Genomic DNA, 72,089 nt, shown 5'->3' with positions numbered 1-72,089 from the left:
TGGAGAGGCTCTTGGAACTACGTCAAATGGCCAAGGAGAAATCTCTAATTGCCTAGCTTATTCAGAAAGCCCAGTAACTTCTTTCCCTACTTTATCTACAGCTCAATTATTTTCTGATAATCCTGTTAGCTGTATTGTAGGAGAGAAATTAAATGGCCATAATTATTTTTCGTGGTCCCAATCTGTGAGAATGACTCTCGAGGGTCGTCATAAGTTCGGGTATTTGACTGGCGAAATACCAAAACCTAGACAAGACGACCTTCAGAAACGCGTATGGAAATGAGAGGATTTTCTACTTCGATCTATGTTAATAGGGAGTATGGAACCCCAGATTGGAACGCCCCTACTATATGCTACTACTGCAAGGAATACTTGGGAGGCTGTGAAGAAGTTGTACTCCTCACGACAAAATGGAGCTCGTCTGTATGCGCTCCGTAAACAAGTCCATGAATGTAAACAAAGGACCATGGACATCACAACTTACTTCAATAAGTTGTATGTGATTTGGCAAGAGATGGATTTATGTCGAGAATTGAATTGGAGCTGTCCGTGTGGAGGAGTTTTGCACTATCAGTCCGAAGAGACAGATCGGGTCTATGATTTTTTGGTAGGACTTAATCCAAAATTTGATGTTGTGCAAAGTTGAATTCTGGGAACTCGTCCAGTACCCTCCTTGATGGAAGTGTGTTCTGAAGTCCGTCTTGAGGAAGATAGGTCTAAATGCCATGAATAATCCAGTAATTAAATCAATAGATTTTGCTGCATTTAAAGTGTCAGGAACTGACAAACAAAATGAAAAAGTACCTCCGGTCTGTAAACACTGTAAGAAGCCCTGGCACACTAAAGATCAATGTTGAAAGCTCCATGGTCGTCCTCCAAATGGTAAAAGATGACAATCAGGACCTGGACGTGCATTAGCAAGTGAATCGACAGCTGGTCATCAACCACAGAATCAGGAGACGAGTCAAAACGGCTCTAGTACAATGGGTGTCAGTGCAATCGCACAATCAAGTATGCATCACTCTTGTGGACTTGTTAGTATAAACGGTAGAAAACCATGGATTCTAGACTCAGGAGCTACGGATCATCTAACTGGCACGTCCGACCAGTTCTTGTCTTATTATCCGAGTGCTGGGAATGAGAGGATCAAGATCGCTGATGGATCCTTCGCCCCTGTGGCCGGAAAAGGGCGTTTGTCACCCTTTGAGGGCTTTGTTCTCCAAGACGTTTTACATGTGTCTAAAATTTCTTACAATTTGTTATCTGTCAGTAAGATTACTAAAGATTTGAAATGTCGTGTTATCTTCTCACCCGATGCTGCTATATTTCTTAAAGTTCCAAACTCCTTTTGACTATTTCAAAGAGTCATATCCTGATAACCGCCTTACCCCTGATGTTCCATTTCGTGTGTTCGGGTGTGTTGTGTTTGTCCATACCCATGGCCCTAATCGAACCAAATTTACCCCTCGGTCTCAGAAGTGTGTTTTTGTGGGATACCCCCTTCATCAATACGGGTACAAATGTTACCATCCTTTTTCTCGCAAGTATTTTGTCTCCATGGATGTCACCTTTTTCGAATACCGTCCTTTTTTTCTCCTTAGTCCTCTTCCGGGGGAGAGTATAAGTGAAGAGTCCAACTAGGGTCTAAGTCCTTGCCTGCCAGACTTACCTGAGTCCATTCCCGACACACGTATCAATGCTCCTATTCTTCCTAGCAAGTCCCATGGATCACGTACTATAGGAGGAATCTTAGAAAGGAAATAGTGCCACCGATCACTTCTCCAGCTCCAGTACATGAGTCAGAACGAGTGACAGTTCCAGGTACGAAGTCTTCTATTCCTAATAATGATAACATATGTGGTGATAATGCTTGTGTTGAAAGTAGTGTAAGCAAAGACAGTACCGAAAATGTGAATAATGTGGATACTGATCACCATGATAGTACTGACAGTACTGAGAATGTAGCTGGTACGGGTGAAGGCATTAATGAACTCCAGGTTCCAACTGAAAATGTTGAAGAAGGTACAAATGAGACAAAGCATAATGCTGAGCATGATGAGAAGTCAAAAGATCAAAAAGACGCAAATGAGACAAAGCAAGATACTAAGTGTGATGAGACGTCAGAAGAACAGGAAGATCGTGATGCCTCTCTTGACATTCCTATTGCTTTGAGGAAAGGAACGAGGTCTTGTACCAAGTATCCAATGCAGAGTTAGTTATGTCTTATAGTAACTTGTTTCCAGTGTTCAAAGCGTTAGCTACTAGCCTCAACATTGTTACAATACCAAGCAGCATATATGCTGCTATGGAAATTCCTGAGTGGAGAGCCGCTGTCATGAAAAAGCTCTTGAAAAGAACGACACATGGGAGCAGGTCACTCTTCCTGAGGGATACAAGACAGTTGATTGCAAATGGGTGTTTATTGTTAAGTATAGACCTGATGGTACGATCGACCGATACAAGGCACGGTTAGTGGCCAGAGGTTTCACTCAGACCTTTGGGATAGATTACTCAGAGACTTTCTCTCCAGTAGCAAAGTTAAATACAGTTCGTGTGCTCCTCTCGGTTGCAGTTAATAAGAATTGGCCTTTGCACCAGTTTGATGTGAAGAATGCATTCCTTAATGGAGAATTAGAAGAAGAAGTTTACATGAGTCCACCTCCAGGGTTTGAAAAACAGTTCAGACTCAAAGTTTGTAAATTGAAGAAGTCATTATATGGGTTAAAACAGTCTCCGAGGGTCTGGTTTAGCAGATTTACTACATTTGTAAAATCGCAAGGATACAGTCAGGGACATTCAGACCACACCTTGTTCACAAAGAAGTCTGTGTCTAGGAAAATGGCAATTCTGATTGTGTATGTTGATGACATTGTAATCTCGGGGGATGATGCTTCAGAGATAGACAGATTGAAAAAAATGATGGCTGAAGAATTCGAGATCAAGGACCTTGGAAGGTTAAGGTATTTTCTCGGAATGGAGGTGGCCCGGTCGAAGGAACGCATCTTTGTCTCACAACGAAATTATACGCTAGATTTGCTTAAAGAGACAGGTATGACAGGATGTAAACCAATTGACACTCCTATGGAAGCAAATACTAAGCTTAGTAATTTGAGTAGTAGTGCACCAGTTAACAAGGAGAGGTATCAACGTTTGGTCGGGAAGCTAATTTATCTTTCCCATATGAGACCAGATATTGCACATGCAGTAAGTGTGGTTAGCCAATTTATGTAGTCTCCTTATAAAGAACATATGAAGGTAGTAGAACGAATTTTGAGATATTTAAAAGCTTCTCCAGGCAGGGGATTAATGTTCAGAAAGTCAGACAAACGATGCATCGAGGCTTATACAGATGCTGATTGGGCAGGCTCAGTGGTCGATAGAAAGTCGACATCGGGTTACTATACGTTTGTTTGGGGTAACCTTGTTACGTGGAGGAGTAAAAAACAAGGGGTGGTTGCCAGAAGTAGTGCCGAAGCTGAATACAGGGCCATGAGCCTTGGGATATGCGAAGAAATATGGCTGGAAAAGGTCCTAATTGATCTTAACCAGAGTCATGATGGGCCAATGAAACTCTATTGTGATAACAAGACTGCTATAAGCATTGCAAACAACCCTGTCCAGCATGACAGAACGAAGCATGTAGAGATTGACAAACATTTTATCAAAGAAAGACTTAACAGTGGCAATATCTGTGTTCCCTATGTTCCTTCTAGTCAGTAGATTGCAGATGTACTCACAAAAGGTCTATCACGAAAACTCTTTGACTCATGTGTTAGCAAGTTAGGTCTCGTTGATATCTACGCTCCAACTTGAGGGGGAGTGTTAAAAATAGAATATTTGTCCTAGGGACATTTTTGTCTTTTCATGTGTACCCTACGGTTTCATCTTTTTCTATTTAAACTGTAGCCTCTGAGCATTAATCTATGTCACATTATTATAATAAAGTTCTCTGCACAGTGGTTTTTTCTCCCTGTACTAGGGTTTTTCACGTAAAAATTGTGTGCCATTTTCTCTTTTCTTTACTTTTCATCAGTCCTCAGCACATACAGGTGGCAATTAAGCTAAGTTCTTGTTAGCTAGTTGCTCGAGGTTAACATCATTGATATCATCTAAAGATCCTCTGCTATGGTCCTTTGGGGTGTTTTTTAAAGTTCAAGGTGCAATCAAGCGCAATAGTCTTCTGGGGCTTAAGCACAAGGTGCAAAAAAGTGTGAACATTTTTTGTTGTTGTCAAGCGCTCTACATATAAAAGTAATACATTAAGAAGAGAAAGCATAGTTGAAGTGGAAATATGGAGAGGGAAAAAACCCTAAATATGAGATTTTGCATTTAGACTTAGTAAATATGACTTTTTAGTTAATAAAGAAGGAAAAATGAAAGTCCTAATTATTACTATTTTTTAAAAATAATGAAAAAGCCCCCAGGCCCGGGGCTTTGAGCCTTGGGGATTCATAAAAGGCATACCTTATTTTGTGAGCCTCGCGTTGAAGACTTGTGCCTTGGCCTAGGCGCATGCCCAAAAGAGGTTTTTAAAACACTGGTACTTTGTCCCTATTGGTTTACCGTTTGCAAGCAGGATTCAATGAATGTGAATCAAATAGGAATTTTAATTCATGAAGAGTTCTTCCAAAAGAAGATATGAATGTGGGTGGTTCTTCAACTGATATTCGAAACTGCTTATTTCCCTCCTGTGTAGCCTTTATGCACTCCCCTTAGAGTAATTTACAATGGAGGTTACATTCCCAGAACGCGATCTAAACAGACATAGAATTGACAGAACTAACTTGTAGGAGTTGCATTCCCCTTTTAACACCCCACCCCCACATAGAACACATTTCGCAATCGGCAGTCTAATAGAGTCATCACTTTTTGCTTTTTCCTCTTGCTATAAACCACTAGTTAAGACTGAAGATTGGCAAACTTTTGTGCATTGTATTAGAGGAAGATTATTAGGCAAGCGGATTTCCTTCCTATGGTATGAGAAATCTAAATGGAAAAAAAAACAGGAGGGTTCTTTGGGTATTAGAAGGATCTTAGGAGGATATTTTGAATCCAGCTCTTCACACATCTACTTGTGTCCCTCTATCTAATTTTTTATGTACTCTTCCTATTTCCTTAATTCCTAACAAGTGGGCTCCTAGCAATTTTGATGTGACCTCTTGGTCGCCCCTTTGTTAGTAGGGCGTTGTTTTATTAGGTCGCTTCAATTGAATTCTTTCACTGTGTCTCTTCTTAATGGGTAAATTTCTTATTTACAAATATAATAAAATATGCATCCAAGGTCTCAAAATGAGCTCTACCTCCTCTAGGTACAAAAAAATAATAGAAAAGGAATGTATCAAAACTGAGAAACCAGGCCAAGCTAAACCACTTGAATAACTTACTAAACAATGATTTTTGGAACTTCCCAACTGTCCCTAAACTTAACTCTACATACTGAAACACAACACTCAAATAATTATTTACATTGAAGATTCAATGCCCCAAGATCTGTGTAACCCAAACACCCCAAATTCTATCAAAGCACAGTTCATTTACAATAAAAGTTTTCTAAACATTGATTGCGAAGGTTTTCTTTAACAAATTTTACTAGATGGGAAGCTTCCTCTTCTTCCATTTTGATCTAATTCAAATGTTTCTTTTGCAAAGAGAATAAAATACAACACCAACAACACCAACAAGAACAACAATGGATAAGGTTAGAACCATACCATCTGTGTGACTGAGTTAACCAGAGTTTTTGCGAGGGGCACTATGCAGAACCTAAAAAAGATAACATAAGATAAAGAGGTCAATCTAAAATTGCTATTATCTGCTTCATAAACAAGTAAACTAGACTATAGATGAAAACAAGAAGTAGCAAAAATAAGAGAAAGCACAAATGGGAACGAAAATTAGAAACTAACAAAAGAGAATCAACCCAGCAAATGGAAAAAAATAAGTCTCTCTCTCTCTCACTCTTTTAGAACCGAAAATAGAAACAACGGAAAGCACAATTGCGAAAGCTGGTGAAATATAGATGCAAAGAAACACACATACATTCCTCGGCCACCTGCCAAAGCTTCTTCCGAAGGGTCTTTCCATTCATCAATCCTGCAAACCAAAGGGAGGCATAATAATCAAAATCCAAATTACAAATTTACAGACAGGGAGCTGAAATCGAGAGAGAGACAGAGACTAACACCCAACCGTAGCGACGATCGAAGAGAAGGCGTTTGGAGTTTGTGCATCTTTTGGATTCCGTAAAAGATTTCTCCATTTTTGTCTCCTCACAATTGTTTGTGTTTGTTCTTTGTGTTCTACTCTCTTCTCAACACCGTGGCACTGCCCGGAAATGAGTCCGCCTAATGATCAGAAAAAACAAACCCAATCCAACCTGTCGGATTTATATTGGGTTATAACTCATTTAGGTTAGATTGGATTCAAATAAATGAAACTTTTATAAGTTGAGTTGATTTATTAGTTCAACTAATATAACTGAAAGCAATCTTAATTTATTATTAACTTTAAAATATATTTTTTTTTATTTATAATACATTTATTTATACATATATTATTTTTAATTTTATTTAATTCTGATTTTTTTTAATAATTTATTCTTTAACCATAGTTTTGTTTGCACTTCAGACAGAAAATTTTCATTATATAAATTGAAATTGAGTTGTTAATCTTAATTCAATATATGAAAATAATTAAATTAAATTTTTACATATTTACATTTTATTTCTTTTTAGAATAAAATTTTAAATAAATGATCTAATTAACCCGAACCAACCCAACCCAAATATTTCATGGTTATGTTGGATTGAGTTTATTTTTTAATAAGGGTTATTTAAGTTGAAAAAATCGCAATTGGGTTGGGTCTAAAAAGTCTTTTAACCCAGCCCAATTCAACCCATGAACATCCCTACTACTTAGGCTATTTCACCCTTACCACATGTTTGGTATAGAATTTGAAAACATAGATATAAAATAATAAATTCAATAAAATATAGTGTTATTTTTTTGTTTTCAAATATGTATTTAGTAGTAAATTCAAAAATTAAATTCTTATTTAAATAATTATTTAAAATGTGCTTGATACTATGTATTTATAAATCAGAAAATTAATTGTATAATTGACAATAAACTATTATTAGTTTGTACTTGAATAAGATATAGGTTATGAAAAATTTATAATATTATATAATTTATAATACATATATAGCCTTGCACTTTAGAAAAAAATATTTCATTATATAAATTGAAATTGAGTTGTTTATTTTAATTCAATATATGGAAATAATTAAATTATATTTTTATATATTTACGTTTTACTTCTCTTTATAACAAAATTTTAAATAAATGACTCGATTAACCCGAATAAGTCCAACCCAAATATTTCATTCATGGTTGGGTTCATTTTTTAATAAGGGTTATTTGGGTTGAAAAAATTTACAACCCAATGGGTTGGGTCTAAAGAGTCTTTCAACCCAACCCACGAACATCCCTAGCAATTAACTATACAACCACATATTATTTTTTACTTCACTCAAATATTTTTTTTATTAAACTTTTATATCATTTCACCTCAAAATTGAATTGACGTGAGTTTTGTTTCTTTCACCATTTAGAGCTTTCATTTTCAAGAAATTAAAATTGAAAAAAAATAATATATATTTATTTTTAACTTCGTTCAAAAATTTTCCATTGAATTGTCACATTATTTATTATTATTTTTTTTAGTACCACATTATTTAAATTTTATATCCTTATTATATTATATATAAGTTTAATGCTATGATTTTTCATTTCTGTATTCACCTCATTTTATAATAAACAATTTACAATTATTTTGTATGCAAATATTTTATGTCCTTTAATTTTGTAATAAATTAACTACCAATAGATTTTTTCATTGAATTTTTACATCATTTCACCTCAAGATTGAATTGATGTGAGTTTTGTTTCTTTCACTATCTAAAGCTTTCATTTCAAGAAATTAAAATTGAGAAAAATAATATATATTTATTTTTAACTTCATTTAAACATTTTTCATTGAATTGTCACATCATTTTTTTTAGTACCACATTATTTAATTTTTATATCCTTATTATGTTATATAAGTTTAATGCTATTGTTAGGTTTTCGGATAAACTTAATTCGTGAAGTTGAACTTGAGCTGAGTCTTTCTATCTTCAAAAGGGCTTGTGTCTTCAAGGAGTGTGCAACTTCAGGATTGTCTATGGGTTTGGCCCCTAGGCCTAATTAGTTGGATTTAGGCTTAGTTGGTTCATGGGCCAGATCTTTGGGCTCAATTAATTGGATTTAGATCTACTTTGTCATTTGGGAAAAATTAAGCTTTTTTTTGCGTAACTAGACTAAAGTCCAAATTATAATATCAAATTTGACAAAATTAATTTTACTCAATGTGACGTCATCGGAATTTGTCTTCAACACTAATTTGGGATACATGTCAAATCCTACTTGGTCCCAAATTCGATGATTTGGGGTTTCATTGTTAATTTAGACAATACGTGATAACTTATGATTGGCCGAAAAAATTACCCTTCAACAAATGCCCTCTTCAAGGTTTATGCACACTTACGGGTGGGCGAATCTAAAGAAAGATGACATTTGAATCGGAGTATAAGTCGCTTTATTCTTGATTTCGATACTCCCTATTAACCGAACCATTAATTTAGTGCATAAGTTTAACTAAAATAGTAAAAGCACAGTCAAACTTTTAATTTAAGAAAATTTCAAAATTTATCCAAAATTTAACTTGATTTGGAAATAGAACTTAAAAAATTGAATTTAAAAGAAAAATTCAAGTTTCATCCCCAATTTAATTTGATTTGAAGATAAAACTTTAAAAATTTAGTTTTAATATGAAATTTGGAATATAGCCAAAATTTTTTTAAAAAATTGAGTTTTATCCCCAATTTAATTTGATTTAGAGATAAAAACTTAGATATTCGTATTTTAAAAGGAAAACTCAAGTTTCATCCTAATTTAATTTGATTTGATTTGGAGATAGAACTTAAAAAATTGAATTTAAAAGGAAAATTCAAGTTTCATCTCAATTTAATTTCATAGATAAAACTTTAAAATTTTGGATTTAACATCAAATTTGGAATATGACCAAATTTATGAAAAATTTTGAGTTTTATCCTCAATTTAATTTGATTTGGAGATAGAAACATTAAAATTTTGGATTTAACATAAATTTGGAATATGGCCAAATTTACTAAAAATTTTGAATTTTATCCCAAATTTAATTTGATTTGAAGATAAAAACTTAAAATTTGAATTTAAAATGAAATTTGGGATGTGACCATTTTTTTTTAATTTAAGAAAAAGAAAAGAAAAAAATGAATTTAATTTGAAATTAGGAAATCCAACCATAAAATCAAATCAAATCTTTGAATTCCCTAATTCGACTGGAGAAAACCTCTATAAATAGGACCCTGAGCTCCTTGAAATCTCTTATCAATCAAACCTTTAAAAAGTAAAGAAAATTGCTATTTTTTAAGCTCACAAATCGTCAGAGCCGAGTCGAGCCGAGCTGCCAGAGCCACGAGCCGAATCGGAGCTGTCAGCCACTGAGTCTTGAGTTGTGGGTCACCTCTAGCCGTTCCACATTATCGTCTAGCCGAGCCTAGCCGCTGGAGCCACGAGTCGATCGACCCCATCTTCTCTGTGTGAAGCCGCGTACGATGTTGCCTACCGTTGGTCAATGTTTGCCGATTCCACCTGTGGCCGCTGCTCGTCGGGCTCATGGCCACTTGCCGTCGCCACCTTGACAACAGTATCAACCTTAGGGTTTCTATACCCGATTTTTGTTTGACTTTTTTTTTTTATTATTATTCTTTCTTTATTTTCTCTTTTTTTCTTTTCCTTTTTTTTTTTCCACATATCTTCTTTTCTTTTCTTTCCACATTTTTTTGTTTCTTTCTCTTCTTTTTTTTAGTTGTTTTATTTTATTTCTTTTTTAACATGTTTTTCTGTTTTTTCTTTATTTTTTAACAAGTTTTTTTTTAATTTTTTTTAACTTCTTTTTTTAAGATTCCTTATTGCTTGGAGCTTTAAATTAATTTTTTTTAAAAAAAAAATTAACTTATCCCCAACCCCATTTTTTTACAAGAATCAAAGCCACGTGTAACTTGCAACTCGAGAGAATAATCATTTTCTTTTCGCCAAACTCATAAGTATTTTTTTAATTTTTGCAACAGGTGATTTTTTTTTATCACTATTTATTGTTTTCCTTTTTTGTTTGCAGCAATGCTCGGCCACATGACTGATTCTTTGGCATACACAGGGATGATCTCGAAAAGGTCTACCTATTGTATCGCCGCTTGTCCTAATGCTTCCTGATCAACATGGGGGAAGGCCTGAAAAGGCTTATAACTCATCCATTTGATCAACTTAGGGATGATCTGAGAAAAGTCTATCCAAAGGCTTACAACCCCCCCATTCGATCAACCTAAGGATGACCTCGAAAAGGTCTACCCTAGTATATCTCGAACAACATGGGGGGGGGGGGGGGGCCTAGAAAGGCTTACAACTCCTTTATTCGATCAACCTAGGGATGACCCCGAAAAGGTCTACCCTAGTATATCTCGATCAACATGGGGGGTCCCGAAAAGGCTTACAACTCCCCCATTCGATCAACCTAGGGATGACCCCAGAAAGGTCTACCTTTGTATATCTCGATCAACATGGGGGGCCCGAAAAGGTTTACAACTCCCCCATTCGATCAACCTATAGATGATCCCGGAAAGGTTTACCCTACCATTGTTGGCCGGAAAATGAGAGGAAAATAAATATATATGCATCTTATGTATGCGTTGATCTCCATGCGTCGATGGGCATGCGTTGGACTAGAAAATGTACAATATGCGTTTAAGCATGTATGCGATGACCATACATTCCTGTCACAAGTTTTCTTGCTTTCTTGTCAAGTATAATGAGAATGCAAGTTTTTCGGGGTGATCCGAAGTCGAACACAGGGACTTGTAACTCAATGTGTTTATGAAGTGATGCATTTGAGGTGATAAATAAAAGTAAAAAGACATAAGTTAATGGATTATGCGCTACTCCTACTCCTAACTAAACAGATTGAGCAATGGAAGTTTAACTATGAAAATCGGTAGAGATGTGGCATCTATTAACGCGTAACAAGATGCATGAAGAAATAGAATTGTGGAGGGCATAAATTCACCACGGCATTAAGCTTGGTTGTAAGGGTAATCCCAACTCGCCACACTAATGCATCGCACACCTCTCGGTGGTCAGCCTCATGCTTATATCTCTATAACGCATGTTTGCGTTGAGCATAAGATTATTCCTATCTCTAGAAACACTGTTTACTTTGCTTAGTGAGTTCCACTACTTACCCTCTCAGGCAGTAGTTATAGCTACCAGCTCATAGACAAGTATTGGGATAGCCTCGCACTAAGCAAAGATGATTGACTCACTATACTCACACAATGTACACCTCTCGGTGGGTTGCTACATGCGTCATATCTCTATGCCACATGATTAAATATGTGATAACTCTTGCAATCTACACTTAACTTACTGCAATGAAAGTAAAAGATGATAAAGAAGAAGAATATGATGAAGATGGTATTGAAGGAACTAAAAAAATGCATTGATTATAAAATGTATTAATATCTTAAGCCAAAATGTAATACAATACAGAGATAGGAAGAAAGATGGAGGGGTAGATGTAGGCAATCTCTTGTTTCCATCAGATGTACGTCATGACTATCGGTGGTGCCATGGATGGGCATTGGAGTAGTCTCTCTCGAGCTCTATCTCCGACGAAACTCCGGTCGTTACTCGGAATGGGCTGTAGAGATGAAGAATCCTCAAAGAGTGTTTGCTCATGCTCTTATCTGTGATCACAAGGATTCACCTTAAAGCAGAAGCTAGGATGCCTTGAATTTGGGCTCTAAGGCTCTATTTATAGAGCTCAAACGCCGACAACTTTGGGGGTCCTGCTCTGAATCACTACCACTTCTGACGCGGTAGGTAAAATGTCAATATCATCTTATCTCTTTGATACTCCCAAGATATGCGTTCATGCTTGTTCCTCCTGAAGTATCAACACATCCACTCACTTTGCGATCGACCTTCTATCACGGTTATCACTCTGTAGCTACGTCATTCCATGTGACGAACTGGTATTCATGAAGATCAGCGCATGCGATCAACTTTGCGATGGTCTGGGATCAACGCATGCGATCGATTCCTGCAATAGCTATAACATTTTGACGCAGAATAACATACAATATAGGGTTAGTAGAGATTTTTAGTGCTGATCGACGCAAGCTCACTTTTCACGTGAATTCTCAGTATTATCAACGCATATTTTACTTGTTAGCCCTCAAATATCTAATTAAAAGGCTACATTAGGTTGTATTTCTACAAGCTATCTACCATTCTTACCAGACCCCTCATTTTTTTTTGTTGTTTTTTCCTTTTTTTTTTCTCTTAATCATCTTTGAACCATGTGGTCGAGACTCATTCCCTTATGACATTTTTTTTTCCAGAATGATGGTTCACTTTACCGAGCACATTTCATCTGAAGAGAGACACCTCATGATTCTTAAAGACGGAGGTCAGCTCATAATGGATGGACTTAGCCTTTTTGTGGCAAAGTCATTAGCTGGCTCTTTTGCCGATTGCTGGCCAAGTCTAAACAACAACGTGATCCTTCCAAAATTATCAATGGAAGTGTCTTTGACCCAGGGGGAACGCAAATGGATTTTATGATTCTTCTATTCACGAGGAGGCCCCTAATGACCGAGTGCTAACTCTCGGTCGTCGTATAATTGAGGGTCAAGTCCGTTGGAACACTATAATGAAAGTTCTTAGAGAATTCAATTTTGTTGACTGTTATTGGGAGTGGCTCGAATTTATAGTTGGCCGAAATGAGCGATTCCTTTGCGACATTAGTCTATTTGGCACAATGATGGCCTCCCTATATACATATGACCACAATAGTGACATAGTTCGAGCCTTTTGCGAAGCTTGGTGCCTTTTAACCAACATTCTTTATACCGCAGCGGGCAAAGTATCAATTTCTTTGTGGGGTCGTTCGAGGGCTTTCCAACCAGGGGAAGCTTTTACGAGGAGGTGGTTCTTTCAGTTACTTCTCCAGCATGCGATCAGGTTATTTATCCTCCCAGTGTGGGAATGTCTGGACTATAGAGTCATATAGTCCCTTTCGCTTCGGCCGACAGTTTGGCTTTTACCAGGACATTCTGAATGATATAGAAGGGATATCGCCTGCCCCTACATCGAAGGACTTTTTATATCACTGGAGAGTGTGCACGAGACACAAGACCTCATCTTAAGTATTCCTGCCGGCTCGTACATTGGATTTGCACACCCATATTATTCCACGGTTTAAGGATTGGTGGCTGACAAAGCATGGGAACTACTTTGAAGAGGATCGTCATCTTTTAGTGACCAGTGTCATTGATAATGGGTAGAAATGCACGTTATTACAACGCAAATAAGTAAAACAATGAGGGAATGTGACGGTAAAAATATACAAAATCATGTCCAAAAACGTTAAACTGAGAATATTGTGATCGCATGCGCCCATCGCATAAAAGTAGCTAATTTACTTATTTTGTGCAGGAAAAATACATTGGCGCAAGTTAAATTGCGATCCAAGGAATTAGGCATCCGCGCACATTGAAAGATTGCGATCGCAAAAGGCATGCGATCGTATGCGCTCGTGAGAAGTTGCTCAAGAAGATGGCAGCATAAAGACGACACATCAAGGTGAAAGCTTAATAAATCATGATGGGACGGAAAGCTGATGATGATCAAATCCAAATTTAGTTGACAAGCTGTTAACGACACGCTGTAGAAGTACACTCAACTTTTCAGTGACCATTAATCGGCGCATCAGAGTAGAAGATTTAATGACCACCCATCATTGTAATCATTAGAAAGAAAAGTTTCTTCATCTTGAGCTCTATAAATACCAGAGACCACCATCGTAAAAGGGTTAATAAGTTAGATCATATACACAATAGATAACCGTTAGTCTGTTCATAGTTATTCATATACTTAGAAGACAGAGACGAGCGAAGAGAAGAAGACGTCGAGAAATCATTCCTGGACAGCTCAAAAGACTGTCGGAAAGTGCTATAAAAGGAGAGACGGCAGATACTTGTGAAAGCAATGATATTCTTCTGGGCAAAGTTGGAGTGAAAAGATAGTGTAAAGAGCCACGGGACGCAAGATATTGCTACCGGGCTTTCTATCAATACATTTTTGTTTTGTATTCTACCGGGCCAACCACGGAGGTAAGCAGATCTGTCTGATTGACGAGACAATAGCGATCGCACAAAAAGATGTTTCAAACCCAATTGAAGAGGATAGTCATAGTAGCACCGAAGACTGTCATTGGAAAAGACCCTAACAAAACACAAGGTTTCGGATACCGATTTTTCTAAAAGGGATCAAGATGATTCAGTGGCCCCTAACGCTCTCAACCTGTTGGTATGTCGATTTTTTTATAAAGTCTTCTCATCTCATTTCTTTGACTATAAAGTTTATGCTAAGTCTTTCTTTCTTTTTTGTATTCACCCTTGAACCACTCTCTTTAAAGACTTGCGGCGTCATGAAGCGAAGAATCTTTAATGGGCCCTTTTGTCGTTGACTCAGCTATTGAAAGAATTGGCATCTCTGAAGTGTTGTCTGTGAATTCCATGTAACAATCCTATCAAGTGCATGCTATCTCTGGTGACATTCCTAAGGTGATTACAGTTGTTGGGAATGTCGAAGCTTTAGATCCCATAACCAAGGAAATCGGTTGCCCCATAGTGCCTTTAGTAAAGAAGATCTTTCAACCTGGAAAAGCGTCGAGGGTCTTAGCAAATCCAGGTGATCATGAGCACCCGAGATGAGTGAATAAAATGGCACCCGTGGCCGTTCCTAAGGTATCTGAGTTTTGTGCTGCCGACGTAGTTTTCGATGTTCAACATCATGCGATCTTAGCCATATGGGAGACCGTGCACAAGAAGATCATGCGTACCCCTTTCGAGAAGGTCCTTTGTTTAGAGAAAGAAACTCATGAGATATTCCAAGCTATTTACGACATCTAGGGTGCCAACCTCCCTCCTCTCAGAAAACTCGTAGATGAGTATTTTCAAAACGTAGAAAAGTATAATCAGTTTCAGCTATCCTTTTCCTCTCAGTTGACTCTGACAAGTAAGGAACAACTTCTGGAGGAGGCCAAATTTAATTTGGAGAAGATACTGTATGACGAGAGTAGTGCTTTTATTAAAAGAAAAGCGCTACTTGAACGCGACTCTCAAGCCTTACAAGAAGAGGAGGAATTGTTAGCAAAATTGAAAGCCATCAGGGTCGAATGAGCCGAAATATCCAAGCTGATATTATAGAGCGAAGACCTTTTGACTCGACATAAGTTTGACACCTCAGAAATGCGAGGGACAATAAACGAGATTGAGACCACCCCAGTCCTTTTTGATAAAGACGTTAAGGTTTTAGATGTGCTACGTCAAATGTTAGAAGCCATATAGCGGGAGCTGAGGAACTACAACTGGGTACCCTGACTTAACGTTTGTTTGTCTTACTTAGTTACGCATACACCATGATGGAAAAATAGGCATGCACGACGAAAATGAGGAACAATTTTACTCTAATTGTATAAATTAAATATACAACCCTAAATCAATTAATTAGAGTTTTTTTTTTTTTTTTGAAATCTTACCTTTGAAGCTCCTGAAACTCTTCTATCTCCGCTTGAGCTGGACAACCACTAGAGCTGACCTACTATCCTCTGGACTCAGAACCGGGTTGTGGGACCCGATGGATGAAGAACCCAAGAGAGAGAAAGAGATGAAAATAGAAGATGGAATTTTGGGTTGGGTTTGGGTTTTGATTTTTTTTCTAAAAAATAGTGATATTTCCCCCCCAAATTTAGAAAACAATTGTGAAAAAATGGCAAAAATATTTTATCCAAATTGAAAGCCCATATTTATAGAAAAAAGCCATGCAAAATTGTATGAAACAAATACATAAAAACTCAACACCTCAAAATCCACTATCTAAGTGGACTTGATGTCTCCACTATAAGCCAACACCTAGCCCACTATTTTGTTAGTGGAATTATCCAACAAAAGTTTGGATTTTCCCACTAACTTTAGTCAAAGAGCAAAATAGTCATTTTGTCAAAGTCAAACTTTGACCGAAAAGTCAACATTTTGACTTTTTATGATTTTTCCCGTGTTGACTAATTTTGACCTTTTGAGCATGAATCCGCATTCATTTTCTCAAAATTCAAATCACATTTGAATATAAGGTCGGTCAAAGTTTGACTTTTCAAAGTCAAAAGTCAACTATTTGACTTTTTACATCTTTGACCATTTCCATTATTTTCGAGCTTCCGAATATGAACGTATTCATATTCTTGATATTTAAATCACATTTAAATATTAAAGCTGTATCTCTAAACTAAAAAACTGTCCACTATATCACATATACTTATCGGTTTCTCTCTCTTCACCTAATTCGAACAATTCGAATTATTCTATCATACTGTTCTAAGTTTATTCCATATGAGCTAGTAGGAGAACCAATGGACCTATAGATCATGGGCTCCAACGATCCGAGATTAGCTGGCTAAACTCTTTAAATGGAGCTAATCAACATTCGTTAACTCACGGGTCATTCCACTATAGTCTCGTAGTTGCACTCCCCTCACTATAGATATATTTATGTCCATATGATATAACCATGATTAGTAAGCTAATCTTTCACAGGTTGTTCGTAATCTCGGCTGGGTCATAAAAACTGTTTTACCCCCGAGACTACATCTTATCTCTTAAATTCCACTGATACTCTAATGAACAATTGGTTTAAGGACCAACCTATAAACCGAACCCCTCTCGGGCCAAGGAGAGGGTGGCGCCCCTTGTTCAAGACCTGGATTTAGTACTAAAGGGAATTATCTACTATCCCTATAACAGGTAGGAGTGAATTCTGTCTTGCACCCTATGTTTCCAACTATCCACTTGATCTTACCCCTGAAATGGGAGGCTTATTGGGCCAACGATAATGAGTTGCCCTCACCTATGCAGATCTAAGGATAATTTCGAGTGTACAGGAGTTCATAGTTAGCTTAGGATTAAGATTAAGTCACCTAGGTCATCAATTAATGAAATAGTCAGTTTTATACATTAAACGACATTTAGAACGTAAAAAGTGACTATTTCATGGTTTAGTCTTATGTAAACTCTTCACATAGCATAAGATGCCCCTATTTTCATGTCTCCACATGAACAGTTTAGGAACACATCGTTTGTACTAACTACAAAATGGACCGCATCCATAGTGTCCCCAGAATAAGGCACCCAACCTTATTCATATACTATAGACCATTTTGGCTATATATTTGAACTTGATCCACATTTATGTCACAACATAAAGTTCAAACTTAAACTTAATAGCCTCGGAACCTTAGTTTATTAGATTCATGAATATAGAATTTAAATTTACTAAAGATTTTCAATAACAACTTTATTGAACAAGAATATGATATTACAAACTACGAGTTTTAGGACATAAAATCCAACAAACTCCTACTTGGACTAAAACTCCGAGTAGGATCAAACGATGCTGAATTTAACTGTGAGAAATTAATATTACATATGGGTACAATAAACATATGAATACAATAAACTAGGGCATTCACGCCCAACATAATCTCCCACTTGTCCTAGTTTAGAAACATCGTAGACCTAAACTCTGTAGATGACCCTAAAAAAATTAGCCATGAGGGTTTTTGTAAAAGGATAAAAAATGTTTTGCTCAAAAGGTATCTAGGTCACTACAACGTCACCACGGTGTACGATTTTTCGGATAAGGTGGTACTTGTGTTCGATGTACTTTCCCCGTTTATGGCTTCGAGGTTCTTTTGAATTTGCAACTGCACTACTGTTGTCACAAGACAAGGTGATGGGTAGATGAATATTTGGAACAACTGCCAAATTTGTCAAGAATTTCCTCAACCATACTGCTTCTTTTGCTACTTCGCAAGCAGTTACGTATTCGGCTTCCATTGTGGAGTCAGCTATACAGGTCTATTTTACGCTTCTCCACACTACTGCTCCTCCATTAAGAGTGAACACTTATCCAGATGTAGACTTTCTAGCATCTTTATCAGTTTGGAAATCAGAGTCAGTGTATCCAGTAAGGATCAGATCTTTAGCATTATACACGAGCATGTAGTCCCTAGTTCTCTTGAGATACTTTAAGATGTTCTTAACGGCAGTCCAATGATCACGTCCAGGATTAGATTGGTACCTACTGACGATCCCTACTGAGTAGCATATGTCAGGTCTAGTACATAACATTGCATACATCAGGCTTCCAACAACGGAAGCATAGGGAATATTTCTCATGTCCTTAACTTCTTGAGGTGTCTTAGGACATTGTTCATTTGACAGATGAATTCCTTGTCTGAAAGGCAATAGACCATTTTTGGAATTCTGCATTTTATATCTAGACAACATTTTGTCTATACAAGATGCTTGAGACATGGCTAATGTCCTGTTCTTGCGATTCCAAACAATTTGGATCCCAAGAATATACTGCGCATTTCCTAAATCTTTCATTTGGAATTGTATATCTAGCCATTGCTTGACATCAGCAAGATATCCTACATCATTCCCAATGAGTAGAATATCATCGACACATAAAACTAAGAACGCTATAGTAGAATTAACAATATTCTTGTAAACACAAGTCTCGTCAACATTCTGTTCAAAGTCATAAGATTTGATCGCAGTATGAAATCTTATATTCCAAGATCTAGAAGCTTTTTCATCCCATAAATGGATTTTTGAAGCTTACAACCCTTTTGTTCTTGACCCTGTGCAATAAACCCTTCTGGTATCTTCAAGATCCCCGTTTAGAAAAAGGCTGTCTTGACATCCATCAGCCAAATTTCATAGTCATAAAAGATGGCAATGGATAAGAGTATTCTGATCGAATTAAGCATGGCAATGGGAGAGAAAGTTTCTTCATAGTCCACTCCCTCTCTCTAGGTATAACCCTTTGCCACAAGTCGAACCTTAAAAGTCTGTACTTTACCGACTTGGTCTCGTTTTCTCTTGTAGATCCACTTACAACCAATTGGTTTTACATCATTTGGTTGATCTACAAGTTTTTAGACAGAATTGAAGTACATAGACTCCATTTCGAGGTCCATGACTTTGACCCACTGATCACAGTCCACATCTTTTATCGGCTGTTTATAGGTCGACGGATCCTCTATGCCATCATCAGGTATGGCAATTTGTGTTTCTGTTAAACCCAAGTAATGGTCAGGCTGATGAACAACCCTCCCACTACGTCGAGGCATTCTCAACTCTTGAGAAGAATGTGACTGACCAAATGTACTAGTTTTATCTACTACTTTAGTAGTTGAACTAGCTCTATCTGTAGCGTCTTTTGAAATTTCTTTCAACACTATTTTACTGCGTGGTTGATGATTTCTAATGTGGTCTTCCTCTAAGAATGTAGCATTTGTTGATACAAATACCTTGTTTTCTTGAGGATGATAAAACAGACTACCCCTTGTTTCCTTTGGATAACCTACAAATAGGCATAACTTTGAACGATGTTCCAGTTTCTTAGGATTTTGTACCAACACATGTGCTGGGCAACCCCAAATTCTAAAGTGACGTAAACTACTTTTACGCCCTTTCCATAACTCATGAGGTGTTTTTGAAACACTTTTAGAGGGAACGTTGTTCAAAATTGGACAATAGATTCAAGTGCATATCCCCAAAAGGAATCAGGCAATTGAGCATAGCTCATCATAGAGCAAACCATATCTAATAAGGTTTGGTTTCTTCTTTCTGATACACCATACTACTGAGGTGTACTTAGGTGCAGAGAGTTGTGATTGGATCCCATTTTCTATCCAGTAGTCTTGGAATCGTATGTCCATATACTCTCCACCTCGATCTGATCAAAATGTCTTTATCGTTTTACCTAATTCATTCTCAACTTCAGCCTTATATTCTTTGAACTTTTCAAGAGAATCAGACTTGTGATGAAGCAGGTAGATATGACCATACCTTGAATAATCATCAATAAAACTGATAAAATATTCATACCCACCTCAAGCCTTCACATTCATTGGTCCACAAAGGTCTGAATGTACGAGCTCTAAGGGTACTTTGGCTCTGAGACCTTTTCTTGAAAAAGATTTCTTGGTCATCTTTCCTTCAAGACAAGATTCACATGGAGGTAAAGAGTTATCTTCTAACTGACTTAAAAGTCCACTCTTGACCAATCTCCCATTCTTATTAAGATTTATGTGACCAAGTCTTAGGTGCCATAGATAGGCGTTGAAACAAACCTTTTTTTTTTTTTTTTTTTTTTTTTTTTTTTATTCTGAGTTTCTAATGTTCTAAACATTTCAGTATTTAAAACAAAATTTGCTCTAGTTGGTCTTAACTTATATAAGTTGTCTTCAAGTATAGCAAAACAAATTTGAATACCTTTACAAAAAATGAACGCTTCATTTATATTAAAAGATATTGTATATATTTGTTCTATAATACAAGCGATAAATATCAAATTCCTCTTCATAAGAGGTGCATACAAAACATTTTTAAGTACTAGATATCTATCTTCAAAAAACAACTTTAGATCTCCCACTGTTTCAGCTGAGACAACCTCTCCTGTTCCAACTTTGAGGGTTATCTCACCTTCTTCAAGCTTTTTCCAAGAACAGTTTCCTGAAACGAGAAACAAATATGATTAGTGGCTCCTGAATCTAGTATCCAGGTTGAAGTATCATATTCCACTAACATGTTTCAACGACCAGTAAATCATATTTATCTTGTGTCGTTTTCTCAGCTTTCTTCTCTGCAAAGTACTTCAGGCAATTTCTCTTCCAATGCCCGTTTTGGTTAAGTGGAAACATTTTCCTTTATCTATATCCTTCTTTCTTTTTCTTATCTTGAGAGCCTACCCTTTTCCCTTTTTTTTCATTTGAGCTTTAGAGGGTTCAGCTTTATTTTTAGAGGACGATCCTCTTGTAAATTTTTTCTTAGTGGTAGCAACATTTGCTTCCACTTCCTTCCCCTTACTTAAAGTAAGGTTTTGGAATCCTTGGAGCTCGTTAATAAGGGTAGTGAGGTTAAATTCTATCTTATTTAAAGACACATTTGTCTCAAAAGGTATACAACTCTTCGGAAGAGATTGTAAGATAAAGCTAACCTGATTAGCCTCATCAATGGGTCTGCCATTTACTTCAGCGATATCGAAGTACATCATCATGTCCGGGACATGTTCTCTAATAGAAGTCCCCTCCTTCATCCGCTTCGTGTAAATGTGCTTAATTAAATACCAATATTTTTTTTCATTGAATTTTTACATCATTTCACCTCAAAATTGAATTGATGTGAGTTTTGTTTCTTTCACCATCTAAACCTTTCATTTTCAAGAAATTAAAATTAAGAAAAATAATATATATTTATTTTTACTTCATTCAAACATTTTTCATTGAATTGTCACATCATTATTTTTAGTACTACATTATTTAATTTTTATATTCTTATTGTGTTATATATATAAGTTTAATGCTATGATTTTTCATTTATGTATCCACTTCATTTTATAATAAACAATTTACAATTATTTTGTATGCAAATATTTTATGTCCTTCAATTTTGTAATTAGTTAATTACCAATATTTGATATTATTTTTCCATTTTCTTTTTAAACTTTTGTTCTCGCATCGACATTTACACATATTTAAATATACATCATGCTATCTTACTTTATTGAAATGATAATTAAAAATGGTCAATTATAGTCTAATTCAACCATAATCAAAGTTTCATTAACATAACAATTTCCATCAAGTTTCTGATGCTTGGTTTTATGAAGTTGAAATGTGGATGATATGCGTTGATGGAATTACGTTGTGCACTCAAGTTTCCCCAGCGGAATCCAAGTGTAAATTCCTCTAAGTTTCCTAGTAAGTCCAGGGTCGAACATAGGGACTTGTGAAAACAAATTACGTTGATAATTTTTATGAAGACTTTGCAGTAACCGGTTAAACAAATAAAGTGTTGGGTTGTTGTTTGCATTGATGAAAAATAAATAAATGCGGCGGAGTTTGAAAAGAGTTGGTAAATAGGAGATGCGATGAATATACGGTGAACGGGTTGAGAAGGGTTTCGACTAACACTCCCTAGAATGCGTTCATGCTTTGCGATGGAGTGTTCCTCCACATGCGGTCATCTATGCAGTGGTCTGGTTTTTGCATTTGTGTCCATTTCCTATTTTAGCTACAAAAATAGAACATTGAATGCATAATAACGCAAAATAACGGGTTAGCTGGGATTCAACATGCTGATCGACACAAGCTCATTTTCTCGTGAACTCCTATCATGATTGCCACATATTCTGCCTACAAACCTTCATAATTCTAAGTAAAAGACCTAAGATGACATACATTTCTGCATGTCATCAGTTTCCTAAAATTTCTACCCATATTTCCATAAAATTGAGACCTATATATTTCCATCGACATCGATATTTTGAACCTTGGTCGCATATCATCTGAACCATCATGTGTTAGCCTAATAGTAAATAAGAGAATATCCCCTTAATAAAGGACTAAGAGGACATGGTTTCAATTCATGGTAGCCACTTACCAAGAATTTAATATTTTACGAGTTTTCTTGACATCTAAATATTGTAAGGTTAGGCAAATGGATTGTCATGTGAGATTAGTTAAGGTGCGAGCTAGAACGACCATCGCGAATATTAAAAAATATATATATATCATCGGAATGCACATACAACCAGGATGGAAACAAGCTTATTTTTATTAAAAATTCCATAACAGAGATGGAACTTATATTGAAAACAAAAAGGACGCAAGGCATAAGAGACAGTCCCAACAAGCAAAAAAGAAAACAAAGATTAAGAAAGCTAATGAGGATGAAAGAAGAGTTGAAACCAAACATGGGTTTATGATGGAGCACCAAGGTAAGATGCAAGCCGCAAGATGTCACTGAAGATTCCACCTGCTGTCACTTGAGCCCCGGCACCCGGTCCCCGTACGATCAAAGGTTGTTTTCGGTACCTCGTCGTTGTGAAAGCGATGATGTTGTCGGATCCTGAAAGTTGTGCAAATGGATGATCATCCTTGTACCTTTGCATCTCGACGAATCCTCTTTGATTTTCGACATCCACCACCCCGACATATCTCAACACCTTCAGAAAATAATAAAGGTTAATCAAGTACATAAACACAAGAGGGGGGAAAAAGATTCAGGTAGTGAAATATACAGACACAGAGCAAGAGAAAAGGATTGCACCGCACAGTCAACTCTCAATTTTATAGGACTACATTTTTATCCTCACAGCAAATGTAATGGCTGTATGCTTTTCTATACCACAGACAACATAAAGGGTCTTTGTGAATTTTGGTAAAAAAACATACAATATGAAAAATAATCCTCGAGAAATGGCAAATACAAAATATATTTTTGGTTAAATTACAAATTTAGTCCCTAACTTTCATATCACTTAAAATTTACAGATCTACTAGACTCAAACTTAAAAGTTTAGTGTTTAATTAGACATAAATGTTAACTAGTAACTAATAGATCAATTCATTTTTAAAAAAATTGAATTTTTAAAGGTCATATTAGTTACAGAATTGAAAGTCTAGAGACCAAATGGGCACAAAATTGAAAAGTCAGGAATAAGAATTTATTAGACACTTTTGATACAAGCCCTCAAAGTTCAAGTAGTAAACTTATAATTTAACCTGTTTTAGGCTAAATAAAAGAATTTTGTTCAGTGACCAAAACAAAATAACCATGGAAGTTGAAGTACGAGTAGGATTTAAACCAAAATTATTGCACTAATCATTTTGATAGCTAAGATACTGATAATGCGTATGCTCAAGAAAACCATGGATATGCATGCACATTTTAGGTTCATCAAAGACTAATTCACAATAGCTTAAAATACACAGTGAACCCATCTTATCGCTAAAAGCACTGGCAGATTACGTAAAAAATTTCTTCAAAGTAAACTTGCAGAAATAATTTGTAGATACTCACTTCCCCAGCATTCTCAGCCTCCTGCCGTTTCCTCGTCAGATCAGCATCATATTGTGGCAATTGTTGCATAAATTCCTCAGGGGACGCACTGGCCTATAGTACATTGGAGGTCCGAGTCAACTATGGAGTACAAAATTTAAACATTAAATGTGACATGCATAAGGTTAAACATTATTAAGTCATACTCTTAATGGCTCCGGCACAAGGTTTTCCACTGGGATATCAGCTAGTTCTAGCTTCAAACCAGATTCTCTGGCAAGAATGATCACCTGAAACACGAAAGCAATTTCTTTTAAAGCATGCATTATTTCTTTAGTCAAGTTATACTCTATGCTGCATGCACAGACTTAACCAGTAGATGAAATGAAGAAATGAATAATTACTTTTTGAAAAGTTTTAGCAGAATAGATTCTTTGGGGTACTCGATATCTAGCCTAGTTTTAGAAAGCTTTAAAAAGTAAAATAAAATAACTACAAACCAAATTGGACTCTAATGGCTCATGTTCCTATCTTGAAGGAATTTACATTGAGTACTTCTGAGAGTAATGGGTTAAAACAACAGCAAACAAGGACATGAATTTACATTCCCTAAAGTTTTCATGGTTTTGAATTTTGCACAAGCTATTCCCAACACATATTTACCTTTCTGGCAACATCTGTTCCAGATAAATCATCTCTTGGATCTGGCTCAGTATAACCTGCCTGTTTTGCCTCGGACACTATGTCACTAAAAGACTTACTACCTGTAAAGTTGTTGAAGATGTAACTCAACGTCCCACTGCAGCAGAAAGTAGCATAAAAGCAAAGACTGTCAAATTCGTGGGGGATACAACATCAATTGTTTGAAAGGTTTTAAAGAGTGTTTTACTTTTTCACATGCATATTTCAGCGACAAGCGAGAAATAAATTTTCAATCTACTATTGCTACACCTCCCACTCTAAAAACTCTTGAAATCCATAGGAAGATTGGAGTGGAAGGTTTGCTGATTGGATACTCAAGAAAATTGACAAGAATGGACGGGATGTTTTTAACCCACATCAAGTATAACTGTGTATGCATGGTTGTATATTAACATTTTTTTTTTCTTTAATGCAAAATCAAACTTTTGTCTAGAAAAAATGAACGAATACACGAGAAAAAAAAAAAAAAAAAAAAAAAAAGGGAGCAGCCACAAAAGGGATCATCCTACACAAAAGAGCCCCAATCAAGTAAAATAAGACTAAGAGTAATTACAAAGAGATTGTCATTGAAACCCAAAAAGAAACGTAGAATCCAACGAGGAACAAAGCATCGCTCGAAGACCTCTCTCAATCTCTAAAGATTATATCATTCCCTCTCGCACCCCGCCTACCAAAAAAGAAAGAAGAAGAAGAATGGGAAGGAACAATAATAAATAAAAATAAATAGATCCCTTTGACAGAACAATCCTATGGGATTCAGGTCGAGATAAAATAGTCTTTCTCTCTAGCATGATGGGGACAATTATTTTAGGTGAAGAAAATATAAAGTAAAACTTTATTCAAAGAGAAAAGACAAGTAATGAATATATCAAAACCTGAAGATGCCTTCAATACGCAATATTTTGTCTCCAGTTTCAAGCAAAACACGTAGGGTGCTAATAATTGGAAGACCGGCACCAACTGTAGCTTCATAAAAGTAATGAGTATAGGACTGTCGTTGAAGTGCTCTCAATTTCAAATACTGGATTGGACAGCAAATATGCAGCCAAAGAATTAGGACGGTGCATTCTAAATAATAATTTGCAATGTAACATAAAAGACATAGGTTTAATCATTCATGATTCCATCAAATTCTCTTTTTCTGAAATTTTTGGTTAAACAAAGCCGTACTGAACTAATTTCTCTAAGTAAAAGTTCACCATTTCTTTTTCAAATCCCACAAACGATTAACAGAAATTTTATTATTCATCCGGAAACCTCTCTCAATTCCCTGATTGTCAATGAAATGAAGTTTTTTTTTTTTTTTTTTTTTTTTTTTTTTTGGAAACAAGGGTATTCATTTCATTGATATATGAAACTAAACAAAAAAAAGGAGGCCCTATGTATTATAGAAAACAATCCCAATGCATAATGAGGGATGTAAGACAAGTCCTCCACATTCTTCAAATAGGAAAGACCCTTCCCATGCATAAAACTTGAAAGCTTCCACATTCTACAGCCATCAATACATTTTCTTTTCTTTTCTTTTTTCTTTTTTTCATTTTTTATTTTTTGGAAATAAGAACCTTCATTTCATTAATGTAATTTCCAAATAGGAGCAAAGTAATTTCCAAATAGGAGGTACCTGATCCAGTGGTCCAGAGTTAGCCCTTTTATTTGGAGTAATGACATGAATTCCTCTTCGAAGCCAGTTGTAGTAGTAGCTAGCAATATCTGGATTGGCCGTGCAATCCACCAAAACAGTATTTGGAATAAAATGATTTTGATGCACATGCTGCACAAACTTTTCCATATCTGCCACTTCACCTCTCTCACTTTGAAGTTCTCTCCAATTAGATAAGTCAAGTCCCCTACAATCATATATTGCAAATAATTGCATTGAGTATAGGCAGGACTGTAAATTGAACAGTGCCAAACTGTTTTTCCGCTTCATTTGGGGGATAAGATACAAACTTTCCATTTATTATTATTATTATTATTGTTTTTGGGATAAGAAACATAACTTTCATTATCACAAAGCGTTATACAAAGGAGGGGGAGATGAGGTATCCCTACTCAACAAATTACAAAAAAGAAGCCCAACTAGTATAAATTTGGGTTAGGCTATAATTACAACAGAATTTAGAAGTGGAGAGCCAAGTAGAGGCAGAGAGAGTAACCAAACTCCAGATAAAGTCACTTAATTTCTTGATCACGAACGATTCTAGATTTTCTTTCAAACTTTCCATTTATATATATTAAGAACAAGAGAAGTGAAATTCTCATCCAACCATAAAGGAGACTACAATAAACTTATCCACTGGGCATGTATCAACAAGTTTCAATTCAAGGATTTCCAGAGAGCATCAAGCATGGGAATGCCAGGGACCAATGATAAAGTTGATGAATATAAAATGTAGAGAAGAGAGCATAAAAATAAAGAGGACAAGGAACAAGTCTACTCTATATCAGAACTTTAGAACATCAGAAGATAACTCCTTTAAAAGAATGACCTTTCTCGAGTACATCTTTGTAACGCACATACATCATAATCGCACACAGTGGAGGAGCGAACTTATAAACAAGCAATTAGGAAAATACTTAACCAAACCAACACAAAATATTTTAACACATGATGAAAATCCTCATAAACAAGCAAAGGATAGCTTTTTTAGCTTTCCAAATTGCAGGCATTAAGTGTGGTTGATGTAGGATAGAAACCATGTATAAAACTATCAGCTTGCACACACATCAACTAATCTCATGAAAAGAAACAATTGTCTGTCTTACACCATTTGGTTACCATGGAAATTCCTACAATTTTAATATCCAAGATATGTGACTTGAATTACCACTTTGGACAACTCTGGGTGGAAATAGCTATAAATTAACATAATAATTTGATACTGAAGAACAGGGTGGTTTATGTATTATTGAAAATGTAGTATTAGGCATGATTCTTAGGATGCACTAAAATTTCATTTATTCAAGGATAGGATGTCACCTGCATAAAAAGTGTCTAGGAACTAATCGCAGTTATTTGGACCAGGGTTTCCATGTATTATTCCCAATCAACTAAGGAAATGAAAACCGATGCTTATCTAAATAAGCTTTGATCGTTAAAAAACTTTGTAAACTGAAGCACATCTATATCAATGAAAGGAATTTAAAGTGAGTTTTTGAAACTTACTCATCGCACAAAAGCATGCTTCTGGAGCTAATAATTCCCATGACACGCAAGTCAATGTTAAAATCTTCTTTGAGAACTGATGCCTAGCAAAGAACAATTCAAAACCAGAACAATGAGATTTTTAGATAAACTTCTTCCAAATTATTAGCGTTTTTTCCTTCTTTTTTTGGTGGATAGGAAACCGAGAATGATGTATAGTGGCATAAACTTCTTCCATACTGTTAGTTTAGAAAGTGGCATTTTGACCAACTGAAAATATAGGGTATGTGGCAATTTATGAGAAACAATACTTCCCAATTCTCAAACTAAGTATAGCTTAATTGGTTAAGGCATATATCCTCAGCCAAGAGGTCCAGGGTTCAAATCTCCCACCCATATTTTGAATTGTTGCAAAAGAAGGTGGTGGTATTTAATTGATAAATAAAAACCATAAACACTCAACTTTGACTTTGAGCAAACTTAGATATGGTTTGAGTAATCAATTTTTAATAATATTTTAAGTTTCAGATACATTAAAGGCACAGAGAGACACGTGGGAGACATATTAAGAAATTCTCAAGATAGGGAGTACAAGCTCGTGATAGTCCTCATCGAATTATTAAGAAGTATCAAGGAGTGGATAGAAAAATGGAAAAGTAATATCTCTTACTCAGTCCCACCCTTATTTCCATCCCCATCCCCAATCCAGACGACCCTCCCATTAGCTATTGAAGAAAGTCCTAGTTCGTGGTTTCTTTTTTTCCAGTTTTTTTTTTATCCCAACCTCCACAAAAAAGAAGGAAAAGAAAGGCAGGCATGATCGTTGAGAGATAAGCAATATCATCAAAACTAAATTACCCACATGGATTTTATAATCCTTGGATAGCACAAACCACAAAAGTAAAATAAATTTGAAATAATCAATAGAAAATTCCATTAGTCACTATTACCTGATCCTTTAGCTGCTCAAGTAACGTGGCACCAATAAGTCCAGGTCCAATGATTCCCATTGCTATTGTTGTTCGCGACAGATAAAATCTTGAGTGCACGGCTCTCAAGGCTTTTATACAATCTTCTCGCCTAACAACTACAGTAATGTTGTATTCAGTGCAGCCTTGGGCGATAGCTCGGATATTTATGTTAGCCTGCATTGTAACTTACCATCATTATTCTCTGAGATCAAAAGAATAATCATAACATCATGGATTAAAGATAGAAGCAAGCAAGAAAATTAATTTTTCGGAAATGAATTTTAGCAAACCAAGTAGAGAAAAAAATAAATTACACAACATAATAAAGAAAATTAAGTGCTAACTCAGTTAAAACCATAAAATTCTTATATAATTGGTCTTTTTTTTTTTTTAATGAGAGACAACCAAACTGAATTTCATTGATGGTATGAAACTACAAAAGGCCTAAGATAGCCATGAAGATAACAAAAAGCAATTCCACTATACAATAAGAGAAGTAAGACAACAATCAGAAAAGAATGCAGTGAATTTAAATCATGACAGAAAAGTATATATAAGATCTTCAAAAGAGATAGAGAACTATGTGGGTTTGTCCTTGAAAATGCAGTGGTTGCACTCAAGGCATATGAGTCATAGGTAGGCTTTGATAATGAAGGACAATATAGAACTTCCTTTTCTTTCCTGAAGGCATGGCTAATGAGAAGCAAACTGGAGAAGTGTGAGAGGATTCGTTCGGGAAAACCAAGTAGTAGTTGAAAGCTGCCAATATTAGTCCAGAAGGCTGGTGCATATTCACAAGTGACCAAAAGGTACACATAAGGCCATGAGGGTCTCGCTATTATTATGGCAATTAGCACAGCAACTGGGAGCCAAAACAATTCATGGGGCTTTCTTAATCAATATATTCGGTGGTGTTGATGCATCTGTGGCTGACTTCCCAAAGATAGAATTTAACCTTTTTGGGGATGTAGCCTCTCCATAATATTTAGATAAAGATCCTTTTGGGGAAGATTTCCACTCGATAATAGATTGTGAGATAGAGATTTAGCTGTGTAAATTTCTGATATCTCAAGGTTCCATTTCCATTGGTCCTCCACCAAATTTCAAGATGGGGGTTATATAAGAGTAGATAGAATGGACCACTCCATGATTTTGGCGTCCTCGGTGAGGTGTCTTCTCAAGGCAAGATTTCAAGAAGTGTTATCACTATTCCAACAATCAGTAATGGTTGAATTCTTACTATTTGTGAGAGCATAAAGTGATGTAGCAGGATTAACGTAAATTAGGTATCATGGTCAAATTCTTAATTGATTAGGATTGAGATTAATTTCTATGATTAATTAGAGTTAGGATTAGTTTCCTTGGTTTATCAGGATTAGGATTAGTTTCTTCAATTAATTTAGATTAGGATTAGGTTGCTTTCCAATTCTCTATATTTTTTTAAAAAAAGGAAACGAGTTGCTTTATTCATTAAGAAAATGAAATGAGACTAATCCTTAGAATACAAGGATACGATATGGATCAGCAGGAGCACCAGGACATCTCAACTAGGTTGACACCCCCTAGCACCCTCATCATTTCCGAGAACAAAATATAAGATTAAATAAAAGATTTTATAACAGTACAAAGAGAAACTTTCAGTACTTAGGGAACAAATTAAAAGCAAGACAGCCTAAGAACAATAATAAAACACGGCTAGCCTTTGGGAAGATAGCTTCAAAGTTCCGGAGAAATGAAGGCATGCCAATTCAAACTGATTTCTTGGCATGAGTAAGCTGCAAAGGTGCTAGTGAGAGAGCTCCACAAAGAGGCATTAAACTTGGCTGCTTCAAATCTTGTGAACCAAGGAATTTCCTTATCTTGGAAGACTCTTTAGCTCCTTTCAAACCATAAATCTGCCAGCACTCCCTTAACAGCATTGACCCACAAAATTTGTTGTTTTTTCTTAAGGTTTGGACCTACTAGCAACTGTGGGATGTTATCTCTGAATGCTTCTCCAAAAGCCCAGCTTAAGTTGAAAGTCTTGAATAGTGAGAACCAGCAATTTTGAGCATAAACACAATAAAAAAGGTGTTGAAGGTCTTCCCAATTCCTTTTACACAAAGCGCATCTATTAGGAGAAAGGTAATGGGAGGACAGCTTCTTTTGCAACACATTTGAACAGTTTAGAGTTCCAAATATCAATATCCATAAGACTATATTTACTCGCCTCAGGCTTTTGGAGTTCCAAAGTGCTTGTCTTAAAGATTTATCGATTGGAGGGGCTTTGCGAAGATGAATGACTAGTGATTTAACCGTGAAAAAGCCATTGGACTGCAATGACCATGAGTGTTTGTCGAAGCAATCTTTCACTTCTACTATTGCAACTAAGCTTAACAAAACTTGAAAATCTGAAATTTCTTCCTCTTATAGTAGTCTTCTAAATGAGATGCACCAAGAGGAAGTGCTTTTATCCTAATGATCCAACATTGAGCCATTTGGTTAAAGAGCTATTCGGAACAAACTAGACTAGGGAATCTGAGATTGAATGGAGTATTTTTTATCCAAGCATCCAACCAGAAAGTTATTCTGCAGTCGTTACCTATTTTGAAGACTGCCAATTTTTCCACTTTCAGCCACAACTTTGAGATATTGATGTGTTATAATTCTATAATTAGGGTTTTCCACTCTTGTAAATATTTGTGATATTTTCCTTTTCTATGCTTTGTACTCTTGTATATATTCATATCTTTGGTGAATGAATAAAGCATTTTGATTCTTTCTCAAACCTAAGAGTTTTACATGGTATCAGAACTCTCTAAATAAACTTAGGGTTTTTGTGAACCTTAGGGTTTGAGAATTTAGAACCCATTTGTGATACGTTTAGGGTTTTGTGGAGAGATGAGTTTACTCACAGTCGCCGTCTTCGGTTCGTTCACCGTCGTTAGTCGCCGCCGCCGCCGGGAAAAAAAAAGGCTGTTTTTTCGACACCGCTCATTCCAACGAGAAGTCCAGCCGCCGATTTACAAAACCCCAAAGTCCAGTTGCCATCTGACCAGCGCATGAGGCTCATGCGCCGATTGTTCCAATTCACTGTCCGTCCACACTCCGGCACGTGTAGACACGTGCGCCGCCGTTTTTCGTCCATCTTCAGTGGGTTTCCTCAGTGTTGTTGGCTCTTCTTGGTGGTGTGTTTGTTTGGGATATATAGATATACTCATTGCTTGTGTAGACATATCTTCGGTAAATTAGGGTTTGATTCTTAGCTGTCCGGTGTCTACTTTTTGAGGTAATGGCTGATAAGAAACCAGTAATGTCTGAGATTGTTCCTATGGTGTCAAAAGTAACTGAACATAAGTTGAATGGATCCAACTACAATTCATGGAGATCAAATCCAGGAGGTGTTGTTTGCTATTATTGTCATAAACCTGGCCATACGAAACGTGAATGCAGAAGATTGTTGAATAAGGGTCAGAGGATGCCATCACCCTTTGCACATGTCGCCTCTACTCCTGATAATCTTGACAAGTCAATTACGATTTCTGCAGGGGAGTTTGCTAAATTTCAGCAGTATCAAGAGTCATTGAGGGCATCATCTTCTACTCCCATTACGACCATCGCAGAGACAAGTAACATTTCTAAATGCCTTCTTTCCTCCACGTCAAAATGGGTCATTGACTCTGGCGCTACAGACCATATGTCAGGTAACCCCAGTTTATTCTCTACCCTTTGTACATCTACCTCTTCACCTAATGTCACTATAGCTGATGGAACCTCCACTCCTGTTTTAGGTTCAGGAACCGTCCATCTCACTGAATCAATTTCTTTGTCATCATTTACCAAATTTCTCATTTAATTTGATTTCGGTCAGTAAACTCACTCGTGATCTTCATTGTTGTTGTTGAAATACGTTGAATTAGCCCTAAGGACATTTTTGTAATTTATACTATATTTGCTAAATTAGGGTTTCACCTCATTCTATTTATATCTGAGGTTGGGTCTATTGTATGTATGACATTAAAATAATAAGTCCTTTTCTATCGTGGTTTTTCTTCCCTGAATTAGGGTTTTCCATGTAAACTCCTTGTGTCGTCTTCTTTCTCTTCTATTTCAATATGGTATCAGAGTCAGGTGATGAAACCCTAGCCCCAATAGAAGAAACTCAGTCATCAAACTTGATAGGTGAAGGTACACTGACTAATGAGGTTGTGATTCAAGCAGTAGTTGACCGCTATCTCCGAACCATCATCCTAAGTGGCGCAGCCGAACAGATCCAGCCAGCGAGCTGAACAGCAGGTGGTGGGCTTGCTCCAGCCGGCGCGCCGATTAGCTTCCAGACTCGGCCATTCCAGCCGAACACCATCGATGAAGGTCCCTCAGCTTCACACGTTCTCTAGTCGGCGCACGCGAGTGATTTGTAGCCGATCGGTCCCTCGACTTCGCACGGGACCGAATTTGCTCCAGATGGTCTTGGGTTTGCTCCAGCTGTCAGGTCGGGTCAGATCGGCGCGATTTCTTCAACCCCGCAGCCGATCGCCAAGTCTTCTGTCTGTTACCCACCATCGCATCCGTCTGGGAGCAGCACCGATCACGGGTTGCCGCACTTTGCTGCCGGTAGACTTCCGACAGTAGCTTCTTCACAGTACCAGGGTGGACAGCTTATTCCTCATGTGTATCCAATTCAACCTCAGTTTCGAATGGGTGATTCTGTTGAAGAAAATCCCATGATTTTTGGACAGAAAAATTCCAGATCTGAATCTCATGGGAAACTCCAACAACAATTGGTTAGTCTCCAGCAACAGATGGCCACCCTGGGAGCCAGATTGAATGGCCGTGATTCTTCCCCGATGTATTCAGAAAATCCGGTATCAATGTTTCCTACTCTTCCTACTACTAATTTTTTATCTGGAACTATAGGAAATTTTGCAGGAATGATCATGGGAGAGAAACTGAATGGGCAAAATTACTTCTCTTGGTCCCAAACAATTAAAATGGTTCTTGAGGGACGCCCTGAGTTTGGATATTTGACTGGAGAGATACCACGATCGAATCCTGGGGATCTTCAAGAGTGTGTCTGGAAGGCAGAGGATTCTTTGCTCCGCTCAATGTTAATCAGTAGCATGGAACCACAAATCGGGAAACCTTTACTCCATTCAGCCACTGCCCGAGATATTTGGGATGCAGTCCGACGGTTATATTCGAGACGTCAGAACGCATCCCGCCTGTATACTCTACGTAAACAGGTTCACGAATGCAAACAAGGGAGCATGGATGTAACGTCATACTTCAGCAAGATGTCATTGTTATGGCAAGAAATAGATCTATGTCGGGAGATCATCTGGAACTGCCCGCAAGATGGAATTCAATACTCCAAGATAGAAGAGGTTGAGCGTGTTTCTCGCAAGGTTGCACCCCAAATTTGATACAGTTCGGAGTCGAATACTAGGGCAGAAGCCAATACCATCTCTCATGGAGGTTTGTTCAGAGGTTAGATTGGAAGAAGATAGATCGAGTGCAATGAATGGGTCGGGTGTTACCACTGTAGAGTCAGCTGCCTTCGGGGTGAAGTCCGCTGGAGCTGATGGTGACAAGCAGAATAGTAAAACACCCCCAGTATGTGAGCATTGCAAAAAACAGTGACACACGAAGGATCAGTGCTAGAAATTGTATGGTCGCCCTCCGAATGACAAGTCGAAATCTGGGCGTGCTCTAGTGGGTGAATCAGTTGAAAGGGCCACACAACCTCAGACACAGCCTCCAGTGACCAACCCTGGTGATTCAGGTACCATAGGGATCGGAACAGTTGCTCAATCAGGTAACCCTCAATCTTTTAGTTCCTTGTTGAAGGGAATGAATTATGGATTCTAGATTCAGGAGCGACCGATCACTTGACTGGCTCATTCGACCAGTTTCTCTCATACTATCCAAGCGCTGGAAATGAGAGGATTCGAATTGCGGATGGGTCCTTCGCTCCTGTTGCTGGAAAAGGCAGACTGTCACCATTTCAGGGATTAACTCTGCAAAATGTCTTACATGTGCCCAAAATTTCTTACAACTTACTATCAATAAGCAAAATAACAAAAGATTTGAACTGTAGAGTTGTCTTCTCACCAGATACTGCTTTGTTTCAGGACTTGAGCTCGGGGAAGACGATTGGCACTGCCCGATATGACAGAGGCCTATATTTCCTTTCTGAAGATACTTCCTCCAGAAGCTTGTTTAGGACTAGTCTTTTATCTTCGTTTACTATGTCTGAAACAAATTATTTATTGTGGCATTTTCGTCTTGGACATCCTAGTTTTCAATATATGCGATATTTATTTCCTCATTTATTCCATAATGTGAATGTTTCTTCATTATCTTGTGATGTCTGTATATGTGCTAAACAACCTCGCGTATCGTTTGTTTCTCAACCCTATAAACCTACCCAGCCTTTTCACTTGGTCCACAGTGATGTTTGGGGTCCCTCAAGTATCTCTACCCTGTCTAGTAAACGGTGGCTCGTAACTTTCATCGATGACCATACTCGACTTACATGGGTATATCTCCTTGCTAATAAGTCCGAGGTTTTATCTACCTTCAAATAGTTCTATACCACTATATTAACACAGTTCAACACAAAGATTGTCATTCTTCGGAGTGACAATGGTCGTAAGTTTGTCAATCACACCTTCCAAAAATTCCTAGTGTCAAAGGGGATTATCCATCAAAACTCGTGTGCATATACTCCACAACAAAATGAGGTGGCTAAATGAAAAAATCGCCATCTCATTGAAGTTGCTCGTTCCTTGATGATTCCAGCGTCTCTCCCTTCGTACCTGTGGGGAGATGCGGTTCTTACCACAGCTCATCTAATTAATAGAATGCCTTCACGAGTTCTAAAGTTTCAAACTCCTCTTGAGTGCTTCAAAGAGTCCTATCAGTCTACTCGTCTTATTCCTGAGGTTCCTCTTCGCGTGTTTGGGTGTACAGCCTTTGTTCATACTCATGGTCCACACCGAACTAAGTTTGCTCCACGAGCTCAAAAATGTGTGTTTGTCGAGTATCCCCTTCATCAGCGAGGCTATATGCTTTCATCCATCTTCTAGAAAATATTTTGTCACTATGTATGTCACGTTCCTTGAAGATAAACCGTTCTTTCCCATTAGTCATCTTTAGGGGGAGACCACGAATGAAGAGACTAACAGTTCCACGTACTCCATACCTATTAGCTTCAATCTTGAGCCTAGTCCCAATATACCTGAACTTGAGCCTAGCCCTAATATTCCTGGACCTAGTCTACCTAGTCTTGAACCTAACTCTACTCCTGTTGTTCCCGTGTCGGTTCTTCCTACTAGACAAGTGCCCTTGATAACATACTATAGGAAGAATCTCAGAAAGGAAATTCAGGAAACCCCTGGTGTTCTATCGGAAAGTGTCCAAGCGTCGGAACCAGCTCAGGTTTAAGATCCCGTTGTTTCATAGGAGAGTCTTGAAGAGAAGTCTGGGAACATAGAAAATGATGAGACGAGCTCAAAGAAGGTTGAAACTTCATGAGGTAATGAGGTGCTGAAAGATCCTTAAGAAGATGCAGAATTGTCTCAAAAGTCTGATACTGAAGAAGGACAGACGAAAACTGACAACTATGATACCACTCTGAATATGCCAATTGCCCTGAGAAAAGGAACCATGTCATGTACAAAGTACCCTTTGCATAGTTTTCTAACCTATAGTAACTTATCTCCTGGTTTTAAGGCTTTCACTACTCAGCTGGATGCTCTAGCAATACCTACCAGTATACATGCGGTCATGGAAGTTCCCGAGTGGAAAGCAGCAGTAATGGAGGAAATGAGAGCTTCGAGGCATATAAGACTTGGGAGTTAGTAGCTCTCCCTAAAGGTCACAAAACAGTTGGTTGCAAATGGGTGTTCACAGTGAAGTATAAGTCTGACGAAACACTCGAGAGATATAAGGCAGGTTAGTTGCTAAAGGGTTCACTCAGACGTATGGGATTGATTATTCAGAAACTTTTTCCTCAGTGGCTAAGTTAAACACGATTCGTGTTCTTCTGTCTGTCGCCGTAAATAAAGATTGGCCCCTACATCAACTAGATGTAAAGAATGCCTTCCTAAATGATGAGTTAGAAGAGGAAGTTTACAAGAGTCCACCTCCAGGTTCCAAAGCTAAGTTTGGGAATCATGTCTGCAAACTCAAGAAGTCTTTATATGAGTTGAAGCAGTCCCCTAGGGCATGGTTTGACAGGTTCACCGTGTTTGTTAAGTCCCAAGGGTTTGTTCAAGGGCATTCTGATCATACCTTGTTTACCAAAAAATCACCCTTAGGAAAGATTGCTGTGTTGGTAGTGTATGTTGATGACATCATCCTATCAGTAGATGGCACGACAGAAATTGCTTAGCTAAAACAAAGGATGGCAGGTGAATTTGAAATCAAGGATCTTGGTAGTTTGAGGTATTTTGGGATGGAAGTGGCAAGATCAAGAGCAGGAATATCTGTATCTCAGCGGAAGTACACTCTAAACTTGTTGAAGGAAACAGGAATGACTGGATGCAAACCTATTGACACTCCTATTGAGGTCAATAGCAAACTGAAAAGCATTTCGAAAGGAGTTCCTGTGAATAAGGAGGGGTATCAACGCTTGGTAGAAAAACTGATTTACTTATCTCATACTTGGCCCGACATCTCCTATGCTGTGAGTGTGATAAGTCAGTTCATACAGAGTCCACATGAGGAGCACATGGAAGCTGTGACTCGAATTTTGAGATACCCGAAGTCCACCCCTGGGAAGGGCTTGGTGTTCAGAAAACATGACACACGGAGCATTGAGGCATATACTGACTCAGATTGGGCCAGATCTGTGACTGATAGAAGGTCAACCTCAGGGTACTGTACCTTTGTATGGGGAAATTTGGTAACTTGGCGGAGTAAAAAAAGGGTGTAGTGGCTAGGATAGTGTTGAGGCAGAGTATAGAGCTATGAATCTGGGAGTGTGAAGAAATCTGGTTGCAGAAAGTTTTATCTTATCTTCACGAGAGTAGTCCGGGGCCCATGAAGCTGTATTGTGAAAATAAGGCTGCCATTAGTATTACGAATAACCACAAACACCTACGGCCATCACATGCTCTAGCGTGTCGTCTCCTTTTGAAGAGCATTGTCGCTTGAGTCATCCGTCTATCTCTGTGTTGAAGAGTCTTCGTCCACAACTTTAACATTTATCTTCTTTCAATTGTGAGTCATGTCAGTTTGCTAAATTTCATTGTTTGAGTTCGTATCCTCGAGTCAATAAACGAGCTAGTACTCCTTTTGAATTAGTCCATTCTGATGTTTGGGGTCCCTATCCTGTTGAGTCCAAAGGAGGGTTTAGGTATTTTGTTACATTTTTCGATGACTATTCTCGTGTTACGTGGTTATATTTAATGAAAAGTCGTTCTGAGTTACTTTCTCATTTTTATAACTTCCATGCCGAAATTCAAATTTAGTTTAGTGGTATTCTTAAAATCTTACGGAGTGATAATGCTAAGGAATATTTCTCTCATACACTCAAATCTTATTTAGATGCCCATGACATTCTTCATCAATCTTCTTGTGTTGATACTCCATCTCAAAATGGGGTTGCAGAACAAAAGAATCGTCATCTCCTTGAGACAGCCAGAGCTTTGATGTTTCAGATGCATGTTCCAAAATTCTTTTGGGCTGATGTTGTTTCCACAGCTTGTTTCTTAATAAATCGCATGCCCTCTTCCATTCTTAAGGGTGAGATACCTTTTTGTACTTTATGTCCCAAGCAACATTTGTTTCCCATTCAACTCAGAATATTTGGTTGTACCTGCTTTGTTCAGGATGTTCGACCTCAGCATACCAAGCTGGATCCAAAGTCCTTAAAATGTATTTTCCTTGGTTATTCCCGTGTCCAAAAGGGGTATCGGTGTTATTGTCCTAGTCTAAATAAATATTTAGTCTCTCCTGATATCACGTTTTTTGAACATACCCCATTTTTTTCATCACCGTCTTTCTCTTCGAATAAGAGTCAGGGGGAGCATAAGGAATTAGAGGATGATTTCCTTGTCTACACAGTTATTTCTCCTTCCGATCCTCTTCTTGATTCATCTCTACCTGTGGCTACCTCTACTCTTCCTCCCATCGTTAAGGTCTATACTCGACGACAACCTCCTCCAGTTCCATGCTCTGTACCAGAGTCTTCTTCGTCATTGGATCCAGAAACGGGTGATGATCTTCCTATTGCTCTTCGTAAAGATAAACATACTTGTGTTCATCCTATTTCCTCTTTTGTTTCATATAACCATTTGTCACCTTCCACATGTTCATTCATTGCATCCTTAGAGTCTGTATCCATCCAGAAAATTGTTCATGAGGCTTTGTCTCATCTTGGTTGGTGCGCCGCAATGGTGGAGGAGATGACTGCCTTAGATGATAATTGTACTTGGGATTTAGTTTCTCTCCCTGCAGAAAAGAAGGCTATCGGTTGCAAATAGATGTTTGCAGTTAAAGTCGATCCTGATAGTTCTGTTGCTCGGTTAAAAGCACACCTCGTAGCGAAAGGCTATGCACAAACTTATGGCGTTGACTATGCTGATACTTTTTCTCCTGTAGCCAAAATGGCATCTGTGAGGTTGTTTATTTCATTAGCTTCAATCAATCATTGGCTTTTACATCAGCTTGATATTAAAAATGCATTTCTTCATGGTGATCTTCAAGAAGAGGTGTATATGGAGCAACCACCAGGGTTTGTTGCTCAGAGGGAGAATGGAACGATGTGTCGCCTTCTTAAATCCTTATATGGATTAAAGCAGAGCCCACGAGCTTGGTTTGGTAAATTTAGTCAGGTGATTGAAAGCTTTGGAATGCGAAAGAGCAGGTCAGATCATTCAGTCTTTTTTAAGAGATCTGAGGGTGGTGTCATCTTGTTAGTCGTATATGTGGATGATATTGTGATTACTGGTGATGATGCTTTAGGTATCCAGTCTCTAAAGACCTTTCTTCATAGTCAATTCCATACAAAAGATTTGAGCATGTTGAAATACTTCTTAGGAATTGAGATAATAAGAAGCAAGAAAGGAATTCTATTATCACAGAGAAAATATGTACTTGACTTGTTGACTGAAACAGGAAAGCTAGGGGCTAAGCCATGTAGTACCCCAATGATGCCCAACCTAAAGCTCACAAAAGATGGAGAATTGCCAAAAGATCCTGAAAGATATAGGAGGTTAGTGGGAAAATTTAATTACCTTATAGTGACTCAACCCGACATAGCCTATTCAGTAAGTATTGTGAGTTAGTACATGTCATGTCCTACAGTTGATCATTGGGGCTGCATTGGAACAGATTCTTTATTATTTGAAGGCTGCTCCCAGGCGTGGTTTATTATATAAGGATTATGGTCATATTAATATTGAATGTTTCTCAAACGCCGATTGGGCAGGATCTAAAGAAGACAGAAGATCAACCTCAGGGTATTGTGTTTTTGTTGGTGGTAATTTGATTTCTTGGAAGAGTAAGAAGCAAAATGTGGTGTCACGTTCAAGTGCAGAATCAGAATATAGAGCAATGGCACAATCTGTGTGTGAATTGATTTGGATATATGATCTTCTCGTTGAGTTAGGATTTGAAATCACCACACCGACAAAGTTGTGGTGTGATAATCAAGCAACACTTCATATTGCTTCTAATCTAGTTTTTCATGAAAGGACTAAACATATTGAAGTTGATTGCCATTTTGTACGTGAGAAAATTCATCAAGGGTTGGTATCTACAGGATATGTGAAGACTGGAGAACAATTAGAAGATATCTTCACGAAAGCATTGGATGGAAGACGTATAGATTATCTATGTAACAAGTTGGGCATGATTAACATATATGCTCCAACTTGAGGGGGAGTGTTATAATTCTATAATTAGGGTTTTCCATTCTTGTAAATATTTTGTGATATTTTTCTTTTCTATGCTTTGTACTCTTGTATATATTCATATCTTTGATGAATGAATAAAGCATTCTGATTCTTTCTCAAACCTAAGAGTTTTACATGATGCAAGGACTTCTAAGATTACAGCCTACTCTACTTGAAGTGTGCCAACCAAACAAGCTGCTGCCATGTATACTTGTGACAACTTTACACCATAGGGAGGAGTTCTCATTCATAAATCTCCATCCCCATTTTGCTAAGAGAGCCAATTTTTTTTCTTTTAAACCACCCAGCCCTAAACCTCCTTCCTCTTGGGCTTTAGACACCTACTCCCACTTGGTTAAGTGGTTTATTTTCCCCCCTTTATGTCCTTCCCAAAAGAAGTTTCTCAAAAAAATTTCTAATCTGGATAACATCTTTCCTGGCACAAAGAAGGAAGACATATAGTAAGTAGGAAGATTTGAGAGTACTGACTTACAAACGGTCGCCCTTCCTCCTCGAGATAGGTTGTATCTTCTCCATTTGTCTAGTTTGCCTTGAAATTTGTCAACAACTGCCTGCCAGAACTCCACCTTTTTTGGGTATCCACCCAAAGGAAGACCGAGGTAAATGAAAAGGAGTTGCTCAATTTTACAATTGAATCTAGCAACCACTGGAACTAGCTTGTCTGAATCTACATTTATGCCACAAAGTGCTGATTTTTCCCAATTAATTTTTTGGCCTGAACATCACTCAAAAAGATCAAGGGTAGCTCGAAGAGTATCTAGCATGGCATCTTCATACTTGCAAAAAATTTTAGTGTCATCCGCAAATTGGAGAATAGAGACATGGATTTTATCTTTACCAACCGTGAAGCCTTCATATCTTCCTTTTCATGCAAACGAGTGATCAGGGCATTTAGCACTTCACTAGGAGAAAGGGGTCTCCTAGCCTAATTCTTCTTGTTGCATTGATTCTTCCTCGTGGCCTGCCATTAATGGAGATGGAGAACTTTGGGTTGGCGATGCAGCCCATTACCCATGAGATCCAATTTGGATCAAAATCTTTTCCATAAAGCACCTTTTCTAGGAAGGTCCAATCCACTCTATCAAAAGCTTTTTCTAAGTCCAACTTAAGGATCCAACCTTTTTTCTTTTTTGATCTATAATCTTCTACGGCTTCATTGGCTATGAGAATGGGTCATTGGCTATGAGAATGGGTCAAGGATCTATCTCCTCTCAATGAAAGCACTTTGAGTAGGAGCTATTATACTTAGCATGATCCCTTTGAGTCTTTCAGCTAATACTTTTACAATTATTTTATACGTAAAGGTTGTGGACTGATCGGCCTGAAATATTTTACTTTCACCGCATCTACCTTTTTTTAATTAAGCAAATGAAGTTCTCTTTAACACAAGAGTTGAGCTTTCCATTGCTATAAAATTCATCAAACAATTTTGTGAAGTTATCCTTTAGTTGATTTCAAAATTTGAGGATGAACTCTGGTGTAAAACCATCTGGGCCTGGTGCCTTGTTTTTTCCCAACCCCTTCACTGCCTTTCTGATTTCTAGGGTAGTGAATCTTGCCACAAGCTGCTCATTTTGGTTTCTTGATACTCTAGACCAGTCAAGATTAAGTGGTACGGGTCGAGATCCTTCACATTTTGAGTAAAGAGAGGAGTAGAACCCCAAAATGAGATCTTCAATGTCACAGTAGGATCTGGTTGGTAAACCTTGGTCATTAATCAGTTCTGCTATTAGATAGAGAGAGATTGTCTACTTGTTTTGATAACTTTCCCATTCTCTATAAACAAAAAGATTGTCTTCTTGTTTTGATAACTTTTGATTCATAATAAAAACTTTGATTTGATTATAGGAGAAAGTTTTCCTTTTATCTTTCTAGGCTACATTAATTTGGTATCAGATCAGCCGTCTGGGCCAACATTGACTGTCACGGTGGAAGACCAGGAAACTCTTAGTGACGTCGATTGCAAGAGGGAGCTTCATGAGTTGCGCTCGTTGTTTAATAGTCCACATCTAAGGGGAAACTCTTTAAATTCTAGAAAAAAATGTCTATAAACGATGAAGAAGAAAAGGTGTTGGGTGGCAGGTACTCATGATGAAGAAGAAATGAAGTTATAGAGACAAGGGCAATTTTGGTATTTTCTTCCAAAATAACCCTAATGGAAATTTTTACCGCATTGGACCTAGTGGGCCACATCAAGCAAAATTTCAAGTTTTATTTTAAAGAAGATGGCTCAAGAATTAAATTTCATTTCAAGTTGAAGAAATGTTCATGGAGTATCAATTTAATTCCAACTTGGATTTGGGAGATTTTACACCAAGAATTTTCAGTTGGAGTCTATCAATTATCACACTCAACAAGCCAAGAGAAGACAGCTTCACTTAATCACCTCGAACTCCAAGACGAGAACTTTCACTTTGCCATTTGGATTATTTGTTTATTTCGTTCATGTTCATTTTAAAACTCGAGGACAAGGTTTTTTTTTTTTTTTTTTTTTTGAGGGATAGAATGAAGTAATAGGATTAGAGTAAATTAGGGTATTATAGTCAAATTCTTAATTGATTAGGATTGGGATTAATTATCATGATTGATTAGAGTTAGGATTAGTTTCCTTGGTTTATTAGGATTAGGATTAGTTTCTTTGATTAATTAGGATTATGATTAGGTTGCTTTTCAATTCTCTAAAAATAGAGAGATTGTCTTTCTTGTTTTGATAACTTTCGATTCATTTGAATAAAATTCTCTCTTGATATTCCATAAAGTCTAGGGAAGGCTTCTTTGAGGGGAGATGAACCAAGCCAACTATCATTCCAAAAGGAAGTGGAATCTCCATCGCCTATAATGCTCACAACATTGTCAAGAATCAAGGTTTTTTTGTTGTACATTATATTTCCAGGGACCTTTCGATAAATTAAGCTTGGAGTTCATGAAGAGAGGGGATGGTCCATATTTAGTAACGAGGCACCTCCATGGAGCAATTTTCTCCCTTTGGAACCTCCAAATCTACTTGGCCAAAAGGCTACGATTCTTTAATTTGAGGTTAATTCATCCAAGGCCCCCTATACTTGCCAAGGCAGCTTGATTATCTACCATTTCAAAGAGTGAAAGCCTTTTTTATCCTTGTTACCATTCCACAAGAAGTTCATCCTGAGTTTTTCGAAGTGAGCTGTTGCCTTAGATGTTAGCTTAAAAAGAGAAAGGTAGTATGTGGGGAGGTTAAGGAGAGTTGCTTTTATCAACATTAACCTTCCTCCTTTCGAAATACGAGTGCCACTCCGACCCTTTAATCTTCTCACCACCTTTTCAGTGATGGATTCCCATAAGGAGATAGTAAAAGGTTTACCATTGAAAGGTAAGCCAAAGTAAGCAGAGGCTAGTTTCCAATAGCCAAGGTCGTGACCATGCTCATTATCCATGTTTATGCCCATGAATTTAGATTTCAAATAGTTAACACCAAGACCCAATTTGGATTCAAAGAGACGAATAGTATAAAAAGGGAAGAAAGCTTTTCCTTTTCAAAAAAGGAGAAAAGGATTGTGTCGACTAGGTCCTCATTTCCAACACCAAATTCCTCACTAGTACCATTTTTGACTTCTTGAGAAAGCATCCTACTGAGACAATCCACCACAATGATGAAAAGAAAAAAGGAAAGTGCATCCCCCTATCGAAAATATCTAGAATCCATGACTTTTCCCCTTGGTCTACCATGAATTATGATTATTACAAAAAAGAAGGTTGTTAATGATACACAACCCTAATATCCATCTTCTCCACTTGCTACCGAAGCCTTTAGCAACCAATAAGTTATCCAGGAAATCAAAGTCTATCGTATCAAAAGCTTTCTCGGTATCAAGTTTAATGACCACTCCATCTTTTTTAAATCTCAAGTATTGATCAATCAGTTCATTAGCAATCAAGGATGCATTAATAATTTGTCAATCAGCCATAAATGTCATTTGGTTTTCTTTAATAGGGAGGGAGCACTTTCTTAGGTCTTTCTAATATGACTCTGGCAATGACTTTATAGAGGCAAGTGGTGATGTTGATAGGTCTATAGTCACTCATAGGCCATAACTTTAGCATTAATTTTCATGGGGATGAGGAAGATATAAGTCTCGTTAAGATTTGCATTGATAGCATTCTCAAAAAAGTCATGAGTCATGGAACACCCTCTTAATATCAAACTTAAGGACGCTCCAAAGCTTTTTGAGGAATTCTGTGGTGTATCTGTCGGGTCCAGGGAAATTTTTGTTCCTCAAATCATATATGGCTTTCCATATTTCTCTTCCAGTAAACGGGACTTTAAGCGCCATGGCTTAAACGAGAGGAATGGGCCCAATTTTTATAGGTGGAAGGCTCCTATTGTTTGGTCTTTTGGTGTACAGGTTTTCCAAGAAATCAATAAATTTCGGCCTCAATTTCATGATATGTAACAAGACGCTTACCATCCCCTGTTAGATTTCAACCACTATGGTCTTCCTTTTGCACGAGGACATCCACAGAAGCAGATGTTTTTGTCACATTTAATGACTCATTTTAGTTTGCATTTTTGCCACCACATGATTTCTTCTTTGTAAGTAAGAGTTGATTACCTCTTTGATATACTTTTTTCTTTGATTTCCATACACGTCAAATTCCAGTTTTTCCTCCAAGTCGTCAATGCGATCAAGCTCATTCGAAAGATCTGTTTTTTTAACCTTGGTGCAGCCAAAAGTATCTTAGTACTAATCTTTAAGAGCTATCTTGAGATCTTTTGGTTTCTGAATAAAGTCGTGCCCTGCCAAACCACTCCGTTGATTGTTATTCCCCAATTACCAAGATGCTACTTAAAGGTATGATGTTCCATCCACATATTCACATGTTCTCAAATTTGAAGTATCCAAGGCCCCAATGTTAAGATTCAAGAGTAAGAAGGATCAAGTAATGGTTAGAGGTAGATCAAGGCAGTCTCTTGACAATGGCAATGTTGTATTTGTCTATGCACGATCCATAAATAAGGAAACGGTCTATTAGTTTCACAACAATCTTTTGCGAAAGTTGGATAGAGTATATTTATAGGATAGTAGAAGCCTAATGAAAGCATTATCCTCGATGAACTTGTTAAAAAGATGCATATTTTTTGTTCTCAACTCGCCACTCGTCTTCTCAAAAGGCCATCTAGGCTCATTGAAATCACCCCTACTATCCAAGTGGTCATTGCAAAGGTGTAATAGATCATATAATTCTACCTAGAAAGATCTATCTTCTAATTTCGTCTCCTATCAACCAAAAGAAATAGTCATCAATGAAAGCAATTTGAAGAGAGAGTTATTACGTTCAATGAACTCCAATTACTTGTGTTGTTGGATCATTCCATAAGATGAGAGTACCACCGGCTTTATTACAGGCATCCAGGGAGGCCCAAGCTATGTGTCCCGAGCTCCAAATGGTTTCAGTGAGAAGACAGTCGTAGTCTCTATTTTAATTCAACATGGATAATTTGAATTTTTTTCATATGATTAATTCAATGTGGACAATTTGAATTTAAAGAAAAATTACTCAATTTACCTAGTAAAGGAAAATAATTACTAATCAAATTATGCACATATATAATTTAAACATATTTATTATCTTGCCCATTAAACAATAAATTTTGAAATTTAAATATATAAAAATAATTGATAGATTAAAAAAAGAGGCAAACGAGGTGGGGTTAGGGATAGCTTACGAAGAACTTTTTTCTCCACTCTCTTCCCCATCCCCCGCCTAAACGGGGATTTCCTATGGGGCTTTGTCTCCACGGGAAAATGAACTCCTCTAGTTAACAGTGGTGGTATAGTATGGTGTAATGGGGCCAATAGAAGGGCCCAAATGAGTGAGAGGAGGCAAGTTGGGTATTCGAAGAAAGGGCAGGCAATGGGCAGGGAGAGTCAGGTGAGATAAATGACTTCTTTGTACAATGGGGGCAATGAAGGGTTGGGGGGATCTGATTGCCTATCAACATAAAGCGATGGCATTAGAAAGCATAGTCTGGTTAGACTACTCGTTGGCCCGTGTTTTTATTTCTCAAAGGTTTGGCTTTGAACCCACGGATTCCAATGATGTATCCGATGAAGTTTTTCCGCTTGTAAAATGGATCAACAATAACAACCAGCTCCATTGAGGAGAAGGATGGCAGGTGTAGTCGCCAGCAAGAATCCTGTGTGGTTCTCAGTCACCCTTATACAAACTTCCATCACATCCAAGCAAGACAAAGTCTTCTTCACAACTTTATAAAACCCCCGCAAGCATTGCCAATATATTTTCAAAGGTATCAAATGCTCCATATATCCAATGGCAAGTTTCTGATCTTTATCCAACCTCCATAAGAAAGGGTCTTTTTGGTCTCTGGAATAAGCTTTGTGCCCCCATTCTTCAAACCTCACCTAGAATTCTCCAAATGCATGCCAACCACTAATAGTTGATAGGCTTGCTACTTGCACAGGATTTACGCAAACAAGGATGGCTTTATTGGCTTGTACAGGCTAATAGAGCAATGGTCATTGATATTATGTTTGAGGGCATACAAAAGTAGATACCAGTCATTGTCAAAGTGATTACGGATGATGATGGTAAATCCAGTGTGGCAAGGTCAAATGGACAGGTTTATGGGAGGTTTGGTGGTAGCTGGAAGGGACTCATTTATGCAGTTTTGGTGGATGGTTTTGTAAGGAGCATAAACGAAATGTGGGATGGCTAAGGAGGGTGGGTGGGAATTTATGGAGGTAGATGGGGAGAGGAGTTAGAAGGTACTGACAGTACAATCTATAAAAAAGGTGCCACCCTCTTTTGTTATCCCCTGCAAGAACGATGAGCTTGGAGCAACCTCCGTGACTTTTAAGCTTTGCAATCACAGTGCATGGCCCCGATGGTTAAGTTTTTCCACCCAAAAGACATGACTGTCAGAGTGTTCTTCCTCAAAAATTTTCTGATTGAAGGGCAAGTTGAGCAGTTGTTTAAAAGTTGAGGAAAGCCATAGCAGAGTGTTGTGGTGAAGGTTGAAGGAGAAAAAACGGTCGTGTTGATGTTCGGTGAGGTGAAAAGGCTTAGCATTGCATCTTTTTTTGTTCAGAGCAATCAAGAAAGATTTTTTTATCAAAAGAGGAGAAATGGGATTTTCTCCCGATCATTGGAGGGATGGTGAGCTTGCTAACTGAACAGTGGAGAGTCATGTTGTGGCTTTGTGTTTGAGAAGGAAAGGTGAGGGGGTGGTGGGATGGGAGAGTGTTAGGAACCTTCCTAACAAGAATGGTACTAAAAGATATAGAAAAACTAAAGGAAAATTCAATTATAGAAACATAGGAAATGTATTGAAATATGCTATAAACTCACAAACTAACAAGATAAACCCTAGCCTTTCGAAAGGGCTAGTCTCTCCCAAATTCCCGAATGGAAATTCCCACCAAATTCTTCCCACTCCCCTCCAACCCCTCTCCTTCTATTTATAACTAAAATCCCTAACAAACTTCATATTTAATTACTCATTTGCCCCTTCTAATACTTATGCTAATATTTACTAATAATCCTACTATTCCCAAGACTAGGGGTCTTACATTACTCCGCCCTTCGAAGACACCTTGTCCTCAAGGTGTGCTTACAAAACACAATCACAAAATTGGGCAACTTCCTTTTTTTTTTTTTGTGAGAACCCAAAACTCAAACCAGCATAGCCTTCTCTTCAGCCTTGATTATAAATTGGGCTTTGATTTCTTGGCTTGGTTTAAGCCCAACAAACATCCCATGAATCCACTTTCTTCATTTCTACCGGCGTGATTCTCTTTTAATGGGCTAGGCCCATTATTAGTTTGCTGTCCAAAACAGCACAACAACCTTCTCTTAGGTAACTCCCATCGCCCATATAACAGATATTGAATATAACAACCCTTTTTAATTTGGAATGCCCCACACCAACTCTTCAAATGTTGGGCCCATAACTCATTATCTTCATTAAAAATAATAGTGGGCTTCCAGTGATTCATTAAGACCAGCTCATTATACAGTTGGCCAGCCACCCAAAATGATGAAGGCCAACAAGGCCGTGTCAAGATAGCCCACTTTCTTCCAGAGTTTTCATCGTCCAGCCCCATTAATCCACCCATTCCAGCCCATTCTACCTAAAAGTCAAGCCCATTCCAAATGAGACCTTTGAAGTCAAAAAATCCAGCCCATTCCACCCAAAAATTAAGTTGGATTTTTTCCATGACCATGGACCCACATTCTGACACTTCCCATGGGTAAAGAATCTCTCCCTTTCCTCACCACAAAATTTCCACCTGCGTCTTCCCCAAGTGTGCATCTCTATCTGCCAGTGCGTCCTTCGTCGCCGATGGGTTCCGGCCACCATTCGTTGCACTACTTCTTCTCGAAACTTGCAACAACCCTTTTTCGGAAGATTCAAATCTAGCCACCCATGTTGTCCCCGTCGACAATGACCCCTCTCGATTTGGTTTCTTCTTTGGTTCGCAGGTAGGTTCTTCTTTATCTCTTTCTTCTTTCGATTGCCCTCTCGCGTTCTTATTGGTAATCTTTGTCCCCTTGTCTTCGATGCTTCTGCCTCCTTTGATCTGTGTTTCCACTTCCACCAATGTCTTGTCTCTGACCATCTCATCCTTAGCCGCTGACGATAGGCACGAACAATCAGGTTTCTCCTCTTCTTCGTTCAAGTTTCACATTCGATTGAGTCACTACTGCAGCCCCTACTTTGCACCTCTTCTTCCCACAATTGGTCTTCCTGGTTACAAGTCGTCTTCTCTCTCCATCTTGGCCAAAACTTGCAACGATGCTTTCCCCAGATCATCTTCGCTTGTCCCGTCATTCGCCGCTTCATCTTCCACTTGCCATCTTGTTTTTCCGCCGGTACTTTTCTTCTTCTTCTCATCCTTCTCTCGCCAACTGCCACCATTTTCAATGTTCGATCGCTTTTCTTTTCCTTACCTTGTTGCTTTTCCAACCATATGTTTGTTGATAAGTTCTCTCTCCCCTCTGGATACTGCCTTTTTGCCCTTGTCTTCTTTAATGATGCCTTTGTCCTTCCTTCCGTCTTAGCTTGTTGATTCATTATTCCTTGCTTTTTATGAGATCTTCTCGGGTAAGATCAACATCATCCAACAACTTTTCGAACTCAACCCGACAACTATTGAACAAGATTTTCCTTCACTGTTTTGATGGCTGCTAGTCTTTTTTCTTCTCTTTCTCTATCTCTTTGCAAAGACTCTTTGATCATTTGTTGTATTGCCTTCATTTCTTCTTGTATCTCCAACAGCACTGAATCTAGCCTCTGACCACGATCCATAGAAGAAACAATACTCCCAAGAAAGAACAGCTCTGATACCAATTTGTTAGGAACCCTCCTAACAAGAATGGTACTAAAAGATATAGAAAAACTAAAGGACAATTCAATTATAGAAACATAGGAAATGTATTGAAATATGCTATAAACTCACAAACTAACAAGATAAAACCCTAGCTTTTCGAGAGGGCTAGTCTCTCCCAAATTCCCGAATGGAAATTCTCACCAAATTCTTCCCACTGCCCTCCAACCCCTCTCCTTCTATTTATAACTAAAATCCCTAACAAACTTCATATTTAATTACTCATTTGCCCCTTCTAATACTTATGCTAATATTTACTAATAATCCTACTATTCCCAAGACTAGGGGTCTTACAGAGAGTTTCTAGAGAGAGGTTTAGGTCCTCCACAAGTTCTGATATAATTGTAAAACAGAAAAAAGAGAAGTAGTAATTTCTGACCTTTGCCAGTGCATTGAAAAGGGTGGCACTAACTCCAGGAGTACTAGCCATTCTCTGTCCAACCGCTGCCAAAATGCTACAGTTTGGAATAACTGCAACCTGAGGATCACATTATATTATGATGAAAGAAAGAATACAAGTGGCATACAAAAGAAGATGTATAGAGAGTTGGGTTCACATAAACAGTCATACAAGTTATATTCTGTTTTATTCATTTTACCCAATAAAAATTCAGTTTCTTATTAAAAATAAATAAATAAATAATACATAGTATATTCTGATGAAAACAGAAAACCTAAAATGTGGGCTTGGGAGAAGAGCCTCAACAAGCCAAAGGGACCTAGAAAACCCACTCCAATAGGCATATGGTCAGAATAGAGCCATAAATAGTTTAGTAAAAGTTCCTATACTTTTATTTTTATTTGCACAAATCAATTAAATTATTCTTAAAATCATTATGTTAGGCCTAAAAGCCAACTTCAAATTTCAACAAGGTATATTTTGCTTTAGTTTAAGTTAGGGGTATAAAGGTAAGATTAGTATGATATTAGTAAGGGCATAGGGTAATTAGCAAGGGGTGTCTTGGTAATAAATAAATGGAGCTATGGACCTTAGAACAGGTGGATTATTTTGGTGAGAGTTCCCATTGTGGACGTTGGAAGAGAGTAGCTCTTTCAAAAGGCTATTGGTATATTGTAATTTCTTCACCTATATTGCAAGTAGTTATCTTTAATGTTTTCTTGTATTTTCTGTGTTTGGGTACCTAACAGAAAGCTAGACAATAATAAGTTACCGTCAATGTTCTTTCTGCTTGGACTTTTTTTTATCAAATCTCTCATGCACTCTCATCTTCTTTAACAAAATTGATAGTACTCATCAAAAGAAAAAAGGAGGATAGATAAGTGGATCTATACATCCATTATATATGAGTTATTCCATTCCTCCAATGCATCAGAGTGATCTTCTTCATAGATCAATTAAATAAATTATCCAAACCCAGACTGCATCCATCCAGTAAAGAATGGAAAGGAAAAGTCTGAACTTTTTGGTATGCAAGAAACATATAAAAAGAAAAAAATCTGACTCTTCAGGTCAAAACAATTAATCGAACCAAACAAAAATACCTGAGAAAGGCGCCCGGCCTCTAAGGCTTGACGGAATCTAGATTTCAATGCCTCAGCAACAGCTTTCACTTCCTTCTCAGGCACCGCAAAACACACAGAATGTTCACTACTAGCCTGCATTAGCCTTCTAATAAGCATCATACAGTAAAGTCAAGACTAGAGGTAAAACAGAAGAGTTAATGTTGAATCACCTGAGAAATCATAATAACATTAGCTCCTACATCTTTAACAGCACCAAAAATGGCATTGGCTGTACCTGGGACACCAGCCATACCAGTGCTGGAGAAAAATTGGGGGAGGGGGTATGGAAATGAGATTGAGCTATCGATGAGAAAACGCAGAATCAAACATACTTCTAGACTAAGACAAAGATGGATAACTAACAAGCAATTATACTCACCCTTCAACATTTACAAGGGCGACATTGTCTATTGTTGCAAATCCCTTAACAAAAGACACTAGACTCTCACTTTCCTCATCAACCGGTTGACGGCAGATCTTTGTGCCAGGTGCAGAGAGATTGAAAATATTTCTTATGATAATTGGGATGTCATATCGCATTACTGGAATGATTGTACGAGGATGTAAAACATTTGCACCAAAATATGACTGCATGCCAATATGATATATATCAGAGAACCAAGAAGCGGAGTTCTATTTTCATTATAAAATACAACAATCAGATTTACCATCTCCCAGGCTTCCTGATAGGACAATGTTTTTAAAACAACTGCCTCCTTAACTGCACAAGAAATAAACCTCATGATATAGGCTATAGCAACATTGCACACTAATGTTATTTCAACATTCCCAAAGAAACTGCTTTGATGAGAATAAAGATAAACTTGCATAAACAGGGCAGATATATATTAAAAGAAGAGACAGAAGCTGGATGCATATAACCACTAAAGTTCTAATATATAGCATCCAACGTATTATTTTCTCGATAATATGTGGGCTGGGGGAACCAAACCTCTAACCTCAAGGTTGATAGTACAAGTTTTATGCCGATTGACCTACGTTCATGTTGGCATATAGAGTTTTAAAATACAAACATAGAGATTTCAAGTACAATGTACTTAAATGTTTCATCTAGTTTTGAAGTTAAGCAGAAAAGTAAAACACATACCTTTTCTCGGATCTGCACTATAAACACCATCGACATCAGTCCAAATCGTGACTTGCCGAGATGTTAGCAAAGCACCCATTATCGCAGCAGAAAAGTCACTTCCATCTCTCTTTAAAGTAGTGGGTATGTTTTGATGTGTACTGGCAATAAAACCAGTCGCAATGATTATCTTGGATGAGTTTTTGGAATACCATTGCTCAAGTCTTTTCTCAGATTCCAAAAAGTCTGGATCAACTTGATTTGAAGAAGTGGGATTTACTATCAAAACTTCCCTTGTATCCATCCACTTGCAATCAAACCCCCTCTGAGGAAACACTTCAAAGGATCGGTATCACATATTGATAATAGGATGGGCTAGCTGCATTAGAAAAATAGAAAGAAAAAACGAATGCCGCACCTTTCTAATAACAGCTGACAACATACTAGCAGACCATAACTCTCCATGTCCTACAACAAAATCTGTAAAGGATTCCATAGCATGGCCAGCTGCAAGATGATATGAAGCAAGTCACAGGTCAATGTACTTTTTACTTTGGAAGGTCAACTAGTCGGGAAGGGGAAAAAAAAAAGCCCAACAACAATGCATCAAATACTAGCAAGGGGATCAAAATTATAGTAACCTATATAGCAGAAATTACCATCAGTCAGAATGAAATATAAAAAATTTGAACTAGCAAACACTGATATCAGAGGGATTTTCATCAAATAACTCCAGCTATAAAAAAGGCAAACTTCCTAATCCATAGTTGAGGTATTCATAACTAGAAATGAAGCTGAAGAATAGAAACTAAAAAAAAGAGAGAAAAAACAACTGAATTGGAAAGATGGTCCAGCATTACTTAAAACAATGGTCTCCTGCGCAGTATGAACATATTAAAAGCACTCCTGCTTCCATAACCGTGCAAAAAACCAAACAAAGTTGACAATAGTTGTAAGAGTAATAGTAAAAGTGGAAAACGAGAGAGTCACAACCATGTCATACCAAGAAAGTTGTTTCCTTGATTCCTCATTAAGTATAATACACAAATATATATGGTTTATTATTGGGTAAAACCTAAATTACAATCCAAATTAAATAAAGAAAAAATATATAAAGTAAATATGGAAATATTTCCTAATACCCCCTCCTCAAGTTGGAGCATGGGGATTGCAAGTGTCCAACTTGTGCACAAGATAAAGAAATTCATCACAAATGTAATGACAATCAAATTCAATGTGTTTTGTGCATTCATGAATCATGAAAGACTGGATTTTGAGCAGCAATATGTAATGTCAACTGACTGTCACAAACTAAATTTATTCCATGAGGATGATCTATCCCAAGACTTCCAAATAACACTTTAAGCCACTTGTGTTCAAACGTAATAGAAGCCATTGAGCAATAGTCGGCTTCTGCTTACAAACAGGACAATGTTTGCGGCTTCTTGATTTTCCAAGAGATAGGGGAACAACTAAGAACAATAAGCCAATCGGTGAAAAAACGACGAGTCAAGGGACAACTCTCGCCCAATCTGTATCACACTAGTCTAATAGGGGGAGATCACAACTAATGGAAATTCATCATGAGAGTTTATCAATAATGACTCCGATAACCTCTTCTTTTTTGGTAAAAGAAACTTTATTAATATGAATAAGGGGAAGATCCCGAAGAATTACAATAGAGATTGCCAATTATTGACTAAGAAAGATAAACTGAAATGAGTGAAAGGGTGCTGTAATGTACACCAATTACACCAAGAAAAAACAGTAGATAAAACTAACTCAAAAAACCGAACAACTAATGGAAATAGGAATCTCCTTTACATTCCTACTAGAGCAGATTCCATGAAGCTCAAAACAAACTTCATGATTACTTTTTATTTTCCTTTTTGTAATATACACTTTTGGTCAAGTTTATGTGCAAAATCTTGAGAGAAGACTGAAGGTCAAAGCACTTCAATAAAAATGAACCCTGAATTTTGAATCCTCCAAATTCGAAATAGATACTGACCTAGATGATTCAAACATCCAGTCGGCAAGAAAATCAAGTGCAGAATCAATCTGGCCTTTGTTTAATGATGCCCCATGCAAAGTTATTGGAGTTTTCACACCATTTTCCAACATAACCATAGCCCACAAATTCTTTTTCCCATCTGATAACACCAACCAAGGTGCCTTCTAACTGCCATAAACAGTAAACCCCCAAGAGATCCACCATCATGAACAGGAAATCTCATAGAATGAATCGCAATGGCAGCAGTAGCACTATGCTTGCAAGGAACAAGGGGAAATACGGTTTTTTGAGAGAGTTGAAAGTAGGGCAGATATTGTGCTTGAGAGGCTAGGAGGTCATTCTTGAAGGGTTTGAAATTTGAAGCGGTGAAAATAAACGCATAAGAAGCACCAGAGGCATGGGGAAACCAATATTGGAGTTGAGAGCGAGAGATTAATGGAGAGAGAGGGAAGGAGAGAGGAAATCTTTGTAAGAAAATTTTAATATACATTAATACATGTTAGCCACATCATTCAAAACCACATATTAGCAAAGCCCGGGCAACACTTCATGGCCTTGTCACCACTTAAGACCATTTAGAATCATTTTCTAAACCTCAAGAACTAAGGTGACCCTTTTGAAATCTCAGGACCAAATAGACACCAAACTCAAACCTCAAGGACCACAAATGTATTTACCTTCTTTTTTACATACTCATGAGTGTTTGGGTCAACTTGCATGCTTTTCAACTATTCTTACAGGGCAACAGTCTAACCCTACCATGTTTGGTTGTCAAAGAAATTCATAGGATATTAAATTTTAGGCAGGTGGTCACTATGATTTGAACGAGTTCTCTCTAAGCCCCTTATTATTTACATGGGCCTTATAAACCAATAAGTCAACCATGGTTGTTAACTTTATGACTACTAACAGTGGCATATGCTATAGAGATGCTAGAAACAATGTAGGATAATCTGCAAAACCATGCAAGTACCAAATCTCATATGTCTTCTTCAAAGTAAATAAATCTAATCGTCAACTTAAAGCCTCATTCAAACCAACCAGAAAACTAGTAACATATTCATTCTTATATTCTTCTACAATCTTACTAATTGACAACTTTTGGTCTTTATGCAAGCAATCACAGGTATGCAAAACTGATCAACGCATGGTCAAGGTCAATGATGTAAGAATATATCTACTTACCAATATAGATTGCACGAAGCATAGCCTTCAGATTATTAATATCATGATGCAACTGTGATAAGAAAGTGGCCAGTTCATCCCCATCAAGCAAATCATGTGCTGTTGATTTATGCTTTTCTAGAACAGCATCCAAGGCAGATACATAAGACTCATCCCGTGATTGAGCCTTGTTAATGAGGTCATACATCATATCCGTCACTTTTGACATTGCAGAGACAACTACCAATTTCCTCTCTGAATCATCATTAACTATTATTTCAGCAACATTCTTAATCCTTTCTGAGTTACCCACACAGGTGCCACCAAATTTATGGACGGACCAAACATCACCCTTGGGAAGTTGAACATTTTCAGTGGTTTTTTCCAATGAGACATCTGCTAAGAAATGAAAAATCATGAAATTAATGGGTAAATGTATATTAGCATCCTAAAGGAAACCCATGATTTTTAATAATTAATGAAATAGAAAGCAGTCAATGGACCTGCAATGGAAGCACATATCTCTTTCCTTTGTGTCCCTCTTCTCGCCCGCTGACAGACAAGGGCCATTCTATGACAATAACACAAAACATACCATCCTCACGTATTCAAAAATCAAAATGCACTAAAAGATGTAGAGTAAAATCTTTGCAAGTGGTAAATGTATGCTCACTAAATTAGTATTTTCAATTTATCAAAGGAAGTATCAGTAAAAAGGAGGATGAATTATAATGATAAGACTTGTCCAATATTTTACTGCTATGTCCTACTCCCCAAAACTCGTCCAACATTTTGCTCCTATGTCCTGCTACACAAAGCTAGTAGTTGTGCCACTATAGCCATAAACAACATCCCCTCAACAGATTGGGGGAGTGCATGGGCCACAAATAGATGTCCTAGGCCCTGTGTTTTTCTTTTGTGTCCCTACTATTGGACCTCTGACCTTTGGAATTGTTAGAAATATTTATCAAATTTATTATAATATTATGTTCAAAAACCCTTCATATGGCTTATATTACCCATAGAAAGTTCAACACTCGTAATTAAAAGAATATCTCCCAAAACTACCATCTGACAATTGAAGCAAGGACGAGCTTTTCAAATTAATATATATATATACACACACACATTCTATTAATATAGATACATAATTCATTCGGTATCATCTAACCACTTAGCCTAAAAAGACAAAAGCTTATATTGCTCATAAAATCTGTCTAAACGGAAAAAGAATACATTCACAGATCTCCATGCACAACCCAGTTCCCCCAAACCCCCGCCAAAAACATGAGATGGTAAAAGGAGACACAAAATAAAATCGAAAATGGACAAGATAATGATGGATGGTTAATCTAATTCAACACAAGAAAAACAGACCCCAATGGAAAATCACAACGACCGAACACAGAAGGATCCTAGAAGTGAGAAAAATAAAAACCGTCTGGCAAGTTATGCAAGCATTACAAAAAAGAAGCTTCAGCTTTTACAACAAATAAATTTTCCTGATAAGCTTTACCCTACTGACTTATATCAAAGAAATGACAGTAACTGCAGGATACAAACGCTCTGCTATTCACAAGCATCAGCTGAGAATAGTGCAACTTCACAAGTGCTTACTATACCATAACCAACTGTTACATAGCGCATTCTAAAACACCACTATCCTCAAAAGGAAACTGTATCCTCTTTTGACAATGAAAAGTTAGTTTCTTACCCAAAAATAATAAAAAAAAAAATACAATTAATTTCAAAAGGCAACTACATTCTCAATTACAACAGAACAATCCTCAACTAACAAGCTCCAGCCAGACCACTCATCCATATGTTTCAATTAGAAAAAACAGTCGAAACCAAAAAAGAAAGAACAACAACAAGCAGAAAGAAACATAAGAAGAAATTGAAAAAAAAAAAATGATGAATGAGTTAAACACAAAAGAGAAGAAATGTTCAAGAAAAACTTCAATAGGTAGACGCCAAACCAACTGTCAGACTCAAAAAGAGCCAAAGAACCAACCCACAAACACAACACAACAGATCTTCCAGTGCTTTAAATTACAAAAGAAAACAAAAAACCCAGCTGAAATTAAGTTCCTAAATCCCAACCCATCTCAACAAATCCAGTTTTCACCACACCCAAAGAGAGAAAAAACAACTCCAGAGCCGGGAAATTCATACCTATGAAGCTTAGAACTTAAAAGCGAAATGGGTTGTCGGCATTTTGAGTGGGAGTATATGATATATTTGGGATTGGACTCAATGGGCGCTGTTTGAGGCGATAGAAGATGGGATGAATGAGATAGCACATAGGAGAGCGACGCCATTAGAGATTGAAGAAATGGGGTTTTACAGAGCCGGCGGCGGCGATATGTAAATCAGTTTGTTTAGTTCTTGTTTGTGGGCTATTGGGATTTCATTCAAGTTGATGGCCGCTGCATGACAAAGGAGAAGGGAAACGACGGACTGGTGGTGGGATGATATGCAACGGTTCAAATATGTCAGATAGCACTTTCAACCAATCATACAATGCCACGTGGAGATATCGTCAACTTGCTCATACGAGTAATGGTGTGCATTGATGTAGCAAAGCATTTGGGTTTTTCTTTTTTTCTATTTCTATATTTAATTATATAATTTTTCTACTTATTTTGCTTCGGTATTTGTTTTTTTTTACCCTTCAAGTAAATGATGTGGTAAAGAACATTTTAAATGTGAATATCCAACGAGATATCGATGTCACACTTTTCTGGACATTTTGAAAAATTACAATAACGTAAATGTCGATAGCTGAAAAAATTATAAATATGAGAAACTCATTAAAGTTATATAATTAAATTAATATATAGTCATTTCACTCTTTTACAAAGAAAATAATAAACTAAATTCATTTACATTATTTTTTAACTTCTTATCATTAGTATTAGGTCAACTATTTTTTTTATATATATTTTTGTCATGTTTTGCCCATAATTTTATGATATAGTGAGAATGTTGACGAGAGAGGTGCATAGTACATATTAATTGTGAATTACCATTGAATGCTCACTTTGATTAAAACTCTTTTATTAATTTATAATTTATGCTATTCATTTATAATTTAGTTTGTTTTATTATTTATGAACCACACTTTTATTCGTAAAGTTTAAGTTTTTTTAGTACAATAGAAAGGGATAACAACACATAACACCCTAAGCTTTATATTTTAATTATGTTTAACTTTTTCATTATTTACAATGATGTCTAAGTTGACTTTAAAATTACACAAAAATTAGGGTCTAATTATCATTCAATCCTCATATATCAATTAACTACACATTTTTTAAATTATGAAATTGAAATGATGCACTCTTTTTAAGAAAAATATATTATTTATAGAAAAATTTCAATTAAACCACAAATACCCTAATACCCGTTAACTTTTCATCCTCTCTAACTCCTCTCAGATCTCCTCCGCACAAATCCTCCTCGTCGACAACCAAATTGGCGAGCAGAGGACGACGAACAAGTTGGTGCAAATAAAACTAGACGATTGATAGTACGCGAGAGGAGGACGATGGACAGTGGTGGACGCAGTGACGGACAATGCATGACTCGGATTGACGACAACAGCGATGGTGTGACATAGGTAAGAAATGAATTCGTCATCTGTCTCTCTATCCCATGATTCGCAATCAACGAATTCATTGCACAACTCAAGAATTGTAAAAACTAATATTCTTATTATAAACAATGATTTAAGATATAAATATATAAATCTATTAAATGGATTCTAAATAATTAGAAAGACAAAATAAAAAAAGAAAAAATAATAAATAAACTATATTGTGTAATTTTCGAAATTTGTATATCTTCTTTTGATAGAAAACTAAACTCTTTATAGATTATAGAATAATAGAAATTTTTTTTTATTATAGTTTTCTAAAAAAATTATGTCTGGCGCGACGGATGGTCAAACCAAGGATGGCTGGCGTGCGTAGCAGAAGACCAAATCAAGCAGCACGAACGACGCCCATGGCTGAAAAGAATAAGAGATGAAAATGAAAGGTTATGTGCACGTAGACTGTGGAGAACTTTTCCTTTTTTAAAACCCTTAATATATACGTTATAAACCCCCAAGTAAAAACCCTATTTTGACTTCAAACATACAAATATATATATGTAGTTCGTTTATTTGATATATGTGAGTTATGGTATATATATTTGTTTATTTGAAAATTATGAAATGCATAATTATATTGTGATATAAGTGAAATTTATGATATATATTATGATTGATGTTGAACATTAAGTCAATATGTGATTTATATAGTGTGGTATAATTGATTAAATAATAGATACTCTTAATTTTGTATATTGTAATATCTACTCTTAGTTTTATATATTGTAATATTGAAACTTTCGAATAGTACATTTCAAATATACTCAAATCTTGATGTATTTCATATATTTGTTAGAATATTTTTAAACACCTAACACAATGTTTTAAGGTATATACCATGATATATTTCATATAATGGTTTATATACGTGATATATTTCATATATTAGTTTATATCGTGATTTATGTCCAGAACCGACTCAATTTCTAATTTATATATTGTGGTATATTTCATACATTGCTTAGAATATTTTCAATTACATAACAAAATGTTATAAGGTATATTTAAAATAACTATGAATCCGATTGAATAAGCAATAAGTTGATACATGAAATCAATGTAAATAAAAAAAATAAAATCTCATTAAATGCATTTTCTTTCTCCAATTAAATAAAGGGAAAAAATCTCAACAAATAAATGCATTTTATCTATCAAGTTAAACAAAAGAAATAAAATTTCAACAATAAATATATTTTATCTTTCCAACATTAAGAGTTCTTTGTAAATATGGAAATTCTTTCTTAGTGTCACATTCTCACCTGCCACACTTAAGGGTATCTTAGTCCAAAAAATTCATTAAATCTTATATATGAAAATATCAAAATATTTGAACATTTATGAAATTAAGTTTTGAAAAGGGATTGAATCCATAATAATTCCCATAAAAAAATGGAAGGATTCGAACTACAAATATTATAATCACTTATATATACTATAATTCAGTTGAAAGATGCACATTTGGGATGTGAAGTTGAAGTTTGATTGTTGGTGGATGAACATATATTTATATACAATATAATCATTAAACTTGTAGAATTTTATGGACAGATGAATTGGTCATTTAAGGGAACATTTCTAATTCTTTGTCCAATTTACAGAGAAGTTGGAAAAAATGTTGATGTTTTTTCTTAAGCAAATCAATTTTTCTTCTAAATTATTTTAACTCATCGAATATTATGTTATATAAGTTTATCATCAATCAAATTAAAACTTCATTACTAAAAATATTGAAGGTAAAATGAAGGTAAAAGTTTTTTAAATGTGACAGAAGTAAATCGAAATATTTAAATAATAGAGACAAAGATATAATTAAGTAGGTATTAACATGCATTTATTATTGAGTTATTTTCACTTTCAAAATTCTTTAATAAAAAATATCTATTTTTAAGTTTTAACAATATAGTACTTTTTTCTCTCTCTTTTGAGCTCTAACAATATATTCTTTTTTACTCTATACGTAGTGTTTACTAACCTGTGATTTGACCAATATTTATTACTTTTTGCTAATATATACGATTTGACCAATACTTTTTTTCCATTTAAAGGAAGATTCCTTTAAACAACACAAAACAAATAAATTTTGTTCATTTAGAAGAAATTGTGAATTTTGTTTACAAATTAATTATATTTTACTCTAATATTTTTTAATGGAAGACGAGAGATTTGAATCTTTTTAACTTTTAGTTAATAATTCATACTTTATATTAGTTGAAAAATGTTCATTGTCCTTAATGCTAAATCTTTTCATATTTTTAATATATTAAGTGTTTAGGCAAAGATCTACAGGCTACACACGTTATCAAAATTGATAAGTTAATACGATTTTAAATTAATTATAGTTATTAAATAAATAATGTACATTAATAAAGACAAGAAGAGTTGTTTGTATGTCATTTTATATAGTGAAGACTGTGTCTTGTCAATTTTCAAAAATTTCGAACTTCTAAATAGGGTTTTACCATTCTAAATTTTATGATTAATTATTGTTCCAAATTAGTTAATATATATTAATAATTAAAAAAATATATTATAACCTTCAAATTAAAAAGAAAAAGAAAAAAAAAGACAAAAAGATAGCTGAGAAGTTTATTCTCTTTGAACCACTTTTTACACACATGTTAGAATATTGATTTGGTGAAAGTGAGAGTGAGAATAAGGTGATATGTTTGACTCATATATATCCTCATAACATGCACTTAAAATTTATAGTTTAATTGGTATATAAAGAAAAAAAATTAAAAATTATATTTGATATATTAAATAGAGTTGTAACTATTTGAAATGAAAAGCTAAAATATGAATTTATGTAATTTTAAAGGCATGAGTGTCCGATCTCCATCATTAAATATTGATATTTTGTATACATAGTCTAAATCACACTCATAGATGAGATATATCATTTCAACCTTAGTATATATAACGCGACAAATGGTGTGATTGTCAGTTCAAGCATATCTTCACTATTGGATCGTGATTTTTCATGATTGTGATATTACAAACATATTCTACGTTTAGATTATGATGTTCTATATTTATGGTTTAGATCATACCGGCATACAAAACATCATTTCGAGTGTAACCACTTTAAATTAATTAGTTGTGGTAAAGGACTAAATAGGAATTATGAGAAGTTGTGAGGACAAAATGGGAATTCAAAGATTATCCCTTCATAGCTCATTTTATAATTAATTTTATAAATAAGTACGGATAGTCATTATCAATACATATTTATTACAAAATAAGTGGGAAGAAACATTTATCTCTCCGTGTACTATATGTCATTTGAATTATATTTGTTTTGGTCGTGATATCTACACTTCTAACGTAAATAAATATATGTATCTATATTTAAAGTCACAATATTGAGAAATTTTTTTGGACTATTTTGTCCCTTATCGATTCTTAAATTTACAGATCAATCTCCTAATAATTAATGGCTGAAATAATAAATTAAATACTATGAAAAAAAAAACATCAACCCACAAAATAAAGTAAAAGACTTTCATTTTTTTGACAGAAAACTAAAAAGCTTAAGGATATTGGAATTAAATTTTAAATAATAGTTCTCAATAACATTTTGTCCAAATAATTTAAAAGTTAGGTTATTTAAAATAATATATATACACACATATACATGAGTAAAACATGTGGTAATTATATACATCACATTACACTAGAATACGTAAGTATTTTTTGTTATAATATTAAATTTTTATCAACATGTCAATATTTACATAATATTTTCACGTTTTTATGAATTTGACATTAATATGAAGAATGAATCGACATTTTCATGATATCGTTAAAAAAATCGTTAAACATAAAATAACAAGTAACAAAATATCCCTAATGTGAATATAATTTAAATAGTAAACATTTTAACTTGTTTATAAAAAATGTTTATTTATCAATTTATTGTTTTTAATTTTTTTCTTAATAATTTTTTCCAGAAATATCCGTCACATTGACATTTTATTAATATCTCCATAAAATTGGAGCCTCGATATTTTAGACTGTTGATGCCAAAATTTGGACAGATAAAGTGGTATGATCTGAAAGTGACAATAACGATAAATTGATATTTTGGGGAAGTAGATCAGCTACAAGTAGCAACAACTACACACCAGTGTGATGTGAGTCACGTCTTATACTTAAATCAGGAAGTATGAGGATTTATTTTAGTATGGAGTTGCTAGCATAAAAACAACTTCAACTTGTCATTTCTGTCTCCTTACTTCCTTATTTAATTTATAGAATTGGATGATCAAATCCTTCTCTTTTTAGGATTTTACCCTAGGTCTGCGGATATTATCTTTTCTTCTAAGGCAATATTATGTGAATATGGGCTAACACGATGGACTTGACCTTGGTCAAGGTCAAGTGGGATGATTTGGCTTTGGGCTAAGTCAGCCATCTTCTTGAAGCCCATGTGAGCCTCAATATTGTGCATGGGATGCACGATATATATGGTATGCTCAACATCAACTGATCGGGCTACTTTGGCTCAAAGCCAAATTAGCCATTTTCCTTAAGCCCATTTCATTCTTTTGGCATTTGTCTGTTAACTGTCGATTTTTTTTCCTTGTAGCTTCCCCTCATTTGTTATGTCGCTTCTATCTTTTAGCCCAAAAATCACCAACATAAACATTGGTTATTGTGGAGAAACTTTCTTTCCCCATCTTGCCTTTTTTTTTTTTAAAAAAAATGTTCATTTAATTTATTAATTTATTCTTTTTAACTTTTCATTTCTTATATGAAATTCAAAAGGCTTAGACATAAGGATTGGTATGGCAACCTTAGAGTGGGTGAATATAGTTTATTTAACTTGATAAAAACGTTTTAGTAATATGGGCCCAAATAAATAAATTAACAAACTTTTTGCTAATAAGTAATTTAAATAATAAATTCAACAAAAATATAATTATGAAATTAATAATACTATTTTAAAGCACCCAATTTGATTCTAATAACAAGATTGATTTTGGATATAGAAATTTAAGAACAACCAATCAAAATAATCCAAAATGAGCAATTAATTTCAAGAACAAAAATTACAATTAATTTCAAGCACTAAAATATATAAAAAGTTAATTCCAAAATTAAAGTATGAGAGGGATAGAGAGATTCACACCGAAAATTTTATAGTGGTTCGGCACAACCGACATATGTCCACTTCCCAAGCTCCTCTTGTATACTTCACTAGAAGTTTTTGACTCTTTCCATGGCTTATAGTTGAACTGCTACAACGTTCTTTCTCTGAGTGCAAAAACAAACTCGATTCTTTCCACGGTTGAGGATCAAACCGTTACGATCACTCTTTTTCGGGAATCAAGAGCAACCCTTATAATATAGGAGTAAATCAGCAAGCAGTGGAAGCAACAAGAATCAATAAGTACTCTAATTCATTAATTTTGCCAGTAACTAAAGCATGCTCATACAACATAAAGAGATTTCAAGCTATACCTTTGTAGAACTTCTTCAAATCTCGATTTTCAGTTGCAAACTTCTTCAAATCTTGCTATAGACCACCTCAAGATCTCCCACTATTCTCTTAGAGCTTTAGATCGAGTTGTGAGACTCAAAATAAGCTTTAATGAAGGAAACTTGGAGAAGAACAACTTCTTCAACTCGATTTGTTCAGCAAAAACTCTATATATGCATGCCTCAATTCCACTCTAATCTTCTCTACATATTGCAGGATTTTTATACAAAGAAGATGGTTGCATGAGATGTAACCCATGCTTGGAGTTATTGAAGTCAAATTAAGTGGGTTTGGTGTGAACTAGTTGAAAGTGTTATTGGGAAATACCATAATTACATTTTGTGTTTTAAACTTTTCAATTTTTACTAAAATGATTTCAAAAATAAATTTGATTTCTAAAATTGAAAATATTATTAATTTTACAAAATTAATTTCATAAATTAATTTTTCTAATAAAAGTAATAAATAATTATTTAAATAATTTAATTAGTTCTAATTAATTTAATATCAAATATTAAATTAATATTACACAAATCCATCTTCATATATTTAAATAATATTTAAATATTAATTCTCCTATTCCATTTAATTCTTAAAAATAAATGTGTAATTATATCTCATATAATTACTAATTCCTTTAATTCTAATTTGAACGTTTCAAATTAACTTATCACACTACTCTAAAGCTAAACCATTTACGAGCTAGTAAGGGGACCTTACGGACCTACAGATTATGGGCTCCAACGATCCGAGATTAATTAGCTAAACTCATTACACCGAATTAACCCCTATTCATTAACTAATGGATCACTCCACTAAAACCTATAGTTGAACTCCCCTCACTATAGATATATTATGTCCACTTGATATAACCATGATTAGTAAGTTAACCCTTCACAGGTTGTTCGTAATAACGACTGGGTCAAAAGTCTGTTTTACCCCGAAATTACCTCTTGTTCCTTAAGTCCCACTGATTCTCTAATGAACGATTGGTTTGTGATCCAATCAACAAACTGAGTCCCTCTCAGGCCAATGAGAGGGTGAGGCAGAGGCCCCTTATTCAAGACCCGGAGTCAGCACTTAAGGGAACAACCTCTCTACTATCCCTAAAAGCGGGTAGGAGTAAATTCCTTCTTGCACCCTATGTCCCCAACTATCTACCCGATCTTACCCTTGAAATGGAGATTTATTGAGCTAGCGCTGTTGAGCCAACCCTCACCTATGCAAATCTAAGGATAATTCTGAACAAACAGGAGTTCATAGTTAGCTCAGGATTAAGGTCAAGTTACCTAGGTCATCGCTTTGAAATAATCAATCTTAAACAGTAAACAACGTTATAAAGTAAGAGTGACTAATTTCGTGATCCGATCTTGTATAAACCCATTTGCATAGGACGCCCCCACTCCTCATGTCATAACATGTACGAATTACGATCACTTCATTTGTAGCATTTTACAACTCTTTGTAACAAACTACTGAGTAGATTGCATCTATATACTATAGATTATTTTAACTATTTACTCGAACCTGGTCAACTTTTATATCTCCACATAAAATTCAAGTACTCATGTAATAGTCATGGGTCTTTTAGGTTTATTGGATTTCTAATAAGCAAAACATATATTCAATAACAACTTATTGAATTTTCAGAATAAGTTTTATTGTTTACAAACCACGAGTTTTAGGACATAAAACCCAAAAAACTCCCACTTGGACTAAAACTCCAATGGTAACTTATATATATAAATATATAAGACTGAGTTTCTGAGTTTTATGGAGAAATACAATAAACTAGGGCATCCCATACCCATGGTTTACCATTCGGTATCCCATATCTGATATTTCTCCCACTTACCCTAGGTTATTTACCTAGTATTCCTAATCTTACTAGGTGATTCTCAAACACTTTAGCCGAGAGAATCATTGTAAACATGTTAGTGTACAATAGACTTCTTATTAAACTATATGGGAATACATCCTATTCTCAATAATAACCAGGAAGTCATACTTTCCTCCCACTACATTGAGGTACTCTCAACTCTTTGAGTAAGACGCATCTAACCTGTCTTAACAATTCTTGTTAACTGTTAATTAAATAGATCTAGAAATCTTTAAACTTTATATACTTTGATCTAATTGATTTCTAGCCGTTTTAAATATCTGAATATTTGCAAATGGCTTTTAACTAGTTTGATTTTTAACAGAAGTTTCTATGAGATAGAACAAACATAGTTTTCGAAAATGAACATTTCATTTATAACAAAAATATATACATTTTGTTCTTTACAAGATGACAAAAGCAAGTAAGACTATCATCAGACAACAATATCTCCCACTGGTAAAGCTGAGCAAGTGGTTCTCATGAATTAGTTTGCCTATTTTGCTTTCTCTGCTCATTTCTCAGCAAGGTACTGAGGGCAGTTTCTCTTCCAGTGCCCTTTTTTGTTGCAGTGGAAACACTTTCCTTTGTTTGTAGTGTTGTTCTTGCCTTTCTTTCCAGTGGGTTTCTTCTTCCCTTTCCCTTTCCTCTTCTTAGCAGGAATACTCTTACTCCGTGAAGAGGAAGCAACATTAGGCTTTTTGGAGGACGTTACTCTCTTCTCAGCGGTAGTAATGTTTACTACTGATTCCAGACCTTTAGTTCTCAACACAGTCTGGTAAGCATGTAGCTCATCCAACAAAGTAGTCAAAGTAACTGTATTCAATTTTACTCATGAGTGCATTTGTGCAAAACTGTAGAAAACTCTTCGGAAGAGATTCTAGAATAAAACCAACTTGACTTCTCTCGTCAACAACACCGCCATTTACTTCCGCCACATTAAAGTGGACCATAATGTCCAGGACATGTTCACTAATAGAGCCCCCCCTCTTTCATGCAGTAGTTGTAAACGTACTTTATAGCATCATGCCTTAGGGAGAAAGATAGTTGCCTGAACATCCCTCGTAAAGATTTCATAATCTCTTTGGCAGTACCTATATCCTCATGTTTCTTCGCCAAAACATCAAATATGCTGGCAAGGATATAAGCATGGGCTTTATCATTTGCCCTGATCCATCTATCATTCACATCCCGAACAATTCGGTTTGTGTTAGAGCTTGGAACGGGAGGACAATCTTCTATTAAGACGAACCGTAAATCATCTATCACTAGTATAGTATTCAAATTTGATTTCCAAGTTACATAATTATCCCCAATCAGTTTATCAGACGACAACAATTGTACTAGTGAACTCGTCATTATAAAATTATAAACAAATTCTATATGTGAATTGCTTTTAAATCCAATCAAGTTTTAGCAAAGTAATAATATACCCAAAATTATTTTTGCAATTGATACTACAACAAGACATTCTTGACTAAATACTATCTCCAGAATATCTCATATTCTTATAGTCATTTAGCTATCGCTTTTGGTCAGAAATTACACTTTAATAATTCTGTAAGTGTAACCTTCCGTTTTCAAACGTTAGAGGTCGGCCCCAACTATGCTATCAAAATGGAGAGTCAAGGTTGGGAATAGACCTAAGAAATCCCATCCGTTTCTAGAGTTTGAGTTGTTTCGAATCCTATGTTACAACCCTCCGTGGGGATAGCAGTCGTTAAACGACTAGCAAGGGCCACTTAAAGCAAACCAGCAGGTGCAACATAGGAATCTCACGGTCCAAACTAATGGAAGAGATCGAAGGATATGTTGACACATATCCTTCACCCACTTACTATAAACAACTTCCCCCGTTTACCTTGTTCTGACTCATACAAACACTTTTCGTATGGAGGTCACTCCTAGGGTGACACGAAGCGTGGAGTAAACTATGTGGAGATTGTTGGGGTTGATGCCCTAAAGTCTCGTGTCCTGTAGTTTGTAAATAGTTTGTACGAATTCTTGTATTGTATAATATATGATATTTCCTTCACATCTTGATTTTGCTCAGTTGCATGTTTTATTTGCTTTATAGCAAACCAATAAACTTAAAATCCCTAGTTATCTGTATGTAACTCAAGCATGTATGTGGTGACATACAAGTGGATCATGTCTTGAGTGATACCCAAAATGGTTTGTAGTATATGGATATAGAAGGGAAACCTTATCCTGGTAACGCTACAGATGCAGCCCATTTTGTGGAATGGTCACAAGTGTTGTGACTTGTCACAGATAGTCTAATCCTGATCATTCGTATTGGGGACATACGAACGGGGGCGTCCTATACAAAGAGTTTGTATAAGACTTGACCACGAAGTGTTAACATCTCGTTATATAACATCGTTCATGACAGAGACTTCACTTCACTAGGATGACCATAGGTAACATGACCTCAATCCTGAGTGAGTTGGGAACTCCTGTCATTGAGGGTGGCCCTTTGATTTGTATGGGTGTGAGTGGCCAGGTCGCCAATTCAAACCTACCATTTTGGGGGTTCATCTGATTTGGGAGCTGGAAACTCAGTTACACAAGATGGAATTCACTCCTTCCCCGATGTAGGAGTAAGTAGATAAATAGCTCTCTTAAGGGCTGATTCCAGGGCTTGAACGATGTGACACCACATACCTTCTCTTGGTCCGAGAGGTGTTCACACATAGTTGGACTATGTTTTATTGTTCATTAGAGGAATCAGTGGTACTTAAGAAGTGAGATGTAACTACATGGGTAAAACGGTAATTTGGCCCAGGTGTACTTACGAGCATCTGTGAAGGGTCATCGTACTCTTGATTGGTTATATCCGATGGACACAGAAATATATCTGTGGTAAGAAGAGTTCAGTTGTTGGTTTTTAGTGGAATGCCTGACAGTTAACGGATGGTTGATCTCGTGGCTAAAGAGTTTAGCTATTCACGGACCGTTAGAACTTCGAGCCACAGGTCCATTAGGTCCTCTTGGTAGCTTGGATAAAGTCAAGAATTAGTGTGTTGGGTTAATTTGAAATGTTCAAATTGACAAGAGGAAGTTTGATTATATATGATATAATTGGACTGGTTAATTATATATGATATAATTGACTAAATGTATGAGATACATTATTTTGGAGAAAATTAAATATAAATATGATTTATATCAAGTAGAGGAGAAATTACTATAGTAGATATGTGATAACAAACTATAGGATAAAAATATAATATGATTGTATTTATTAATAATTTAATTGGTTAATTATATGATAATTAACCTAAAAACTCTCTTAGACGTGCGTTAGTGGGAAAATCGCGTCGGTTATTGTAACCGAAAAAGAAAAATGAAATTTTGTTTCATTTTGAAAGGTTCAGAAAAAGATCAGAAGGTTTTGCGTTGGTGTGGAAACGTAAACGATCGCTTAAGTCGAGAGCTTATATGATAGTCGTTCAACGTCTAAATGATCGCATACCTCGCGCCTAAATGATAGCACACTAGTTCTTAAACGATAGGATAGCTTTCCTAAACGATCGTATAGTATGTCATGTTTGTTAAATGATCATATACCCTTTTCTAGACGATCGTTCAGTAAAACCTACACAATTGTGTAGTTTATTCTAAGAGATAAGCATCTAGCTATGCAATAGCTTCATATTCTCTCCCACTTGTTTATCTTCTACACGATCAGTTCTTCCTCCTACCTCTACCAAACTCACCAAAAAACACGCTTTGGGTTCTCACTCCGAGAATACCTAGGGCTCATTTCTGGTGGTGTCGTCCCTGCTGCGTTCGTTTCTTTGCGGTTGTTCGTGCTGCTATAGCCGACACATATGTTGGGCGTTTATTGATCGGATAGAGGTTTTCCACTGCGTTGAGTTCCAAAGCTCGAAGAGCGTCTTCAACTGGTATGAGAATTCTTTCCCTTGTTATTTTTTGTTCAAAACATGCCATTAATTACTGTATATTTGCATATCTGTATGTTCGAATGTATTTGGTGTATTTCGGTCACGGTGAAATTTGAAAAATCCGATGGTGCTCATGAATGCTATTCGTGAAGAGATCCTTCAATTGGTATCAGAGCCAGGTTCTGATATTCCAATTTCATTGTTGGAACAAATTACAAATACATTCTTGGTGGGTGCATTTCTACATTGTTTAATCGTTAACTTGCTGTGGATGTGCGGATTAATGGATGTTTTCGTAGATGTTAGCCTCGGTTTGATTTAATTCTTTTACATTTGTGGTTGTTTGTAAAGGCTCCTGTGTTTTTGGCATTAATAATCGAGTCATTCGTGAAGAAGATCGGAGCAAACGCTGCGGATCTTCGAGGAAGGAGACGATCAATGGTTGATCGCATCTTGCAGATGATGCAGTACGCGATCGCTGTTGATCGCATCGTGTAGACGATGGGGTACACGATCACTGTTGATCGCATCGGTTAGACGATGGTGTATGCAATCAAGGGTTGATCGCATCATGTCGACGATCGTGTACGCAATTGCTGAGTATCGGGTCATGTAGACAATGGGATGCTCACGTATCGTTTAACGCGCGTGCGCACTAGATGATCGTTTAGGTCAGTAAACTTCATTGCTTAGTAATTGACTAAACGACCGCTTAGTAACGCAAGGTAAATCGTTTACATGTCGCTGCGTTAAGTGATCGCATAGACGATCTGCCTTTACAGCCTCGTTGTCGTCTACGCGATCGTTTAATTCAGCTTCTATCGTCTAATGCACGTTAGACGATCGTCTACCTACGATGTTTACTACACGATGGAGTGCTCTTGGCGGTTCAAGACCCGGTTCAGTTGTGAACTAGTTTGCTCGATGAAAAATGTAATAGATAGGGTTATTTCATTCTAATTTTTGTAAAGGCTCATCTCGGTCCATTAATCCTTTATTTATTACATGCGATGTATGTTTTTAATATGTCATATGGTATGCACATATAGTAATCCCACCTTAGGTTATACAATGGTCATGCATCATCTCGTTATTGTAATTGTTATAATTTAGAGAAGCATGAATTAATTATATAATTGTATGCCCATGC

General features: G+C 36.3%; 2 protein-coding genes across 3 annotated transcripts in view; both read right to left on the bottom strand.

Moving 5' to 3' along the window:
• LOC120079329 (uncharacterized) overlaps positions 1-6,485 on the bottom strand; it is an 8,849-nt gene extending 2,364 nt beyond the window's left edge. Inside the window, exons 1-3 of one of the 2 annotated variants that reach the window (XM_039033489.2) lie at positions 6,183-6,485; positions 6,040-6,093; positions 5,712-5,763 (exon numbers count right to left, since the gene is read on the bottom strand). In XM_039033489.2, the coding sequence (XP_038889417.1) occupies positions 5,712-5,763; positions 6,040-6,093; positions 6,183-6,259 (183 nt within the window). In that variant the 5' untranslated portion in view covers positions 6,260-6,485. The remainder of the gene's footprint in view (positions 1-5,711; positions 5,764-6,039; positions 6,094-6,182) is intronic. The other variant, XM_039033490.2, reaches the window with a different exon arrangement.
• Positions 6,486-22,822: 16,337 nt separating this feature from the next.
• On the bottom strand, positions 22,823-58,477 carry LOC120079677 (bifunctional aspartokinase/homoserine dehydrogenase 1, chloroplastic-like). Its single transcript, XM_039033978.2, has 18 exons — positions 58,188-58,477; positions 56,516-56,583; positions 56,034-56,408; positions 53,253-53,341; positions 52,856-53,159; positions 52,416-52,468; positions 52,127-52,335; positions 51,918-52,005; positions 51,727-51,840; positions 50,603-50,701; positions 28,914-29,108; positions 27,985-28,067; positions 26,440-26,665; positions 25,691-25,836; positions 24,777-24,912; positions 24,320-24,403; positions 24,135-24,227; positions 22,823-23,277 (listed from the first exon to the last, which is right to left on the bottom strand). The coding sequence occupies exons 1-18, from the start codon at positions 58,331-58,333 to the stop codon at positions 23,032-23,034; spliced, it is 2,754 nt and encodes a 917-aa protein (XP_038889906.1). The 5' UTR covers positions 58,334-58,477; the 3' UTR covers positions 22,823-23,031.
• Positions 58,478-72,089: the final 13,612 nt, after the last annotated feature.

The sequence above is a fragment of the Benincasa hispida genome, chromosome 6 (genome assembly GCF_027475165.1).
Source record: "Benincasa hispida cultivar pf3 chromosome 6, pf3_genome.v1.1, whole genome shotgun sequence".
Classification (NCBI taxonomy): Eukaryota; Viridiplantae; Streptophyta; class Magnoliopsida; order Cucurbitales; family Cucurbitaceae; genus Benincasa; species Benincasa hispida.
Note: the sequence above shows the minus strand (reverse complement) of the source record. Positions and strands in the feature narration are given on the sequence as shown.

Coding starts and splice junctions, on each gene's coding strand:
- LOC120079677 (XM_039033978.2), bottom strand. CDS start 58,333: ATGGCGTCGCTCTCCTATGTGCTATCTCATTCATCCCATCTTCTATCG. Junction 53,160..53,252: donor TGTCAGCTGTTATTAGAAAG/GTGCGGCATTCG, acceptor GTGTTTCCTCAG/AGGGGGTTTGATTGCAAGTG. Junction 28,068..28,913: donor TTGAGCAGCTAAAGGATCAG/GTAATAGTGACT, acceptor GTTCTTTGCTAG/GCATCAGTTCTCAAAGAAGA.